Here is a 72,089-nt window from a genome sequence, read left to right as displayed (position 1 = left end):
TTGTTGCTCACATTTCAGGGTTTTCCACACCTCTCTAAGTCTTGCATAAAAGAATATGGATGGGGGGTAGCTCTGTGCTGGGTGTAGTAGGATAGCTAGAGAGAAATCCAATTAAATAAAGCCAACATTGGACCTCTTTCATAAACTTTAGCTTACAATCTTTGTGGGCGGTGGTGGGGAACAGAAGCCACTAGAATGCAACTTTAGGCAGATAAACGATAAGCAGAAAATAAAACTCTAGGAGATAAAAGTGCAGTATAATGAAGAAACACAATCTTCCCACAAATGCAATTTAAGGTACAACAGCCAAGGTCCCAGAACAAACTAAAAAAATTATTTTTGGGGGTGCTCAAACATGGGAAAAAGCAGAAAAGTACAAAGAAGTATCATCACACAGGTCACTATAAGCACAATTTAAATATTCTCTTTACTTTTTGATGGAAATCTTGTTACTCACAAGTCTTGCATACAAGATTTTGCACTTCATGTGGATCCCTGATCAGTTTGGTTGGCTTAAGAATCTTTAATCACTTCATCAGTTACATGAATACTGGATCCATTCATCTCGCAGAGAGAATTTAGATAAAGTACCTGGTACATTCATTAGTCCACTTGGTATGTGACTCCTGAAAATTTTCAACTGGTAAAGCAACACATCTCTCCTGTATCTTTGTAAGATCACAGGATCATTGGAGTTTACTAGGCTAATGGCCCTCGAGCCTTTTTAAGCCTAACCATTCATGCCTCAATTTTCCCAGTTATCAGTGCCCAAGGGCTAGAATTACTTCAGTATACACATGTGTCTTAGGGCATCAAAAGCTGCCCCTGTCTGTAAGGGACACAAGTGAAATCCAGAGGTGAATTTGTGATTTCCTATCCTTCTGTCCAAATTGCATTTGAATAGGTCTTACAAAATAGCTCTGCTTCACATGAATGGAGAGTCTGTTTCAGAGAAGGGGTGATCTCTGAGACACATACCTCCCTCCGACATGTTTTGTTTTTGTCACAGACTAAGTTTAGATCCTTAGATAGAGTAATTCTAGTACTGTTTGTTTTGCAAAGATATAACAGAGCCATCAGGGCTGGATGAGTGAATGCCTTGTAGGTTAGGCATATATTGCCCCTCAGTAGTCTGTAAGAGACTGAGTACAGGAACAGAGCTTTGAGGTGGTCAGCATAGGGCATTCTATTTACACCTTGTGTTCTTTTAGTGAGGAACCTTTGTGGCCACTCCAGCTGTTGTAAATGTCTGGTAAATTACAAGCAGAAGGCTGCATCATTCTCAATTATTGGGCTAATGAGTGCTGAGTAGAGCGGGTCTATGGTCTCCTTAGATCTGGATGTCATGTCCTTACTTATAAGTTGTGCCATGTAGAAGGATATTCTCACCACCATGGACTCATGATGATCAAAGTTCATGCCTGTCAGTCTGAGTTACCAAATCTCTTACCACTGGGACTATTCTAAGGGGGAGTGTTATCAATGTTGTAATTTGCAGGGGTGGTCATCTTCCCAAAGAGTATAATTATGCATTTTTTTGCATTGAGTTTTAGGCCATGGCTCTGGCACCCCTTATTTGTTCATGGGTTCATAGGAGGTTACTAGACTAATGGCCATAGGGCCTTTATAAGCCTAGCTGTATAAAAATCGGAGTACCCTTATTGACCATATTTAGACAGTCATTGTTAGCAGAGCAATTCTCTGATCAGCACTGACTGCCCCTGCCCATGAGGGACATACGTGCCATCCCCAGGATGAATTTACGGTCACCCATCCAGTTGCAAGGTTGCGCTTGCATAGGATCATTGAGGAGCTCTGCTTCACATGGAGTGGGATCATATTCCAAAGGAAAGCTTATCGCTGGGAGATATATCTCTCTCTCCAGCATGTTCTGTTAATGTCACAGGCTAGGTTGAGATCCCTGGAGCAACTTATTCTTCTCTCTTTTGATTTGTGGATGTGCAGCAGTTCATTAGGGTAGAGTCTGAGACTGCTCTGTAGGCCAGGCACAGGTCACCTCTCAGCAGCCTGTATGATACAGAGTACAATGACAGGGCTTTCAGTCTTTCCATGTATGTCATGTTTTGGAGGCCCTGGAGTCTCTTGGTAAGAAACCTCTGTGGTCTCTCCAATTGCTGCAGGTGTCTGGTGAGGTACATACAAAAGGGAGCATTATACTCAATTAGTGGTCTGATAAGGGTCGAGTACAGTGGCGCTATAACCTCCCTGAACTTGGACGTGATGCTCTTGTTTATGAGATGTGCAATGTAGAATCCTTTTCTTACCACTATGGACACATGGTGATAGACATTTAGATTGCTATCAACCTGTGTTCCCAAGTCTCACACCACAGTGTTTGAGCTTAGAGGAGTGCTGTCTATATCATAATTACCAGGGGCTACTTCTTTGCCAAAGGGGATAATTAGGCATTTTTTGGGTTAAGTTTTAGTCTGTGAGTTTGGCACCAGTCATTTGTCTGTGTCAGCCCTTTCTGTAATATGTTAACATCATTGAGGAACTCAATGATTGTGCTCCCATTTACAGTCATCTACAGACTTGGTAAGTCATAGGCCATCTACCTTTGCTTGGACTTCAGAGAAACAGATTCTAAACAGTAAAGGGCCCAACACAGATCCTTGCGGTACCCCACTGGTAACTGGTCTACTGGTGGAAGTGGACTCCCAGCTTTGACCGTGTGTATTCTGTACATGAGCTATTTGGCTCCCCATCTAGTAATGTATGGGTTAATACACAGCCGGGAGAGTTTCTCTGTGATACCTGAATGGTGGATTGTGTCAAAAGCCTTGGCTAAATCTAGAAAGGTGGTATATACTGTTTTGCCTTCATCTAGGGCTTTGTTGACATTCTCAAAAAAACCCACCAGGTTTAACAAGCAAGAGCTACCCTTGACAAAGCCAAATTGGGTAAGGTCAAGAGTTTAAAGGTCACCTGTGTCCTTGTAGATAAGGTCCATGATGATTCTTTCCATGGCCTTGCAAATAAAGCTGGCTGTAAGCTCCCAGGGTCAATTGATGGACCCCCTTTGTGCAAGAGAATTGCTGTTGTTGTTTGTCATTCTGCCAGGACAAAGCCAGTTCTCAGACTGTGGTTAAAGATAATGACGAGTGGTTCTGCTAGGTCTTGTTTTAGATTGTTTGGTAAGCAGCCTGGGATGTTATCTGGTTCCATAGAGGCTGTGTTTTTGGTCTTGGAGAGTGCTTGTATGACTTGGTAGAGGACTAGTGTTGGGAATGCTTTGGGGTATGTCAGGTGGGGAGGGGGTAAAGTTATTGCCAAATCTGTCGGCTAGCAGGTTGGCAATTTCCTCAGGTTCAGTGTAAGTGGTATTGCCTCCTATAAGTTTGGCACACAGCTGCTCATTTTAGGTTTCGGACATAGCTAAAGAATGCTTTATGACTGTTTTTAGCTAGGGATGCTAATTTAGACTCATAGCTAGCCTTAGAGGACTTAACAAGATGTCTGATTTGCTTGTTCAAGCTGTTGAGGGTATTCTTCCTCTGTTGAGTTAGTTCCATCCTGTTCATAGCTATCAGTTTCTTTCTTTTGTTGTATAACTTATTTATGCTTACAGTCCACCAGGGTGGCTTGTTTTTTTCTGAGAGACCTGATTTTGTTCCTGTTAGGTACAGCTGAGTCAATGCATTTGTTAAAGTGGCTATATAGGGCACTTGTGTATTCCTGTGAATAGGAGACATTGTTGTCTATGTTGTCAGGGGCTTTAAAACTTTTATACCATCGCTCAGTAGGCAATAGTTTGCTTTGGAGAAATTTTTCATTTTTTTACTCCTGTAGGAGTTTCAGGTTTGATCTTTACTTCAAACAAGACAGATTTATGGTCTGACCTTACCAGGGAGGGCAGCACACAGGGGGTAGTGCAGTGATCCCCCATGCTGTAGAGAACTAGCTTCAAGACACTTGAGCCCCTTATGGGGGTGCAGACCAACTGTTCCAGGGCATTTTAATTAATACAGTCCAGAAACCTCATAGCAATTATGTTTGGGTTTGCGTAAGTCGCCCAATTGATGGAAGGATAGTTGAAATCTCCATTGACCAAGGTGTTTGGCTGCATGCTGAAGAAATCTAGCAAGTCCAGGTAGGCAGTGTGTTTCTCCTGGTTCATGGTCGAGGACCTGTAGCTACTTTTCCTATAGTTAATTGGACCTGGAGTAGCTCAAGAGAGTCATACTGTTTCACCAGTCTTGAGGTATTTTTAGATTTAATGAAGATGGATACACCTCCACCTTTGGTTCTTTCATGTTTGTTTTGGGTCTGGACATGTAAAAGGCATTGTAGCCTTGTACGGCCTGGGTGTTCTCAGTGGCTTTGAACCAAGTCTCGGTGACAGCACAAACGTCAGCATCTTTCAAGGTGAGGAGTGCTTCCAGGGACTGCAGTTTACTGTTTAAGCTCCTAGCATTAATGACCTTGAGTCTGTCTTTAGTGGATTTCTTTAAGTTGGAAGCTTTGTTGTTTGGACTTTGCCTAAAAAAGGCAATATAGGGGAGGCAAGCATCTTTGCCAGTATCTGAAAGCCTTAAGGAGACAGGTGAAGGCCATCGCTGTCTGTGTCAGACCCTTCTGTAGCATATCTATATCCTTGGAGTATTGAATGATTGCACCCAGCTTGGGGTCATCAATAAATTCAGTCAGACCCTCTACCTTTGCCTTGACTTCAAAGAAGTATATTCTGAACAGGAGATGTCCTAGTACCAAGCACTGTGGGATGTTGCTAGTAAAAGGCCTCTTGGTGAAAGTGGGTTCCCCATACTAACTTCATGTGCCCTTTCAGCGAGCCATTTGGCTATCCATCAGGTGACATAGGGACATATGTTTTAATTTATGAGTTATTTATAGTACCCCAATGGAGGTATTGTGCCAAATGCATTTGTCAGGTCAAGGTAGGTAGTATGTACCATTTTACCATTGTCCATGGCTCTAGTGACCTTCTTGAAGAAGTCAACCAGGTTAAGTAGGTATGACCTGCTCTTGAAAGCAATCTGGGATGGGTCCACTGTTTGAAGATTTCCTGTGTTTTGCTTATCAGGTCCACAGTAATTCTTTTTATGGTCTTGCATATAAGACTAGTCAAACTTATGGGCCTGTAGTTCCTTTATAGTCTCTGGATCTGTTGATGGTCTCCCATTGCAATCCTACATTCCCCAGGGATGGAGCCTGTCTGGAGGCTGTGCTTGAAAAGAGATTCTAGCTAGACTGACAAGTCATTTTTCAAGCTTTTTAGGAAACATCCTGATATATTATCAGGAACCATCAATGCAGTGTTTTTAGCTTTGGAGAGTGTAGTGAAGACCTGTTCTTTAGTGATAATTGGGGGAGAAATGATAGAGGATATTTCCAGAAGGGGTATCTGGGGGTGATAATGGGGTGAAATTGGAGCCAAACTTATCTGCCATCAAATTTGATTATCCTCTGTTTTGGTATAGGAGTTCTATTTACTAGTAGTTCAGTACACTCTTGGGTGTTCCCCTTAAGGTTGTGTACATAACTGAAAAACGTTTTACGGTTATCCTTAGCCTGGGATGCTATTTTTGCCACTAAGGTTGCTTTGGTGGACTCGTTTAGTCCCCCAGGTTGCTAGTTGGGAGGGATGAGGGAGTTTTATGCCTGTTGTCATAGCCCTTCCTATTTTTGGAAAGGATTGGAAAGGATTTTCTTTCTTTTGTTGTACAAGCTATTTAAACTGATGGTCCACCAAGAGGGCTTGTTTTGAAGCTTGTCCTAAGTTTATTTCACTGTGGTACTGCTGTTTCTGTGCTGCTGTTTACATGCTTGTACAGAGCTTCCGTAATCACTTCCACATAGGCCGCAGTACTCCCTGAGTTCAGGAAGGCTTGGAATTTTGCTATGCCATCACAAATAGGAAGTAGTTAGCCTTGGAAAAGTTCTTAAAGGTTCTGGGTTTGCTGGAAGTTTGTGCTTTATATTTATTTCAAGAGTGAATGCTTTGTGATCTGATTTGACTAGTGAAGACATAACACAAATGCAACATTCTTTCATATTTGTGAGCACCACATCCAGGATATTTGCATCTCTATTAGGTGTGCAGATTAGGATTTGTTTGCATTGACACAATCCAAGAATCTTTGAACCTGCATGTTAGTGGTTGTGTATGTTTCCCTCTTTATAGTCATCTAGTTGAACTTGCCCATGAATAAGGTGTTGGGCTGAATGGTGAGTGACTCTTGTACATTTAGGTACCTGGTATGGTTATCCTGGGTCATGGGCAAGGACTTATAACTACCAAAGATATGGACTGGAAGTTTACCTAAGGTTAGTTAGAGATGGAGTAGCTCAAACCTTCACACTTTTTGACCAGTCTTGAAGTGTGCTAAAAAATTGATACACCTCCATCTCTTGTCCCTTCTTGTGCAGTACCTGGTCTAAATGTGTGGGAGGCATTATGGCCTTGCTGTGCTGGGGTTTCTTTCACAGCTTTAAACCATGTTTCACTAAATGAACAGATGTCAGCAGTCTTAAGGCCGAGGAACATTTCCATTGAGCGGAACTTCTTGTTCAGACTCCTAGCACTGAGCAGCAACACCTGTAGTTTATTTTCAATATAATTTACTATGTCAGAAGGTTTATCAGGTTGGCATTGCCTAAAAAATGCATTCTAGAGGTGGATAATGTTTTCACCGATATCTGAAAACCTAGTTGAGACAGGCACAGACCATCCCTAGCAAAGCAGCGTGCTCTGTTGATCATGTCCTCCCAAGCCAACAAATATTGGACTCCCTTAGAATGACTCAGTAACTAAGGCAGTAGTTAAAGTCAATCATCTTTTGTTTATGTTGTGGCATCATCCTTGGAGAAGGTCGAATGCTGACCATTGCTAGGCTGTTACCTGCCTGGGACACATAATCTGAAAGCTTTATCACGTCTATCTTCATATAGTCCAGGAAGGTATATCTCAGGTCATTGTAATAAAAGCAACAATCTTGGCAGCATACTACATAAATTTAATGAAGCAAACAAGCAAAGCATTCAGGTTTATAGCAAACCTTTCCTCAGTGCAAGATAAAAGGCATTCAGTCAGACCATATTTAAAATACATATACCCGTTAAGCACAAACAATAAAATAGCACAAACATTTGCCAATAATCTTAAAGGAATATCTATTTCTTTAAAACATTATAAAAATATATTATTGTAAACACATTTGTTTATAACTTAAAACAGGTTTAAGAGTTACCTTCTGATTAATACCAGGAGCAATCTGTTTGTAGCTGTAAAATGCATTGATATTCTTTAAGTTCAAGCTTATTGTTTAGATCACCTCCCCTTATTCATGGTTATTACTCTAAAAGTGAACATATGTTCCAAACCATTTTCAGAAATATGTCTAGCAAGTGCGATCGTTAAAATATTCCTCCTGATGCCTGATTTATGTTCAATTATTCTGTCTTTTAAATGACTTGTGAATTTGCCAACATAAAAACTTGAACATGCCTTGCATGTTGCAAGATAGACAATGTTGTGTGTATTGCAAGTTGCAAAACATTCAAATGTATATGTCCTATTTGTCGAAGGACGTACAAAATCACAATCACTATAATAGAAGTACAGCAACTAAAACAATGGCAGTGATAAGTACCATTCTTTGCGAACTGTGTAGTTTTTACACTGCATTTAATATCTTTATAACAAAGCATTTGTTTGATCCATGGTAGTGGTACTGCGGTAGCGTTGTCGCCTCACAGCAAGACGTTGTCACGTTCAATTCTCAGCTAGAGCGTCTTCTGTGTGGAGGCATGTGTGAATGGGCATGCCTTCATTGAAGGTTGTGCATCAGGGCTGGTAACTCGACACGTAAAAATCCACTACCAAACATTAGCGGACCGGAGTTAGATATAGTCAGGAAGATAGCAAAGCTTAGCTTAGATATTTTTATTTATTTATTTGAGACTGTTCTGCAATGTGGTTTTAAATAAGTCCTGTGATTTTGAACTCTGACATCACTGTAATTATATATTGAGTATTTTCTTGTTCTTTTATTATTTATTATTAAATATATTTAAACCTTTCATTGTGGCTGATCTGTTTAGAGATATTTAGATTTTGAGAGTACTTGCATATTTATTTGGTAACACTGTGAGCCAGTCCTAATAGCCTTGCTCTTGGTCAAATTACCAGTTGTATTGATAGTAACATTACACAGTAAGATAGGACACCCTTTGTTAAGGGCCTTAAAGTAGCTGATAAGGGGTGACTAGTGGCAGTGAAAAGTACCTTATAGTCTGGGCAGAAGGGGGCATAGCTAGCAAACCTGTGCCAGCCTTTCCCATGTGTGTGTGTGTGTGTGTGTGTGTGTGTGTGTGTGTGTGTGTGTGTGTGTAAATCAAACCCCAAAGGGTGTATGTGTCAGCTACTTGGGCAGTGACATGAAGCACTGGCTGGACAGAGAGGGTGCTGGAGGTCTTGGCTTAGTCATTCAGCTGAGATCTCAACTCTATAGCTGTACCAGTGAGGAGTCTTATTGGGGATCTGGAGAAAGAGGGAGAAACCAGCCCTGGACTGACTGTGTTATCTTTGTGCTGTTAAGGGAAATTGCACTTGATGCAGAGAGCTGCATCTGGAAATACTGTGTGGGTACTTGTCATCCTCACAGTGTATGTCCCCTACTGGTGCCAGTGATGAGGATTGAGGCTCCTTGATTACTGGTCCAGTAGTGGGGCATCACAGTATTAATCTTTGATTCACTGTAACAACAAGAGTCACAGTAAAGCAAAGATGAATGCTGTGATACCCCGTTACTGGTCCAGTAGTAGGGCATCACAGTATTAATCTTTGCTTCACTGTGGCTCTTGTTATTTTTATTAACATCTCAGGTCATTAACAGCAACGTGAACTATGACTGAGTCATACTGGTACTTGTTTCAATGTCTTGAGAGCATGTGTGGTCTGGTAGGTCCTTGCCCTTAATAGGCAACTAATCACGGGTGTCTCCTTGCTCAGCCTGATGAATGGGGTACCAGTGTGTCTCATAACAGAGTTTCCAATTACCAATATATTTTGGGTTGAGTGGTGGTTTGCCTTGAGGGCTTAGAGGCTGAGACATCTTGAGATGTGGTTGTATGTGTGTCCTAGGGAAATGTTGTCATTGTAGAGTGTTTGGGAGGTTGCTGAGGACAGCATCTACTTTTGAGGTTTGGGTAGATTGCATTTAATAGCCACAGCATATGTAAATGTATGTGCCTGATCCATAGTTGGTGTAGTGTGTGTATTACTGGCAGCCTGTTTGGAGATATCTGTTGCTGTAGGTGAGAGCTTTGCCTCCAATTACACCTCTCTCATACTGAGTCAGGCTGATAAGGTGGTTGCCAGTAAACATGAGATAATTGCTACATTGTCCCAGAATACTCATTTCCACAAGACTGGCTACATAGACAGTAGGAAAGTGCACATCCATGGCTGTGAATCCTTTTTTTTTTTTTTGTATTCTACAAGGGTAGTGCAAGAGGGGTTTGTAGTTAACTAAAATGGGAGTTGTTAGGCTGAGGTCGATGTCTGTGATTGATCTAAAACAACAATCTTGGAGTAATGGTTCTCAAACAAGCCACTCTACACTCAGATACTTGAGAAACAAGGAGATAAAGTGTCATATGAAAAATTACAACTCTACGTGATTGTGTCTATAGAGGGACTGCAAACCACTGCTGCACATCCTAAATGTTATAGGAAATGAGTTAAGGAAGAATCTAATCAGTAAACAATAAAAATGCAGTATAAGTATATACATATGGCTCAGATATTGCAGCAGTTCACAATTCTCTCACTGTTGTGAGTGATATTACAAGACTAAGGTCCCTAGACCAAGGAAAATGCAGCAGTAAAAATGCAGCAGAAATGTAATAAATGAGGCTCGGATCCTATTGCTATTCACATTTCCTCACTTATCTGAGTGATACTAAGACTGAGGTCTTCAGACCAAGTGAAATGCAAACCGTAAAAGTGCAGTAGAAATGTAATAAATGAAGCTCAGATCCTGCAGCACTTCACAGTTCTGTTGCTGTTATGAATGATCCTACAAAATTAAAGTCCTCAGACCAAGTTAAATGCAAGCAGTAAAAATGTCATTAATGAGGACTGGATCTTGCAGCAGTTCACAATTCTCTCAATATTATGATTGATGTTACTAGTCTAAGGCCCCCATACCAAATACATTGCAAACAGTAAAAATGAAATAAATGTTGCTCAGATCCTGCAGCAAATCATAATTCTTCCACATTGAAAAGACCAGATCACTTCAGTTGGTACATTGATGCTGTATTATTTTAACTAATAGTCCATTTAAACTAATACATGCCTGTTGTATCAGTATTGCTGGCACATGGATTCTGATCTAGTTCATCTGATGCAAGAATCTTGGATTGGTTCAGATGGACTGATCTGCTCTAGTTCACCTCATGAAAAATTTATGAATTAATTCAAGTGATAGACTGATCTTGCATGCATTTAACTGGTTCAGAAGTCTTGGATCAGTTCATCTGGTTTATGGTCCTTGGCTATCTTGTATAAGTCTGAGATCACATCATCTTATAAAGGAAGGAAGAGTTAATGGAGCAATCTGTTTCAATTGGATCCTGGATTAATTTACTTCATTAAATGGATGAATTTGCTTTGTATACATGTTGTTTGTTTTTTTGGCTTTTCCTGGTTAGGGGTCGCCACAGCAGAACTCCAGTCCACCAATGATTGGCAGTAGATTTTTATGGTGCCGAGTTGCCAGCCCGATGCCCAACCTTCAGAGAAGGCATGCCCATTCATGTATGTCTTTCGGAGGCCACTCAACCACGGTGAGGACATGCAGACTCCACACAGAAGGCACTCCAGATGAGAATCGAACAGGAGAACCTCTTGCTGTGAGGCAACAATGCTACTGCTGTACCACTGCACCAGGTGAAATTATAGATTATGGATCAGTTCACATTGGTAGATGTTTCTTGGGGCCATTTTCTTTTATGTAGATCTTGCCTCAGTTTAGCTTAGATATGGATAATTTCATTTGGCACAGAGTTCTGGACTCTTTCTTGCTGGTAGATTGATCCTAGCTTAGGCTACCTGGTAAACACATCATACACATGATCCTGAAAAAGCCTCCAATTAGATCAAATGACAGTACCTTTTTGGAGGCAATGAATATGTACTTTTTTCCGTAATGACCATAGAAAGAAAAGTGTGTACTGTAAACAGAAGAACACTGAAGACAAAATTCTGAATGTGTAGTAGGTTGTATGACAAACATTGTTAGCAAACAGGTGTCCCACTCTCTGTTCAGTGATAGCTTCTACATTGGGTGTACAAACTGATGTGGTGTTACTTTTACAGAGCCATAGTTTTTCTGCAGAGGATTTCACTTTTTTATGCATTACTAGTACAACTTTGGCCTATATAGAGGCTGAAGTGCAATTTTATGCTGGTAACTTCCATTTAGTACATAAATGCTAAAATTTGTTTGGCTCCGTTTTGCTGAACCATTACTGCAAAAACAACCTACAGCCTTAATTTTCCTAGAACTTCTAGGGTCACTTGGCTATAGCCATCATAGTCATTACAGCATTTGTTTGTCTTACTATTATGAAAGCTCTGTCTTTAAAAAATATATTTTAAAAATTATGCTTGAAGAAGAGTGAGAACTAAAAGTGTCACTAAAATTGCTTTAATATTTTTAGTAAAAATGCTTCTACCTTACAGAATTAATTATTAAAGCAGTTTTAGACTTTTTAAATAAACGTTGAAAGTAACATTTTTCTAGACTTGTACACCTTTCTTATTAAGAAATGGTGAACTGTAGTTGTACAGTCAAAACACTGTGGTTTCTACCCACAGATCCTGATGCTGGGCTTAAGTCATGACCTCCACTTATGATCTGCCTGTAGTGTGGATGTTCTGTCCATGGCTATAAAGGTTTTTTCCAAAAAAATATGCTGGTTGATTGAGTACACAAAACTACCTTTACATATCACATTATCCCTTGTGGTCCACTTTGTGACTGAAATGGTCCTGAGAAAGTCTGATTCACTTATCCAGATAATAAATATATAAGAAATAATCAGTTAAAGTTAACAGCGCAGTGTGAAAAGAAAATTGGTGATTTGAATATGTCAGGAGGAGGATGATGAAGCATGGTACTGATGCCAAACAAGTGTTTATTTTTCTATGAGTACCTGGCTTTATTCATGGTGGATATTGAACAAGACCAGGAAAAAAGACAAATACAGAAGCTATTAGATGAAGAACTCTTCTTTGCATGTGCAGCAGTCTTAGGTATTATCTTTCCAGTCTACCAGGGCATTTATTTCTGGTCTCTGACTTACACTTGTCCTCTCCCCTATCTGTACACATTTTTCCTAGTTTTTTATTTGTTTACTTTCTTTGTGTTTCATTTGTATCTTCAGTGTGTTTGCTGAAGGATTGTGTCCCTTTTTTCCTGCTTTTTCAGAAGTAATAACCAACTCCTGCTATTCTTCTGCCTCACCTAGTGTATCAGACCATGCATGCTAATGTTTTTATTTGAAATTGGTATTCTGCTTTATTGCTTAAATGAGGTTCTTGCAAGGCTTAGTGAGACCTTGTTGTTTTGTTACCCAGGGTGTTTATGCTACAAGCCCTTCCATGCCTGTTCATGGAAATTAAGGTGCATCTCTTATACCTTCTAGTTTCATCTCCTCTTGTACTGCACCGACTCAATATTTTGTAAAGCACAGGCTGAAAAACTTGAAAACTTGCTGTAGGTGGAGTGGCCCAGATAAGAAATGCAGAGAGAGAGTGTCTCTGCCTTCTTCCATCTTGAGACATTTCCTCAGAGTAACTTAATCCTACTGACTACATTTTCACATTGCCCTCCCATTGAAGGTCATCCAGTATCTTAACACGCACAAAAAATGTCCCTTCACTTTCATTATCTACCCTTCTTTTAGACAGTCATTAAGCTCTTTTGCTTCTGCTATATGACTCTATATAACCTGGCACTGAATCAGAGATTTTGTGCTGCTAACCATGGTTTGAATATTGAGCAATCGCCATTTTGTTCTGCCCATCCCAAATTAAGTTCTATTCAGCTACAGTCTGGTGTTGTGCTATCATATAAAAACAGGTTTTCATTTCTAGCTTTTCTGAAGTGCCACATTTGGACACCTATACCTAGCAAGCAGGGCATCACTGCACAGGAAAGGGACACCCAGTGCTACTCATGGTTCTAAGAGAACCCATGGTGGGCAGCCCAGACTGCCCCAACAGAGTCTGCTAGTAGCAGGGGAAGCCACTAGTCCAGGTACATGTCAATGACCAAGGATTAAATGTTCTAAATGCAACCAGTGGGGCCATGTAGCATATAGATGTCCACGGAGGCAAGGTGGGGAACAAAAGGTAGGAGAGCTATCAAGTGGGAATGACAAAATGGCAGCAGTAAGTTGTCTCGAGACAACAAGGGTACCAGTCTGCCAAAAAGGTTGTATCATGTCTTAGTGGATGGGAAAGAGGCCACTGCTAAGAGACACACAGCCTCTGACCTAACCATTGTAAAGCCTGCAATGGTTACAGAGGAGCACTACTTGCCTGAGCAGTCTACTCCAGTCAGAACTTTAGAAAGGACCCCGTTTCAGATATCTTTGGCTAGGGTTCACCTTGACTGGGATGGTGGAAAAGGAAGCCAGCAAGTAGGTGTGTTTGAGGATATCCCTGCAATGTACTGATAGGGAATGATTTTTGATAATGCAGTACCCTGTGTGCAGTGCATGCAAGTTACACGCAGTCAGGCTTGGAGACAAGCATGTGGGTCTGGTAGCCTGGGGGAGACTCAGACAGACCGCACACTTGCAGTCAGAACTGGTGAGGTGGTTACTTTGGGGAGGGAGCTAACTGTAGCAGTGAGACTGAAGGCGAGCCACAGCTGCTTGTGGGTACTAATGCTCCCTTGGTCAGAGTGACTGCAAGGGCAGAGGTGAGTAGTAGTACCCAGGCTGACAGTGAGGCACCGCTGTCAGAGAATACCATACTTCCTGTGGAAGGGGAGTTGGGAAGGGTTAGTAAGAGAGAGTTGAGACAGGCTCAGCTCTCAGACCCTATATTACAAGGCCTGAGGGAGGTAGCTAGTGAGGCGGGTCTCCTTCTAATGACCGAAACGCCGATTCGCCGACAGGGAAATAACCGACACGAAACGACCGACAACGCAGTTGACCGACACGCTCGAATCCCGACAGACGGAAGACCGACAAGGGGAATGTGTAAGCGCGACCTGGTAAGTATGCGATAGTGAGGGATTTAGGAGTAGGGAGCGGACAGGTAAGTGTGCAATACTCAGGGATGTAGGGTTAGGGTGTGTGATAGGTGAGTGTGCGGTAGTGTCGGAGTTTGGGGTTCGGGGTGTGTAAGTGAGTTAGGGTTAGGGTGCAGGTAGGGAGAGTGTGCGGTAGTGTCGGAGCTTGGGGTTCGGGGTGTGTAAGTGAGTTAGGGTTAGGGTGCAGGTAGGGAGAGTGTGGCGTAGTGTCGGAGCTTGGGGTTCGGGGTGTGTAAGTGAGTTAGGGTTAGGGTGCAGGTAGGGAGAGTGTGCGGTAGTGTCGGACCTTAGGGTTAGGGTTTGGGTTAGGGCTAGTGGATATGTGTTGTAGTGTACTGTGTTGTTTACGTGTAGTGTGTCGGTGTTATGGTGTTCGGTGTTTCGCGTTGTCGGGTTTGTGTGTTGTCGGTTTTCTGGCGTCGGTTATTTCACTGTCGGCGAATCGGCGTTTCGGTCATTAGAAGTAGACCCAGTGAGGCACATGATTCTCAAGGGAAGGGGGATTCTGTATACTGGGACAAAGAGTTACTTTATAGAGAGTGGACCCCTGAAGGAGAGTTAGAGGGTGAGAGAATACAGCAGTTGGTAGTGCCCAGAGCCTACCATCTGGTACTTCTAGCCACAGCCCATGATATTCCCTTTGCAGGTCATATGGGCATAACACGTACAAAGAGATGTATTATGCAGAACTGTTATTGGCCTGGGATTTCCACAGATGTAACAGAGTACTGCAGGAACTGTGAGTAGTGCCAAAAGAAAGGCAAGGCAGGAGACAAGGTGAAAGCTCTTTTGATGCCTTTGCCTGTGACTGAGGAGCCATTTCAAAGGGTAGCTATGGATATTGTGGGGCCTCTGAGTACCCCAAGTTAAACAGGGAAAAAGTATATCCCAGTGGTAGTAGATTGTCCTACCAGATACCATGATGTGGTGGCTCTGTCCTCTATTGAGGCAGAAAAGGTGACAAATGCTTTGTCAGAAATTTTCAGCAGGGTAGGTTTTCCAAAAGAAATACTGACTGACAGATGTGCCAATTTCATGTCAGACCTGCTGGCTTGTCTGTGGAAGCACTGTAAGGTAAAACACCTGAAGACCACTCTCTACCACCCCCAGACTAATGGTCTTGTTGAGAGGTTAAACTCTATAAACTCAAGACGATGCTATGGGCATTTGCAGACCAGTTTAAGAGGGAGTAGGACAAATATTTGCCCCATCTGTTTGCTTACAGAGTGGTGCCCCAGGAATCCACAAGTTTTTCACCCTTTGAATTTCTGTATGGATATAGGGTGAGGGGAACTCTAGATTTGATTTGAGATGAGTGGAAGGGTGAATGTGAATATCACAAGGAGTCTGTTGTGGCATATGTCCTAAACTTCAGGACAAGGCTCAGGGAACTCATGGGCTTGGGCCAGGAAAACCTAGCAGAAGCCCATCAGCAGATAAAGGTCTGTTATGACAGGAATGCTTGAGCTACAGAGTATTCTGTAGGGCAGCAGGTAATGGTTCTCATTCTTGTCAGACACAACAAGCTGCAAGCAGCCTGGGAGGGACCCTACAAGGTGGTAAAGAAGGTCATTGATGTTAACTACCTGGTAGAACTGCTAGGCAGGAGGCAGGGGCACAAATTGTACTATTTTAATATGATGAAACCTTACCATGATAAGGAGCCCCTTGTGCTGAGAATCTGCAGTGGATGGCAGGAGGAGTCTGAGTGGGATATGGTGACTGATCGTCTCAGTGAGGCTCAGACTGACATCTCAGTGGAAGGGATAGCAATATCCCATCAGCTATCCCCTACCCAGGTTCAAGAAATCTGAGCAGTGTTGCAGGAGTTTGGGGGCATGTTCACTGGGAAAGCAGGGTGCACCCACCTAGTGCAGCAACATGTGGATACAGGACCCCAAAGGCCTATTAAGCAAACCCTTATAGGATGCCTGAGAGAGTTAAACAGACTCTGAGGGAGGAGATATAGGAAATGCTGGAATGTGGATAATTCAGGAGTCCAGCAGTCCCTTGGCCTCCACAGTGGTGCTGGTACCAAAGAAGGATGGCAGCACCAGGTTCTGTGTGGACTACAGTAAATTAAATAGTCACACAGAAGCAGATGCTTACCTCATGCCTAGGATGGATGAAGCCCTAGAGCAGTTGGGTGGGGCTAAGTATCTTACCACTATTGATCTTACCAAGGGTTACTCGCAGTTGCCCATGACTCCTAGTGCGAGAGAGAGAGGGAGGTTGGCTTTTGTGACTCTTTTTGGCTTGTATGAGTTCACAAAGATGCCCTTTGGGATGACAAATGCCCCAGTGACTTTCCAGAGGCTGGTAGATCATATCCTAGCAGGAGCAGGAGATTTTGCCCTTGCTTACCTATATGATATTGCCATCTACAGCCATTCCTGACAAGAACACCTTCAGCATGTAGGGCAGTGCTGGGCAGACTGCAGAGGACAGGATTGACCATTAAACCCAGCAAATGTCATGTGAGTATGGCAGAGGTCTTCTACCTGGGACATAGAGTGGGGAGTGGTAAGATCAGGCCAGAACCTGCCAAAGTGGAAGTCATTCAGGAATGGCCTGCCCATTACCAAAAAAACAGGTGAGGGCATTCTTAGAAACAGCAGGGTACTGTAGAAAGTTTGTCCCCAATTATAGTACCATAGATGTTCCCCTCACAGACCTGACAAGGAAAAACAGGCCAGATAAGGTAGTGTGAACCCCAGCATGTGAGCAGGCATTCCAGAAGCTTAAAGGAGCTTTGGAAAGACCCCCTGTGTTAGCCAGCCCAGATTACAGCAAAAAAATTGTTGTGCAGGTGGATGCTTCAAACCATGGGGTGGAGCTGTAATTAGCCAGGTTTCCTCAGAGGGAGAAGAGCACCCACTGGTATATCTAAGTCGTAGGATCCAACCCAAGGAGGAATGCTATTGCAGCTGTAGAAAAAGAATGTCCAGCCATAGTGTGGGCACTGCAGAAACGTCAGCTTTATCTGTATGGAGGGAAACTCACTGTTGTTACAGACCACAATCCCTTAACATGACTACATCGAGCTTGTCTGCAAAATGCCAAGTTACTAAAGTGGAGTCTAGGGTTGCAAGCATATGATATGACAGTGCAGCACTACAGTGGGGTTAGCAATGCCAATGCAGATGGGCTCTCAAGACAGAGAATGGGGTAAGGTATTCCCAGATAGGCTCAACCCTCTCAAGCAATGTTTCTCAAGAGTCATTTGAAAAACTAGCTTGAGTTTTCAGGGGGAGGGGGAGAAATGTCACGCTGCCAGCCCAGCTATCTGGAATTTTGTAAATAATTCTATGTCATTTGTGAATATTGATATGATTTATACAGAACTGTATGTTATGTACTGAGCTAAAATGTAACCACAGCATGCCCTGCTAACTTAGAACAGAAGAAAAGTTGAAATTAAATTGCTTTACAATTGTGCTATAAAAGTTCTTTCTCAGTTTCAGTGTAGCAGACACAAGCATTCTGAGCTAGACTTTTTTGTAATGTTTTAAAAGAGAAATAATTGCTAGGTTTAAAATGTAAAAAGTGTTTTATTGCTTAATGACTTTCCAGCAGCTGCACAGTTCTGAGAGATACGTATTTTTAACACAGATGTTAAGTTCTGTTACTTTCTGTTTTAGCCTGGGAACTGAGGTCATGTGACAAAAAGTGATGTCATCCAAGCTAATCCAGCAGTAATATTTGAAATTCATTTAAAAACTCTCTGAGAGAGAGACTGGGCATTTTGTATTTTGTCTTTGACGTAACAAGAACATCCACTCATCATCACATCTGCACTTGCCTTGCTGTAAGTACGTTTTTTAGGGCATAGTAACTCTTTTAGACATAGTTAGGAATATAGTAAAGATTAGTTTAGATGTTTTCTGTATTTATTTGAGACTGTCCTGTAATGTTGTTTTAAATATTTCCTGTGATTTTGAACTCTGAAGTCACTGTGATTACCTATTTAGTATTGTCTTATTCTTTTAGTATTTATTATTAAATATATTTAAACCTACCTTTGTGGCTGATATTAGTGAGACATATTTAAGCTCTAAGAGTACTTGCATATGTATTTGGTGAAACTTTACAGGCTACTCCTAAATAGCCTTACTCTTGGTCAGGCTACCATTTGGATCAGTAGTAACATTACACAGTAGGATTGGACACCCTTTGTTAAGGGCCTTAAGTAGCTGATAAGTAGGGGTTGGTGGCAGTGGAAACTACCTTATAGTCTGGGCAAAAGGGGGCATAGGTAGTAAACTTGTGCCAGCCTTCCCCATGTGTTTGTGTGTGTGTGTGTGTGTGTGTGTGTGTGTGTGTGTGTGTGTGTGTGTGTGCGTGTGTGTTTGTATATCAATCAAATCTCAAAGTGTGTGCTTGTCAGCTACTCAGGCAGGGACACGAAGCACTGGCTGAACAGAGAGGGTGCTGGAGGTCTTGGCTTGGTCCCTCAACTGAGATCTTAACACTATAGCTGTGTCAATGGGGAGTCTTATTTGGGATCTGGAGAAAGAGGAAGAAACCAGCCCCAGACTAACTGTGATCTCTGTGAGCTCTCAAGGGATATTGCACTTTACTGTGTGTGTACTTGTCATCCTCCCATTGTGTACATCCCCCACTGTTGCCAGTGGTGAGGATTGAGGCTCCTTGATTACTGGACCAGTGTTGGGGCATCACACCTCTAAACCCACCCATGCACACACGTGTCATGCAGCAGTGCAAACTCTGAATCCAGCGAACATCATCTGGTGCATCCCTATGTTCTTTTCTGGTGAAGGTTGTGCTCCTTCCCATTCCTCAGTCACTAAGAGAATGTCAGCATCAACCAAATCTCCCTTCCCCTCATCTCTTAAACTAGCAGACTAGAAGCTTGTACTTTGGAATTCCAGGTTGAAAACACCAACTCCTCCATTAACCACCTTATCTGTAATATTCATATTAGGCAATTAATACATGAGTTCTGAGTGATGTCATTTCCTCTCTCTTTAACTTTCTTTTAATGTATTCATTTGTTATCCATATATGTGAACTAATCAATTGCAGACTGCTTTAATTCATGACATTAACCACATAGCAAGGGTAAAAAACGCAGTTTGAGTTTTTAGACAGGAGTCAGTCAAGCAGGATGTTTTTGTAAGGTGGAAGTAAACCAAAGAACTCATGGAAAAACCCACACAGACACTCAGAGAATATAAAAAAACACAAAAACAAAAAACTACTCAAAGCTGAATAGAAAACAATGTAACACTGGAATAACGTAATTCCACTTTAATTTCCGCCTTTGTATAACAACTTCTTCAGAACCACATGATGATACAAATTAAGAACTCTATAAATAGTACAAACAATTAAACACCAATTGATTAATTATGTAAAACAGAACCCAGTTGCTAAAAACCTTTTAAATGTGTTCTCACAACCAAACTTCGCAATGTAACACAGGAAAATTAATTAATAAAAAATAAAAACTAATAACATATATAACAAATCAAAAACATTATTTAATATATGCCTCACGATCTTTTAAAAACATTTAATATTGATGGCATCATTTAAACCAGGGTTCTGATCAGCCTGCAATTTGATTTGTCATCTAGTCTCCTTTTGGGCTAAAAGATTTTTATAATTCCCACCAGGAATGTCATGTTCATAATGTTCCAAAATAGAAAGCAATTTTTTTAAAAACCTATACATTCTGAGCTATGCTTGTAAAATGCTTGATTTTTTTCTTTCTTCCTTATATTATAAATATGTTCCTTCATTCTAGCGTTTAAGTTTCTGGGGTCATCCCGATATAAAAAGCTGAACATTTATCACAGACTGCAATGTAAACCACCCCTTTGGTCTTACAGTAAAAGTTGCCTGGAACCCCTAGTGTATATGGTATATGAGATAACTGAATGTAAGGTCCCTCTAGAATGTATCTACAGACAGTACAATCAAGACACTTATACATGCCTCTAGATTTATTACTATATGTGTACCTGGGAGTGATAATACTACTATCTCTCCCTTTTTCGAATGCCCCTTTAAAATGATGTTCCTTTCTATAGACAAACTTTGTTTCCCTCCTATGGCTGCTATTAAATCACCATTACCTTCAAGAACTTTCCAATTACTTACTATTATATTACATAAACTAATATTGTCAACATTCATACACATACTAAAACATGGTGACTCATCATTGTTACCACGCTTATTAGTCTCTGTCATCAAACCTTTAATCAAAATGGGAGGGTATTTTATTTCCCGCTGTGCAAAAACATTATTTGCTAGTTCTCTCAAAAGCAACTCTTGGTATCCCCATTCAAGAAATAGCTGTACAATATTTTCAAATTCATCAATCAGCAGTTGGTCATCACTAGTCATCCTACTTGCTCTGATGAACTGACCTTTAGGTATGTTCTTTAATATGAACTTGGGATGCTGACTAGTGAGTGGCATGTAAATAGCTATTCTTGAATGTCTTTTTACGAAAAATCCTACTTGCAAATTTTCTCCTTATTTCATTCCATGTTAAAGTGACATCTAAAAAGTCAATACTTTTTCCATAACTTCCCACAACAAATTTTAGGAAGTCAGAAACCTCATTCAGCTTGTTACAAAACAATTTGACTTCTTGAAACCCCCCATTTATTATGAAAACCAGATAATCTATAAATCTCTTATAATAAAAATAATTTAAATTAATTTCTCAGAGAATCTAAAATAGTGTACTCCCACCACCCCATAACTAGATTAGCAAAAGCAGGGGGCTGCTGGAGACCCCATCACAACCCCTTTAATTTGTTTGTACTACTTGTAATTAAACATAAACATTTTTTTTCAAGAACTACTTCCAAAGCATCACAAAAAAAATTACCTTCTGTATTAGACATATTACTATAATATTGTAAATACACCCTCACAGCTTCTATCCCCTTATTATGGGGTATGGAAGTATACAAGGAAACAACATCGAGGGTAAAAATGATATGATGATGTGGGTCAAATAAATGGGCTTCATTAACTACTCTAATACTGTCCAAGACATCCCAGGAATCTTTCAAGGAAGAATTCATTTTAACAACAAAAGGATTTAACACTGCATCAACCATCTTTGAAATCCCTCCTGTAACATAGTTCGGAGCAGAAATGATGGGTCTAAAGGGGGGGGGGGGTCAGTCAAGCTTTAGATCTTCAGAGAATATGCAAACTCTAAAGACTACCCTACCCTATATTAGCAGAAGTCATATAATGATGGGTAGATTATAATTTCTTCACTCTTTTCTTTCCTCATAGACATTACACATATCTCAGACATTAATTATGTTAGGGTGAATGAACTGTGTTACCAAAATAATAGTCTGAGCCAAACTAATTTAAATTTAATGCAAATAATATTTCATTTGAGAAGTAATACCAAAGGGAATGAGTGCACAGCTAAGAATTAACAAGAACAAGATAGGAAAATAACCAAAAGGAACCTTGATGGTTATTTCAGTGGAATTAAATGGAAGCAAGCTGTTTGCTGAAGTAGCAAAAAGTATGTTGGGATACTTTATTGTACAAGAAGAGGTAACACCAGTAGAAAACATGAATGTACTCCCTGCCTATATGTAGATATCTCATAAGATCCCATCCACATCACTAGAATGCTGTATGTGTGTGTGTAGAAAACATAGCTTTCTTGATAACAACATAAAAAATAGAGAAAGCTTAGAATAAGGGAACAATATGTATACGTGTGTGTGTGTGTATGTATACATACATATACATATATTGAAAAAAGAGGGCAAAATTTTAAGATCCAAGGTGGTTGTCTCAGGAGAGAGAGATGATGATGATGATGATGATGATGAAATATTTCTCCTGATAAGTCCTACGGTTGCAGGAATTTCTCTACCTTAACAGGCAAAAATATCAAATTTAGTGAAAGAAGAATGCATGCAAAAGGCATCCCCGAAGAGGAGTGTTATAAATAAGCTGTTAATTAAGTAAGATCTATAGCTTACAGAATTAGCATGGGAAAATGTCAGACTAGGTACACATCTAGTCCCTATCATCTTTCAAATGTTGTTTTATTTTTCTTATTCGTTTTTGTTTTAGAATTGATTACTGGTGTGGTACACTGATTACAACTGCCCATTTGCAAGTACTGAGTGGGTGAAATAATTCACAAAGAAGATAAAAGTGAACAGAAATATCAGAACAGAAAGTAACAATTTATAAAAAAAATCTGTACAGTAGCAATTAATAGATGTGGCAACACATGAGAGAAATGCAAATATTACAATTCATATGATTATATTTCAGGTTTACATCATTTTGGAAATGCTGTAGGGTAATGAGAGTCAAAGGATGGTGAGGGAGTTAGATGCCAGTAGTTGAAAAAAGAGTAATGCTAGAGGTTGAGAGGACGTGGTGTGATGTGGCCTGCTGTATGACAGGTATAATTTGATTTGGTGTGGAGGAATATTTTAAGTTCAGCTCTGAAGGTTGAGAAGATTGCAGTTCCTTTTTGTGTTTGAGAGTGACTCCCATATTTTAGTAGCAAGGATGGAGAAAGAGTGGTCAGTGCAGTGTAGCCTGGTTTGTCAGGGTTGGTGGTATTTGGGAGAAGCATGTGAGGTTATAGTGTGTATGTTTAGTGTAAAGTTTGGCAGCTAGTGGTGGGAATGAGTTAGGCTGGAGAAGTTTGCGGATGAAAGAGCCTAGTGGCAGGTCTATTCTGTGCTGGACTGGGAGCCAGTTGGCTTTGTTGAGGTTAGGCAGTTTTGTTCATTAGAGGGTGAGATAATAATAAAGCAGAAGATTTTGTTTACCATAGTCTGTAGTGGTGAGGAGTTTTTCTTAGATGCTGTGGCCATTGTGGGTATTCCATGTTCAGATTAGGCCAGAAGGACTCTGTTTCCTATTGCTGCACTGGCTGGCTTGGCTAGACAGGGTGAGAATGTCCTGACCCAGAAGAGAAGTGAATTAACTTTTGCCCTCAATTTTTCTGTACGGATATAGAATGTTAATAATTGGTCTAGCCACAAGCAGAGGTATTTGAAGGGGTTTGTTATTTTCTATTAGTGTGCCACAAATTAGGGCTGATGTTACATTTTGGGAGCCACAGCAAATTTCAAGTTGGAGGCCCCCTGCGCATGTCTAGCCTAAGTATCACCCTGTCACTCCCATCCCTCCTAAGCAACCTTTTAGTTCATGCTGCACACTTTTAGGAGTAGTACACACGGACTGACCTGTAGCTACAGTATTCTTACATTACAACAAGCCTGCATGCCATACTATGTTGGCCCAAGGAACATGTTTGCATAAATGTATCTTTATTACCCTTTGAACTACCATAAGCTATTCTGTTTGACTATGTGGGACTGTACAGACTTTGTAAACCATGTATGACTCTGTACAGACTTTGTAAACTGTCCTATACAATTTATCTCTCTGTTAAGTCCTATACTTTGTATCTCTGTTATCTATTATATCTGTACTGTATTATGTTTCCTGGAACTTTTCTCCCTGGGCCTCCATTGAAAACGGGTCCTTTGGGCCCAGTGGACTTCTCCGGTAATCAAACTGAAAATAAATAAATAAATAAATCACAGTTATTGGCATTTAATTGCATCAATGATACAACAGCTTTATGTACAGGGTTGAACATAGGTGAAATGATGCCCTAGGCACTGCCTACTGCTTCATCCCCATCCCAACACACACACACACACACACACACACACACACACACACACACACACACACACACACACACACACACACATATCCTCCAGTGCCCCCCCCCCCCCATTTTGGGCTTCTCACACCATACACATTACTTTTTTCTTCCTTTTCTCAGGTTGTACCTTAATTTTTCATCTTTAAGAAACCATAACTTTCTGTATGCGCTTAAGAAAATTTTTAAGTTTTTTTTTTTACACAACCGTTTCATCCAGTGATGGCTTGAACAGAAATTATGATTAGGGAAATAAATTCAGAGTTGCTGTTCAGCTTTAGTTTCCTTGCAACCTTTCAATACACCTTCCATGACCAAGATAGTACAATAATAACCATTTAGAAAATAAATCAATTAAGCCAGGGCCTCCAGAAACTATAGGGTTATAGATGCTCTGTGATGCATTTTAAAGCATTTTCCCAACCTTTTAATCCAATGGTGACTTAAACAAAAATCATGAGTAAGAAAAGAGTTTTAGTCTTATTTTTGTCTTTCAAGGAAGACATCAGTTGTACCCAAGGCTTAATGTTCAAAGCTGACAAAATAGTAGATCGCAATAAACAAGCCAGTTGTTGTGAAGATACACAGATCAAACTAGTAAACCTGGTGGAAACTTGGCAAAAAATTATATAACTGCAAAACACAGGAAAGCACAAATAGGCTGCCAAGTCCAGAAAGGGAGGTCCTATCTGGAAAACTGTCTGCTTCCCTACCCCCCCCCCCCACACACACACACACACAAAAAAAAGCGACAGTCACTACCACTTTGTTGTTTCTAGACAGTGCACTGCTCCTTCACAAGCTAAAGTAAGCTTCTTTGTACACCTCTAAGGTCTGTGAGAAAAGTAAAAGAAACAATGACCACACTATCCACAGTCCAAACACAAGATATAATTCCCTCCTGTGCATACCTCTAAGGTTTGACTGTTATGAAAATTAAAGAAGCAAGGACCATACAATCATAGGTTCATAGGTAGGTACTAGGCTATCTGCCCAAAGGAATTTATAAGCTTAGCCGGAATGTGTTGGCTTTCGCTGCCCCCTTAGATTAGTTCCCTGTGCCTCTGTCCAGCAGAGCCATTGAAGTGATCCCTGGGGTAAACTTTCTGTTTCCCATCCACTCATCAAGGTTTCTCTTGAAGAGGGTTAGCGAGGAGCTCTGTCTAATGTAGATTGGAATCTTGTTCCAGAGCATGGGAAGTCTCTGGGACAGGAATCTATCCCTCCAGCACGTCCTATTTATTGTTGTGGTGAGGTTTAGATCCCTGGAGCATGTGGCTCGAGGGGATATGGTTTTCTTTAGGTGGAGCATGTCCATCAATTCTGGGTTGGACATGGCCTTGTATGTCAGGCAGAGATCATCTCTAAGTAGGCAGTACAGCTGGAGTTTCTTCAGTCGAGCTGCATAGGGCATCTGCTTGAGACCAGTGATCCTCTTGGTAAGGTACTTCTGTGGTCTTTCCAGTTGTTGCAGGTGTCTTGTAAGGTACATCCCAAATGGGGCATTGTACTCTGTGATGGGTCTGATGAGTGATGCATAGAGGGGCCCAATGACCTCTTTCGATCTGGATGCAAACCCTTTTGTGATTAGTTGGGCCACATAGAAGGATTTTCTAACCATTTTGGCAATGTGATTATCAAAGGAGAGGTTACTATCTACTTGGGTCCCCGGATCCCTTATTATGTATTACATATTTAGGGAGCTGCCACCTATGTGGTAGTTTGTGGGTACTTTGTTTTTTCCAAAGGGGATGACTATGCACGTTTTGGCATTTAGCTTGAGGCCATGGTTTTGACACCAGGTATCTGTCTCAGAGAGACCCTTTTGGAGGATGTCTGTGTCAGCCGGAGAGTCAGTTATAGCCCCTAGTTTGCAGTCGTCTCCGAACTTGGTCAGCCATAGTCCTCCTGTGCTTGTCTGTACCTCTGAGAAGTATATGGCGAACAGGAGGGGTCCTAGGACTGGGCCCTGGGGAATGCCACTTGTAACTGGTCTAGAGTCAGACCTAGCTCCTATAACTCTTACCATGTGGGTTCTGTCTGTGAGCCAGTTGGTAACCCATCTCGTAACATAGGGGTTTATGTTCAGGCTGGTGAGCTTGTCTATAATACCTGAGTGGGGAATGATGTCGAAGGCCTTTCCAAGGTCTAGGTAGGCTGTGTGGACCACCTTTCTCTCGTCTATAGCCTTGGTAACTGTCTCAAAGAAGTCCACCAGGTTTAGGAGGCATAATCTGCCCTTAACAAAGCCGAACTGGGTAGGGTCCAGTGTTTGGAGGTTTCCAATGTCTCTGTTAATGAGATCCATGATAATGCGCTACATAGCTTTGCAGACCAAGCTAGTCAGGCTTATAGGGAGATAGTTCCCAGGGTCCATTGTGGCTCCACCTTTGTGGAGTGGAATAACCGTTGCTGTGTGCCACTCTGTGGGCAAGTAGCCTGTGGAGAGGCTGAGTTTAAACAGTGTGTTTAGGTGAGGGGTTAGTTCATCTTTGAGCTCATGTAAGACGCAGCCTGGGACACCGTCCTGTCCCATTGATGCTGTGTTTTTGGATTTGGAGAGGGCTGTTTTAACCTGAGTGTCTGTGATTTCAGGGCACTACATTCTTCTGGTATAGTTATGGGCCCTTTTGGGGGTGAGAGGAGGGTGAAGTTTGCACTGAACCTGTCTGCCAGGATGTTGGCTATATCAGTCTGTACATGTGCCATTCTGCACTAACTCTGAGCAGATCTGAGACTTGCCACTTAGATTCTTGACATAGCTAAAGAATGCCTTGTGGTTATCTTTGGAGTCCATGGCAATTTTTCTTTCAAAGCTAGCCTTGGATGAGTTTATGAGGGAATGTAGTTTCTTGCTGATACTGATCAGGGATGTCTTACCTTCTTGGGATTTTACTCTTTTCTGTACTAGTTTCCTCCTTCTATTGTATAACTTGTTTATGGCAGGGGTCCACCAGACTGGTTTCCTTTTCTTGGAGGAGTGAGTCTTGGTTTTGTTTGGGAAAGCACGATCCATGCATTCTTGAAGATGCCCGTAGAGTGCATTAGTAATGGATTTTGCAGCTTGGACAGCGTTATCCTTTAGCATGAGTGCTTTGAAACTTCCCACCTTGGTCTTAAGTAACGTGAAATTTGCTTTTGAAAAGTTTTTCACTGTGGTTTCTTTGACCGGGGGTGGTGGCGGAATGTGGATATCCAGAGTGATTAGTTTTTGGTCAGATCTAACCAGCGAGGGGTTGACCTCCAGTGTGGAACACCGGTCACCCATGTTGATGATGACCAGGTCCAATATGTTGTCACCTCTGGTGGGGGTGTTGACCAGTTGATCCAGGGCATTTGAGTTTACAAATTCTAGGAAATGTTGGGCAAGAGAGTTTGTAATTGAGTAGTTCTCCCACCTAATGTTTGGATAATTGAAATCACCCAATATCAGGATGTTTGGTAGGACCTTTATGTTTCCCAGTGTTTCCAGGAATGCGGAGTGGGGGTCCTGGGACATGGTGGGTGATCTGTAGCAAGCTATAATTTGAATAGCAGTTTTGCCAATTGTTATTTGCACGTGGATGATCTCTGAAGCATCGTGCTGTGCCACTAACCTGGAGGTGTGGGTATCTTCGATGAATATGGATACTCCCCCTGCCTTTTGTATTTCGGTCTGGGTTTTGTGGCTGAAATGTATGGTATGAGTTGTAGCCTGGTAGTGCTGGGGTGCTCTCTGGAGCCTTAAACCAGGTTTCTGTTACTGTACATATGTTGATTTTCTCCATAGTGTGGAGTGCCTCGAGTGTGTGCATTTTGAGGTTTAGACTTCTGGCATTGAGTAGCATTTCCCTCAGTTTTTTGTTACTTGTGCTATTTACAGCGGTGGGTTTGTCTTTTGAGCCTTGCCTAAAAAAGGCAATATGGGGGTGGCAAGAGCCTTGGCCAGTATATGAAAGCCTAAGGATGACAGGTGCAGACCATCTCTAGCGAAGCAGCGTGGCTTGTTGAGCATGTCATCCCAGGCTGACAGACACTGGATCCCCTTTGAATGACACCAGAAGCTTAGCCAATTGTTGAAATTGATAATTGTTTCTCTATACCGTGGTATCATTCTTGGTGAGGGCAGGATGCTACTCAGGGTCAGGGTCATACCGGCCTGGGCTATGTGTTCAGAGAGCTCCTCCATGTCTCTTTTCATGTAGTCCAGGGAGGTACAGCTCAGGTCTTTCACACCAACATGGACAATGACAGAGTCATATTTGTACTTGTTCTGGAGTGACCTGAGTGCTTGTGTTATGTGGTGGATCCTGGCACGTAACAGGCAGCTAACAGTAACCTTCATCTTGTTCAGCCTAGTGAGTGGGACGTCAGTGTGCTTGACTATAGAGTCACCTATTACTAGTGTGTTGGGTATGTTATTTTGCCTTAAGGGCTGTAATTGTGTGACACACTGGTTTTGTGAAGTATGTGTTTCATGGTTTGTGTTGGGGGGGGTGGAGGTTGCTTGGATGTCTGCTTTGGAGGTCTCTGTTGCTTCTGCAGATTTTTATTTAGAGCCTCCGAGTATGTTTTCATGTATTTATGTGTGTTTTTTGCCAGTGCTGGTTTCATAGGTCTATGTGAGACTGGTGGCGTGATGCAAGTAATTCCCTTCTTCTGTTGACTGCCTGGTCCAGTCTTGGGTTGAGAAAGCCTAGCCTCCAGTTTGGCTGTATAATTGCATCTCTCGCATGTATTAGTGTTTGGTGGAAGGAGGAGAGGGTTGTCTGTGTACATGAGGCAATTGTAACATTGCCTCAAAATGCCCAGATTCACCAGTTGGACCAGAGAGTACACCTGAAACAGGCCTTTGGACATGCCTGGATAGGTACAGTGAACTGTTTTTACTGATTGGCTGGTAAGGTCGAATAGAGAGCCTTGTCCTTCTCTACAGTATAGGGGGGGTCTAGTGCTAAGGTTTATTAGTGCTTTCTATGAGTTTTGAGCAAGTGCCGGCATGAGAAGTGAATGGTTTGAATGCTTAAATTGAAAGTTTGTCTCGTTCCAAGGAAAAAATTGAAGAGTAGACTTTGCAGAGCTGGGAATAGTTACACCCTAGCTAACTGGTGCTGCCCGGTACACTAAACCTTGCAAATGCGGGTTTTATAGCAGGGAAATGAAAGAGATAGAAATTAGCCCAAAATGGCCAATAAACTACTAATTTCTGGGCTGAAACCACTCCTCCAGGACAGATAGGCTGCGCAAAGCTCCCTCTCTCACAGTGAAAAGAGAAACTTCCTTCTATCCAAGTAAGGTATAGGCAAACACAGCAACTTTTAACACAGCCCTGAATTCAGCACTAACCTGAAAACTGGACTATACTAGCTTAGAAAGGTGGGAAAACAAATATATTTTTTGTTGTTTTTTTGCCTGCCCTCCCAAAACCTTCAAAAACCTACTGTAGACACATTTGATCAGGGCTAGTTTTAGAATAGGTGTGGTTGAGAGCAAAAGCCACCACTAAGTCCAAGTTAAAATTAAATTATACAATCAGTAAAGTGGGGGCCACCAGACTCCTAAAAGATAAAAATGTCTGAATGTTTTGTGATATATTTATGCCTTCCTTTTGAAATACAATTACTTAACTGCATTTTTACTGATACTCAGAAGAGTAATGTATTTGTCACAGCATTATTGGATGTGTGCACAGATAAAAATCAGTGATTGTTTTTTAAGCACAAAAACGAACATAAGCCATAGCAATACTAGTTTTACACTTATTTCAGCAAACACCAGTGCATTGTACAACACTGGTACTGCCACACCAGATCAGTGACTGTTGTTTAGCAGTCATCAAACAGCAGCAGGGGTAAATCACTTTCATTTTCATCATCGAGGAGTAATGCACACCTTTCACTGTCCCTGATTTCACAGACCATCCCTGATATTGCCTCATAATTTTGCTTTGTCCCTTGTAGAAAACTTTGATTTGCTAGTAAATCATTCAGGATTAGAGAGTGAATAAACCCAGAGATCAGTTTCATATTTCTTATCGTCCAAAAAATTCATGTTGATGCAAAATTTGTTATTTTATTAACTTTGTAAATGAATTAGAGTGATATTTAAAATGTGTTCCTGATTTTGAGTCTTTATTCTGCTATTATTTTTGGCTTTGCCCAAAATTCTTGAGCACAGAACTTCAGAGTTTTAACATCCAGTGTTATGACAGAATTTATAAAGCTCACTGTATGCGAAAACCATCCCTAAAGATTGGAAACTTCAGCTGTTCTTAAAATCCATGGTATGTACTGAAATCAGTCACTCTGGGCTGCTGATCTCTCTAGTGCTTACTTTGCTCTTGTTCATTATCAGCTTTATTTAACAGGATCATATAACAGCCCTGTTCAGTTAAAGAGCATAATCAGAAAAGTAATACATTTTTTTCCTCATTTTCCCTAACCAACAGCAGCTTTTGTGGGGCCTCCACACAGTCAAGGATGATTAAGGGCTCCACTGTAGCCAAGGATATTGAATATACCTTAACCTTTCTTTGTTGTTAGTTTTAGTGGACAGAATGACCCCCAGCAACTTTTAACTAAACCAGGGGCACTATGTCAGTGGTAAAATATTTAATGGAATTGTGAAGCCTGTTACTTGACAAAACACTTTTACTACAGTTAGACATATCTTTGAATTTTAAAGGAGATGTAAATAAGAGTTATTATAACTCACCTGTTTTATTAAGTACACAGGATTGTTGTACTAGCTTTTGTTGGTTTGACAGGCATGTTATAAAATATCAAGATAACTTGTTGTGTCTGAGAGGCCCCCAAGATCAGGGTACCTCCAATAGTCACAGGGTTCGCTGGTGCCTAAAGCCAGCTATGCTACAGAGTGTGGTGATATTAAGTGAGTTTGGTGATTTTTTAAGCTTTTGGGTGATGCCAAATAGCACACGTTTGCTTTTGTAGGATTAAATGTTAGTTTGTAATTTGTTTGTGTCTTTCGGCTTTTCCCGGTTAGGGGTCGCCACAGCGGAACTCTGGTCAGCTAATGATTGGCAGTAGATTTTTACGTGCTGGCTTGCCGGGCCTAACGCACAACCTTCAACGAATGAACGCCCATTCACGCATGTCGACACACAGAAGACGCTCTAACTGAGAATCGAATGGGCAACGTCTAACTGTGAGGCGACAACGCTACCGCAGCATCACCACCGCAGTAATTAATGAGCCAAAAGTTGTGGAAGTTAAGATCTTTTTGTAGTTGTGTTTCAATTATAGAGTGGCTGCTGCTGGACCATGTCATCAGCGTAGAAGATGTGTTGTAGAGTAGGAAGGTCATTAGGTAGTTTGCTAATGAAAATAGAGAGAAGAAGAGGAGCTAGGATAGAACTTTGGGGTACTCCCACTGAAAGAGGTATGGGCTGACAGAAGGAAGAGCCTATTTTACTGTGAAGAACCTGTTTGGCAAGAAGTCTTGGAACAAGGTGATGGATGTGGTACTAAGGCCATTATTCTGAAGAGAGAGAGAAGGAGGAATTGTTAGTTGACAAGGTCAAAGGCTTTTGTGGGGTCAATGAATATTGCTGCTGTCAAGTTACCTTTGTTTTTAGTGTAAGCAGATGGTATCATTAAATGTAGCTTGAGAGTTGTATATAGATTAATTTTTCTAGCACGTTTCCAAGAATGGGTAGGATGGAAATAGGATGAATATGTGAGGTGTTTTGGAGATTAGATTGTACGGGTGTGGGGGTAATGAGTGCTGCTTTCAGATGTTTGGCAGTATATTTCGTCTCAGGCAAAAGTTAAAGATGCAATGAAGAGGCTGGGTTAGAAGGCTGGATTAGAACTTTCCTGCACTGGTGAATAAATCCAGGGAAAGATGATATCTGAACCTGGATGAAAGACTGTAGGCATGTTTTCAAGTAGGTTACTGAGTTGTTTACATCCAATTTTGGTGTAGTAAAAAGCAGGATGAAGGAAGGGAGCTCTGGGGAGAAGAAAGTAGAATGGAGATGCTGCTAATTGGTCCTTATTAAGTCTGGATTAGGTATAGAGAGGATTTGTTGTCAGAGAATTTTGTATCCGGTGAACAGATAGACCTTATGCCAGAAGTGTTTGAATTTATTTACAAAAGGTGCTTGGTTTTGAGAAGGATTGCTTTGTGCCTCCGTATGGATTGTTCAGACAAGTTCTAGAGTTTGGTAAAGGTAGCATGGTTGTCAGGGACTGGATTATTTTTCCATGACTGCCAGGCTTCTTCACTTGGCTTGAGAAGAAATTAAAGCTCTTTGGTGAGCCATAGTGTTTGTTCTTATTTAAAAATATTAAAATTTTACCACTGGGAAGAATTTTTCCTGGATTAAGTTATGTTAGGGTAGTAACTGCAGTGTTAGGGTCTTGGATATTTACTATGGTAGGCCAGTTAAATAGTAGTTGTCAGATGTCTTTTCAACTTGGTGGCATTTTGTGTGGACTGTGGTCTGAAGGAGATCCATTTGACTGGAGATATTAGAGAGAGAGATTCCTGATTTGAAAAATAACTGTTGAGCAATCACTGGAGACAGGGGGAAGAATAGAAACATTTGTGACAGTTAATGGCTCTTTAGAGATTAGTAAGTCAAAAACTAAGTGGTTTTAGGAATGCAGATTTGGGAAGATAAGTTCTGTTATTAGCTGTAAGAGGTCCTTGTTAGCTAGAAATTCAGAAATGTCATTTGAGAGGGGACCTGAGAAGTTAATGTTGAAATCTCCCAGAATAATGAGATGTTTGTTTTTGCTACAGAGAGCCCTTTCTTATTTGTATTTGCTAGCCAAGACTATTTCAGAGATTAGGGATTCAAATTTAGAAAGAAACGAAGGAGAAAGTAGACATGTTGCTCCATTAAGTAAGAGTTTGTTTTCCCTTGCGCTGAATTTTAGAAGAACCCATTTGGGATCTGTGTCTGTTGTAGTGTTGACTTTGGCTAGGATGGTAAGATTAAGATAGTTTTTGTACAGTAATAGACAGCTTCCTCATTTCCTATTTCCAGGTCTTGCATCTTACTCATAACTGCATGAGGGGGGAAGTACTAAAAGTTAGGACTGCTTGGCTTGATCCAAGATTCAGTGACAGCTGTAACATCTGGGTTATGGGAGGAATAGAAGGCACTTATTTGGTCATGTTTGTTGGCAATGGTTTGTGCATTGATGAAGGCACAGGAGATATGGGAGTTTGTGCAGTTTGTGGATAGAGAGAAGTTGTGGTAAGGGCCAGGGTTGGTTTCAGTGCTGGCTCTGATAAGGAGAATTAGAATGGTTGGGGTGAATTTGTAGAGATGGTCAGGAATTGTGATGTAAGTGTTGTTAGTATATGTTTTACGGTGGGAGGACAGTTGTGCACTGTGTAATGTAAGTATATGGGAGTGGTTATTGAAGGCTTGAATGGAAAGTAGTGGAGATTTTGTTACTGAATTGTCATAGTAAAGTGTGGGAGAGAATGTTAGACGGGCAGAAATAATGATGAAAGAGTGTGGATTATGTATGATGGGTGTGAAATACACCTTTTGGGGAAAGGTAGAACATTAAGCAGGAGAAGTGCAGTGAGAATGCCTGCGGCATCATAATAGGTACATGTAGTATAATGCAGATATGACAAGAAGCTGTGGTTAAAGGGTGATATAAACCGGAGTACTATGAATGAGTAATTTTACAGAGCTGGAAGGAAGATTGTGTGTTTCTAGGAAATGTATCCTCGTTTTATGGAGTTGTTGCACACAACCATATGCAATGTAAATTATAAGGTGTTGTGTTGTATGAATATATGACACTTGGGCCATTTCAGAAGTAATGGAATATACATTTGTTTGAGAGGAAAATAACTTGTTTTATGCTCGTTTTGCCATAGATCCATTTGCAGATCATTCTGAATAATCTGGTTCTCTTCTACATATACATATTCTTTAATGTTCCAAAACTGTGGGTGGGATTCTTAGACTCAGTACACAGTGTGTCGGGCAAGTACACAGTAAAGCACTTATAGCAGCTTCTATGTGATACACAGGCAAATGTGTAATATGGCAATAGAACTAATATTTTATGTGCCACACAGAGAAATGGGATGCTGTATATATGCAAACGGGCAAGTCAGAAATTCAGTGAGAGCCTTAGTGTACAAGCAATGTCACTGAAATGCCATTATAATGCATTACTAAGGTCAATGAATCAGTCAGAAAGCAGTAAGCATGTCAGTGCAGCAGGTAATCTGATTAGACAGTGTTGCAGCAATGGTAATAATGCAAACAGAATGTACCTTTTCAGCACACACAAGACCCCACATAAAGACATGTAAATTGAAAACAGTAAACAATTTACTGCAAGTAGATTTGTCTGTGGATAGATATATGATTACACAAGTCTGCACTCATATATACTGGAAACAAAACACAGCAAGGTTCAAACTACCAACCATATGTTGACAAAAACAATTCTAATGCTCACTGGCTCCAAAGCTAGACTAGTGAACATTGGGGACCTCTCACTGTCCACTGCAAAACTACAACTATGCATGACAGAGATATCAGATGTTAAAATGAGCTTGTAATAAATTGCAAATGTGCACTGATATGCAAAAATGGGTAATGAAACAAGTACAAGTTTGATATTTTGTGAATTATTGTGCCTGCTCCTGCATGTCAGTGAGCTGCACTGCATATCCCATTCATAAAGAGGATAAGCCTAATATCTAGAAATGTGCAACAACACCCCCCCTCTTGTCCAGGAGCAAAGCCTGCCTTGTAATGCGCCCTTGATGACATACTTCCCTTCCAAGCAGTACAGACTGACCCATACACCTCTGAGTGTGTACTCTTCATGATGTGTTCTCTAGAGTCATACATAATGGTAATGATTACAGGCAACCATGTTATATTGCAGGGAGCAGAGGCTGCCATGCTCTGTAGCCCCATTTTCTACTTACACCTCTTTATGTCTGCTAGCTCTGCCTACTATGTGTACCATTCAGTGCAACCCTAACAGAAATGGCATAATTGTCTGGGCCAGAGACTTTAATCTGCTGTCAGTACTGCAGCAAAAATGCCTTTCATCCTGCATCTGCTTTCTGCTACACAATGAAGAAGGCATCTGAGAATCCAATCCAACTGTGTATTTGCATTAAAACCAAACCATATTGAATGCCAGAATCATCTTACTTTTCAATCTTCTTTTGTCTTTTACTTGCATAACTAATTATTGTCTTTGAAAAGAACACAACTTAAATGGTAAATCTTCCACTGGCAGTATAAGCCATCTGATGTACATTTTCCCCAGAAAATCCTAATAATAACAGTGACTTATTTCAATAAAGCCTGTTATCACAGTAATTGTCAATACTGCTCTGTTCATTCCATTTTTTTTTTGTCTGCCTTAGAATGATGCTTCCAGTTTACAGATAACTTGCAAATCCAGTGTGTTAACTCATACTCCTATCAAAATGAATTTAAATAAAATACTCCAGAATATTTATTTCAGGGAGGGGAGTTTAGCTAATAAAACAAAGTGATGATCTTTGTTAAAATTATTTCAGAAGGGAGTCTTGCACAGCATTACTTTAAAAAAAAAACATAACATGTGAAAGTATTTTCTTTTTAATACAAAAATATTGCTTCAAATAGAACTTTTAGTATAACATCAGTGACTTCCTTTTAAAATACAATTATTGGCAGAAAAATGTTTGTTAGACATTTATAAAAACATTGAGCATTACAGTTCAGAAACAGTATAATTTCTACCCATGTTCATATTTGGGCAGCTTGGTAGTGTGTGTGTTTTTTAACTCAGTTGTGTTGGCAAAAATAATAACAGCATTGAAGTAAAATCATTTGGGCTCAGCCACCATGAAGGGGCCCAGTACAGGCTTTGCAGTTTGTGCAAGTTAGCTTCTGTGGCATGTTTTGTTTCTTTGATTGCTTAATATACACACAGTGAGCCTGGAGTTGTCTGTCACATTTAGAATCAGTGTTTCCAGTTTTTGATTTTTCCAGGAAGCAGCAACAGAAAACTACAAGACAAATCAACAGCAACTGAGAAAATAATGACTAGGATCTAAAAAATATTTTGTAAGGTGACATGAGATCCACTTTCTTAATATCCAATGAAATGTAAGAACATAAGACTTTTACATTGTCAAACTTTGATGAAATAGAGGTATCGATCTAATGATAAAGAAAATATTACCAGTAGAGAAAAATAAATGTTTCAACCATGTCAAAAGAAACACATGCTATTTCTTAAATATTTGCTGCATTATATTAAATATACTTAAAAATAACAACAATGAAAGCCAGTGAATGCATTATGTAATGTATAATGCATGTGGGAATGTGTGTTAAAAGAGTTATTCACTGTTTTAGGCTTTATGATAATCTATAAACTCTCTTTGAAAGCATGGGTAAGTTATAAAAATATCAATGAGTAAACACGGGGAAAATTTTTCACTATTGTACATCTTCTGTACATTTTTTAATAATTACTGAAGTTATATGTCCTACCTTGAAAAAGGAGAATGGCTTTCATGCTTCAGTATTAATCAGGCCTGACTCCACTCTTGTTTCATTGTGGATTCTGGGGTTTGTATGCATAGCCTATTAATTCAGTGTCTAGCGCGTGACCTAATAAGGTGGAAGAGTTTCTGTGACTGAGAGCAGATGAGTAATAGTACATTTTATAATTATTTAAGATATGTAAAAATATTAAACAGTGTGGTACAGGATGAAGCCACCTCCCTAGCATAGAGGATCTCACCCTGACTATACCACAGATGACCTGGGTTCAACAAAGAGTCTATGATCTGGTGGGAGATGGATGGTCGTAAACAGCTACTGCCAGCTTACCCTTTCCAGGAAAGATATTGGCAGCATCCTGTTGCAGGAACTCCACCTACAGTAGGTCAAGAATTGCAGCACTTCCATCTAGAGACTTTGGTGAGTATAAGCCTGCCAAGGAGTGCACATGCACTCTTTCCATGGAATCACATATGTGTGGAAGTGTGCGTTAGTACAGGATACAGTGCAGGGGTATTGCAGTGCACCTTCATGTTAACAATGGCAGCTGTTAGAAGCTTACAAAAATCATTTAAACTGTAATGTTTGCAATCTTTTGTTCTTGCCTCCCTCTCCTGGTGTCCTTGTATGCTAGCAAAAAGGAAGAATGAATGAGCCAGTAGGAGATAGGAGTTTGGTGGTCACACTGAGGAGGGAGGCCAACAAAAAACATGTAAACGGGTCTCCGGCAATTGTAACTCTATAGCACCTAACATTCTAAATTATCTTACTGGTTCAGGGCAGACAACTGTGCTGTCCATTTTATAAATAACAGGGTATACATTGCACATACAAAAACAGTAACAAAATCCCATTCCCCAAAAATAAAAATGTCCAAGTCGAAAGTGCTATGTGTGCTTTTCTTTTTTGCAGTATCGATAGACAGGGTTTCTTCAGCTTGTACTTTTTAAGGAGTTTCCTCTTCAAAAGGCTGAATGTAGCTATTGCAAACCTCTGCTTCTCACGTGCATCCACAAGCTTCTATAATCATATTTGGAATGTCCTTTTTAACGATGGTCCGATTTTCATCAAAATACAACATGGATAGTGGTTTAGTCACTTTAGGTACGCAGCAAGATGTCACAAATGTCTGCTTGTTCGCTCTGATGAGACTGGAAACATAAGCAAATGTGGAAACAGCTACTCCTGGTGTTCCAGCGAGGTGCATAGGGCACAGCCCTGTGCAGTAGTTCATATGAAATCCATCAGGCACCATAATCCAGTCATTCCATCCAATTGCCTTAAAACTCACATAGAAATCTCTCTTGCAGCAATTATTGCTGTTTTGATCACAGTCAAGACCACGCTTCTGTAGTTGATGGTCATGTTTGTGAGTTCTAGCCTGAGTTACAAGAAATGGGCGGTGGCTCTCATTAACATTAATAAAGTTCTGCGTGCCTAGGCAGCCATCCTGCTCAATCTCAAACACAAGACCCTTATCTCCTCTGTCAAAAAAACCTTGAACTGAGTCTGACACAGGGAATGTTTGCCAACCCTCTGCCTTTATATTGAACTGCTTTTTGCTGATTAATGTCTGCGTTTCTTTGCTTGGCATGTCTAAAAATGCTGTCAGTGTCAATTTTTTAAGGCAGTCATTGGGGGATACAATAAACAGCCAAAGGTTTGACTGCATAATTTTTACATGTTTTCTCTTGTCTTTAGAAAAGCTAAAATTCAGTCTAGCAGAGGAGGAACCTAAAGAGATGAAAAGAAAAACATAAGATTAAAGGACAAATACAAATATTTTTATAATTTAAATAAATCACACAGACACGCACACACACACACACACATATATATATATATATATATATATATATATATATATATATATGTCTAATACGGTTGATTGAAAACTCACTTGACTGAAAATGAAATTACTAGGACCACTTCACTGAAAACTCATTTCTTTGAAACTCATTTCGCTGAAAGTTACAAATGGCCTTTTCCCCACTGTAATATGACCCTGGAGTTAGTATATAAAGTAAGGGGGGTGTGGGGGGTGTAGCCCCCCCCACATATTATAAACATTTTAAACTATACACAGTGATACTTACAAGTACAATAAATAACTGCTTCCAAAAGAGAATATATAACCAAGATATGTGGGGGGCTTCACCTCCCCACACCTGCCAATGTGGGGGGCTGTGCCCCCCGCACACTCCCTTACTTTATATACTAACTCCAGGGTTGCACTACAGTGGGGAAAAGGCCATTTATAACTTTCAACGAAATGAGTTTCAGTCAAGTGAGTTTTCAGTGAAGTGAGCTTTCAGTGAAGTGGTCCTAGTAATTTCATTTTCAATAAAGTGAGTTTTCAATCAACCGTAGTAGACCTATATATATATATATATATATATATATATATATATATATATATATATATATATATATATATGTATATACATATATATATATATATATACATATATATATATATATATATATATACATATGTGTGATTTATCAAGTTATAATTCTACAGCTATACCTGTAAAAGCATGTTCAAAATGCTTCTAGTGATAACATAAGTGAATTAGGTGTGCATGGTGGTGTTTCTTTAGAATTGGGTATATATATATATATATATATATATATATATATATATATATATATATATATATATATGTGTGTGTGTGTGTGTGTGTGTGTATCTCTTATCTCATATTTAAAAAGATAGCTACACATACACACACAAATGCAAGGGTCTTCTGTCAGATGTGTAACATATTGTACTATAAGTTTAGGGTACAGGTTCCATAATAAGTGGGTTTTCTATGTATTGCAGAGTACTTTCTCTACCCCTGCAGTACATGATGTCATATTTATATAATACCAGACCCCCTCATATTCCATTTAAACAAGTTGTTTTCAGTTTGGAGGTTGGATTTCATTTTTGTCATTTGTAAAAAACATAATGTATATGTGAAAAAAAGCAAGTTTAATGATAAACCATTTGATTTTTTTATTTTTCTTTGTAAAATTACCAAAAGCATTTATCATACAAAAATTATTTTTGCTCTTGTTTTGCTCATTTTTTTCAGAAAAGCATGGGATATATGTACAAAAGCAGCATTTGTGTAAACATTTGCACACTGAGTAATTTTTGTAGTCACAATGCCCAGCTATTATCCTTCGATGTTTTAAAGTTTTTCATACTAATTTAAGACATTTGAGAAAAATACTTTGTATAGCATCTTTTTTGTTTGTCCAGAAAGTTTAATATATATATATATATATATATATATATATATATATATATATATATAAATGACAACTAATTTTCTAGAGTTTTGCATGCTGAACAATGTTTGCAATAATAATAATGCCCTTTTATATTTAACATTTAATGTTTTTCACATTGGTAAACCATTTGAGTTTTTATTTTTCTTTGTAAAATTACCAAAAGCATTTATCACGTAAATATTATCAGTTTGTAGGATTTTATGTTGACTAAGATAGTGTTACCATTAAGTCAGATGCTTACCTAGGGTGGAGTGAAGGAGGTAGCCACCCTGGGCACAATGTAGTAGGGTGCACAACTGGTAAGTAGTACTGTACTAATGCTGGCATTCATTTTTGTACTGGCATTTCTAAATGTCTGCATGGAAGTAAATACAGATATTGATTTTGCAGTCTTGGCTGTCTGTGGTATTAGCTGCAACAGTATACTTGCTACTGAATTAGGCAGCAGTTTGCTACAACAGAAAGTGTTAAAATGTTTCTTTTTTTTTGTAAGTCCAAAAGTAGATTGGGAAATGGACTTTGTTCCTTAGCATAGAGTTAAGGGATGCTAGATGAGACAGCTATGGCTCTGCATTAAGTCACTTCTGTGGATCAGAGGGATAAAGCCTTGACAATGGCCTAGGAGACCCAAATTCAAATAGCACTCAGGCACTTGATCAAGGGGCAGGGAGGATGTGATGTCTTTTCTAGGAGGGGATTGTTCTGGGCATCTTCCATTGAGCAGTGGCAGTGGCTGGGGTTCAATAGCACAGATGCTGGGTTTGGAGGGTAGAGAGAATGAGAAGGCATGGCAGGGTGTGGCTGGGGGTAGAGACATGCGCACAGTATGACTCCCATTGTCCCTCAACATGCATGAGTAATGTCAGCACAATGAGCGGGAACATAGGCCAAGAAAAAAAATCACTTAATATGAAAGCATGATATGGTAGGCTGTGGCTGGGAGTAGAGATGTGCATTCAGTATGATCTCCTATTGTCCCCCAGCATACACAAGTAATGTCAGCATAAGCAGTGGGGACATAGGCCAAGAAAAATTCCCTTAATATGGAAGCATGATGGTTTCTGTGCTGGCCCAGCATGCACCAAACCTGATGAGCTTGTATGAGGAGCAGGGGCCACCCTTGATACAGGAGATCTCCCATCTGGGTGACCTTCCTGGTGTGGGAATACCAAAGGGTCCACTAAGATGGGACTTGCAGATGGAGATAATTGAACTGGCAGAAGTGGATTCATAGTCAGGCAACATAAAGTTGAAAAAATATGGTGTTTATAGTAAAAATATATATTCTTTAGTCTCTATATTTTCAGACTTTAAATAATGGCAGTAGTACAGCAATAAATGAGAGTATGTTCAACTACTGCTCCCAGAAATAAGCATATTTAAATGAGTTCTAGAATATGGTGATGCTGGTGAAAATAATGATACTTCAGTAAAGACGTTGGTTGAGTGGCAATAAATTTTGAGACGATACATGATCATCATTTCAAAATGTTCTATTTTAGTGGATATACTGTACCAGAAAGAAAAAAATATTAAATTAAGATCTAACAATAGATTTTGTGAGCTTACTGATAAGACTGGGATAAATAAAATAGGCCACTTTCATAAGGATTGCCATAAAGTGAACACTATGTGTACACTTTCTGGATTTAAGAACAGCCCTGCTACACACAATGATTGTGCTGTTTATTCACTCAGATAGATTACTCTAAGTGTACACATTCTGTATACACTTTGTGGTAGCTGTTATGAATCTGGCTTAATAACTCAGACATACATATGCATTGCACCCTATGACAAGGTAGATGGTGTGGCAAACCACATATCCAAACAAAAATATAGTTTATTACAACTCTAACAGTTTCACACCTTTATCACAAAACTTCTTACTACTTTAACAACATAATTACTTTTGTGAACTTAGTAGGTATTTTCTATCATAGCAGCAGTCTTTACCATTTCTCATATATTGCTTCAGTATGTGTAAAATCAGATAACATAAAAAATCTAGAGTAGATATATTTGTTCTGTATAAACCATATTATTCAGCACAAAATGTACAAAATTACTGTTTTAATAAAATGTATGCTTTTTTGTAAGTATCAGATAAAGTAAAGACAAGTATTTTGCAATAAACAAATAAAATAAAACAATATTGCATTGTGCAGGTAAAAGTACTTCAGCATGCAGTAACTGTAAAAGTGTTTTATATATATGAGTATTCAACTTTTTTGATAAGCAAAAAGATATAAAAAGTAAATTTTCACATTTATTTTTATTTTATTTCATCATCATCATCAGACCATTTTTCCCATTTTTCTATGAGTTTGGGAGTGTTGTGTCAATTGTCACCACCTCTCCCAATTCATTGCCATCTCCTACCTTCTTCAGTACTCATGCCTGACTGTCGCAGATCTACTCCATCCATGTTTTTATTGCTGGATGCCTTTATTTCCTTTTACCTTCTTCCTGTCTTTCCCTTTTCTTCATCTAATCATCTTCTGTTTTCCTGCATTATTTTCCCAAACTATCATAATCTCTTCTCTTTGACCTTTTCTGCAGTGGGAGCTACTTTGGCTAGTATCCTGATGTCATTATTTCTTTATTTGTTCCTTGGTGAGCATCCTGTCCCCTGTCTCAGGCACTTCGTCTCCTCTAGCTTTCTCACCTTTATCTACTTTAAGTGTCCAGGTTTCTGTGCCATGTAGAAGTACTGCTCATACCACTGTTTCAGTTAGCTTAATTTTCAGCTTCTTTGGCAGTCATCTGTCATACATTCCCCCTAACACTGTACCATTTGGCCACATCCCCACTGAGTCTAGCTTTGACCTCCTCATTCAGAATTCCCTTCACCTCAACCACCCCATCCAGATACTTGAAGCTGTTAACCTATTCCACTTTTTTCTTTTAATCTAGATTTTTCAACATATTCTAATTTCATGACAACTGACTTGTTTGTATTTAGTTTCATCCTATGTGCTTTCAGTATTGCATTCCATTCCCATATTATTTGCTAAATTTCTTCTTCAGAGTCTGCTTCTAATGTCACATTGTTTGTATATGGTAGCTTTGCTGATCTGTCTTCTCCAATCTATTTTCTAATATAGTCTATTTTTAGGCATAATAGTGTGAGCAGCATTGGAGGGGGCCACGGTGGTGCAGCGGTTAGCATTGCTGCCTCACAGCAAGAGGTTCTCTGGTTTGATTCTCGGCTGGGGTGCCTTCTGTGCGGAGTCTGCATGTCCTCCCTGTGGTCATGTGGGTTTCCTCCGAGTGCTCCGGTTTCCTCTCATATCCCAAAGACATGCTGTAGGTGGATTGGACACTCTAAATTGGCCCTAGGCATGAGTGTGTGCATGTGTGTGCCTTCTGTGGAAGGTTGGGCGCCGGCTGGCAACTCAACACTGTAAAACTCCACTGCCAATCATGAGCGGACAGGTGATCCGCTGTGGCGACCCCTAACTGGGAAAAGCCGAAAGAAGAAGAAGAAGTGTGAGCAGCATTGGACTTAAAACTGAGCCATGATCCACCCCTACTGCTACTGAAAACCCCTCTGTCAGGCCGAACACTGTTCATGTTTGCACCAATGGGTCCTTGTACACAGCCTGAACTAATTTTACTGATTCTAGGACTTCAGACCCTCACAGGACTGCTCAGAGCAGCATCGTTTGGAACTTGTCATATGCTTTCTGCAAGTCTAGCAAAACCCAGTGGACTACTTCCTCATCTCTGTCTTCTTCTCAACTTATTGTCTCACTGCAAACATTGGGTTGGTCATGCTGCTTCCTAACCTGAATCCAAACTGCTTATTTCCTATATAGCTTTCTGCTAGTAGTATCAGTAGATCAACAAGCACAGCCCTTGTCTTTGGCATTAGAAGATCAGTAGTCGATGGGTTCTATTCCCACACCAGGTAGTTTGATTCCTTTACCACTATAAGTACTGCAGTGCAGTATAGGGTAGTTGCTCTACCCCTGAGTGTGCCATCCTTCTGATGAGACATTAAACTGAGGCCCCTATCTGCCAGAGTTGGTGGTCACTTGGGTGGATGTGAAGTATCTCACAGCACTTGTTGAAAAAAGTGTAGGGGAAGATGATCATCAGTAGATCACTGTTGCTTGGAGAATGCCACTTATTTGGAGTCATTTTCCTGTAAACAAGCCAAAGAATAAAGCAGAGAATAGAAAATGTAAACCAGACACAGAAAATATTTTAAAAAATCTGAAATCTTTGAGAAATGGAATGTGATAATAACATTTTTTTAAATCCAGTCTACAGCTCCAAGGGAGTTTACAAAGTTCTTGTCTTCTGTAATAGCCAATTGCAGGTTGCAGGGAATTTACATGTTCCCATATTTAGATGACTGCCTTATTTTTGCAGACATTTTTATAAGTTGTCTAGAATTTCTGGCTTGGGTAAAAGGCATTTTTTCAGTCGGGAATTTCAAGTGAACACTGAGAAAGATTCCATTTCTGTCTCACAATATAGTGTTTCTGGGATATCTCATGGCTATATCCCTTATGATGGCTTTTCTTCCTTAGGGCAAAGTAGCATTTTATAAGAAACAGTTTTTGATATTTTCAAACCTGTTTCTGACATATGACATGGACTATCTCAGGATTATGGGTTTCATAGCCTCTACAACTCTCATGATTCCTTTGGCCAGATACATATAAAAAAATTCAGTTGGTGCCAACAAGAGAACCAGGATCCTTTGCCTCTAGTTCTACAATGTTTGTTTGACTTGTCATCCTCTGACCTTTCTTCCTCTTCTATCAAGATTCATCTCTCAGCCATCTCTGTTTGTCTGCCAACGGGCACCCCACCCTTCTACACTGCTTCTGTAAAACAGTTTTTGAAAGTGGTTTTACATTTCCATCCACGTAGAAGACAGGTAGCTTCTTTTTGGGATCTAAATGTTTAACTTGAGAAACAGACATTTTCCATTTCATCTTGCTCACTGCAATAATTTTAAGTTCTAATCTTGGAAAACAGTATTACTCAGTGTCCTCACATCTGCAAGAATATCTGAGTTACAAGCTTTTATGATTCATCCATATCTTATTTTTCACAACAATATGTTGACTTTAAGAACAAATATTTCTTTTATCCCTAAAGAGTTTGAGTTTACTTTGAGCCAGGATTTTCATCTCCCTGTTTTCTATCCAGAACCAAAAAATAGGAGAATGAATTCTACACGTTCTGTATGTCCACAAGCAACTCAGATGTTACACTGACAGGACAAAAACCTTCAGAAAGTCTAGCAACCACTTACTTCTTTTGATGGTAAGAAAAAGGACAGTCAGTATCAAAACAAATCATTTCTAACTGGTTGTCTCACGCTATTTTATTTATTTACTTTTGTTATTCTCTACAATAAATGACACTTCCAGGTGAGTAAATTACTTAAGAGCAGCTGAACCTCAAGTAAGTAAAAGGCAAACATATATACAAAAGGGTAGCTGGGGCAGTGTAAAGGGGCAGTTGATCTGGGTGCAAGGTGTCAGGAAGACCTGTCTGATCAGCAGATGCCAGTCAGTGGTAATGCATACCAGCATTCAGTTTTTGAGTGTGAGTATCACATCTGCATTCAAGGCTGAACTTCTGTGGCTTCAGTGCTCCATGTATGGTACTCAGAGTGTAACAAGCCACCTGTTATATGTATGACAAAAAGATTGCTACAGTTAATTAGAAAAAAGAAACAAGAAACTTTTTTCTTAATTTTCTCCTCTGGTTAAGGGTTAAGGAGGGTGTGTGCATGATTAGGGAGCTGCAGTGGGCACCATCGCAACACTTAGCAACAGCTCTGTATATTAATATATATATAAAAGCCAAATTCCTACATATTCTGTATATATCTTAACAGAATACGACAAAAAGAGTAAAACACATGCATTTTCTAGAGTACAAGAAAATGTTAACACTATTATACCACCATCATCATCAGATTATAGATCTAAGTAGGTATAACTAATTTTAGTTATATTACAGCAGTAGCACTCAGTTTATCCCCATTTACTCTGCCAGTGTTCCCTGTGTTCAAAGTTGCATGGCAGAAGCCACAGTAGGTATATTTTTACTGTAAATATACTTTTATTCAGCTAAGAAGGATAGAAAATAACTTTTATATGTAATATTTGATTTTATGCGGAGGTAGTTTTACAGTGAGAAACAGAAAAGTCATTTTGTTCACAGCTAGCAGACAAATGTAAATAACTTTAAAAACAGAATGAGATAAAGCACTGGGTGTGTAAAAGTCTGTTTGACTTGAGAGTCTTTATAAAATGTCTAGTGTTTCTTATATATATTATTTTTTAGTGAGCAAAAATACAAAAAGTAAGTTCTTTCACATTTCTTAATAACTATGATGTCATAAGTTTAAATCTGTCAAGTTATTGTGAGGGGGAAAAGCTGTTCAACATGCATCTGTCTGTAAGAATTCATCTGGTTTTACTGAGTTCTGGATTGTGAATTGAGCCTAGTGAAATCCAACTCAGCAAAACTTGGAGACAGGCTTTAACATAGGTCCTGCAGGAGACAAGTCCAGATCTCTCTGTTTCTTATGGTTGACAAACTGTGTTTCAGTGGATCAGGCTTGATGGTTTGGAACTTGATTTAGCTCATGTCAGCCATGCCCCCTGCACCCATCCCATATGTGCACAAACATGCACAGTCTATATTTTCTGAAAAATGGACAACTATAAAAACATAAATCTCCCATAGTTTGTATTTGCATCTTCGTATGCATACTTTAAAATAGTAATATAGCATCTCCAAAAATTAAAACAAGCCTGATCAATGGAATATACGGAGGCTTGATGTTAGATACATGTAGCAACTTGCAATGGGGGCTAGGGAATGTGTTTTGTGAATCATTACTTCAGCACCCCTCCTAAAGTTAGTTTTATATCTCAACAGTACAAGAGCTTATAAGTATCTAATACTGGACACCCCCCCATACATTCCAGTATTTTATGAGAGGCAGGAACATAATAAGAAGCTAAAGCAAGGATGTTCTATAAACTAAGACATGGGTAAGAGGCATGGAGATGTGTCCATGTCCATGTTTGTGTGAGTGTGAAAAGGAAGGTGCCAATGTCAACATGATGCAGGAGCTGCCAGAGGTGCTTACTGCAGGAAAGTGCTGATGAGCATTAGTGGTAACAACACATGATTCAGAGATATGCAAATTAGTCAGAGGACTTTCCTTATTGCAACTAATATGTCTCTGAATGTCATGTTCCTTAATCATGGAAAAAATCCATTTTGGCTGCAGCTGTTAGTTCCCATGTTAGGAGTCTTTCTGAATCCCTGGATCAGTGTTACTTTATTTATTTCTTTTTTTTTTTATCCTAAGTGTCAGTTTGGCTCGGGAAGCTGTTTTAGAGTGCATAGGCTGTTTGGAGATATGATCTCCTGTGTTTTGTGTGCTCTAGTGTTTGGCAAGTAAGGTAAATAAAGAATTTTTAGGAGAATTTTGCTAGCTTTGATGTTGCACCATGGGTGTAGGTAAACTTGTGATGACATGTCAGTAATGTAGATAAACGTCTGATGACATACAATGATCGTAGAAAAGTAAAAATATCTGGGTAGTGAACCATATATATGTTCGCTGGATAATAGTACCCAAAATACAGAAGGGCAAATAATGAAACTGTATTTTCTGTAGGTGAGTAAGGTTCCTCCACTTCCCAATAAAGGGGCAAGCCCCACACACCCCTGAATTTATTTATATATACCAAATCCATGGTTGCACCAATTCAAAGAAGGGACAACTCCCCCAAATGAAAAAAAATCACTCCCATCATACACTTAGAAATCGTAGCTTTAGTGATTTCCTATGGAAAACAGAGATTGGCATTGCATTCAACTGCTTCTTGTGCTTCTGGCATTTGATGGTTTTAGAATTTCATCTTGGCTACCTGTAGATGCACCATGTTTATCACACCTTTTATCTAAGGTGAAGTGTACTCCTTGTGAAAATAAGAATGCACACCCTGCCTCTCAGGTATAATTTATTGTTATGCCTCTTTATCAGTGCACATTGTTAGGAGATATATACATATATATATATATATATATATATATATATATATATATATATATGGGTCTACTTCATATGATCGAAAGACCATTTGATCAAAACCCATTTGATCGAAAGTTCATTTGATCAAAAACCAGTATTCAAGGCATAAAACTGGCATTTGTCTCCCTCCCCAATGTTGTGCAACCCTGGAGATGGTATATATAGTTAGGGGGGGGTGCAGCCCCCCACATTGGGGGGGCGTGGGGTGCGAAGCCCCCCAACCCAGTTTCCTTTAAAAGAAGAAAATAAAACAAAAAGTACAGATTTTAAAGGAAAGTAGGTAGGGGGCTTTGCCCCCCACACCCCCCAATGTGGGAGGCTGTGCCCCCCACACCCCCCTAACTATTTATACCAACTCCAGGGTCGCACGACATTTGGGAGGGGGACAAATCCCAGTTTTATGCCTTGAATACTGGTTTTCGATCAAATGAACTTTCGATCATATGGGTTTCGATCAAATGGTCTTTCGATCATATGAAGTAGACCCATATATATATATATATATATATATATATATATACACACACACACACACACACACACACACGCACACCATACACACACACACACACACACACACACACACACACACACACACACACACACATACATACGTACATATGTGTGGGTGTGTATGTGTATAATATGTATAAATGAATGTATTCCCATGTTTAGTGATCTGTATGTGTAGCATCTGTACATGCAGGTGTACACATATCTGCATGTGAACGGTTGTATAGTACATATTTTTATGTGTATGTATAATACATACTGCAAATGTACCTTTGTATTTAACAGGACAAAACTTCACCACGGTCCCCATGGAGTACTGCACTAGAATATTTATTAGTCACAATTAGAATAAAGTTCAGATGAGCTCAGCATTGTGGTGTAGATTTTTTTCCATAACTATACTATGGATGACTTGAGTTTTTGCTAGTTTCCTGAGTGTTGGAGGGATCTTATTGGAGGGGATGGGAGTGAGATGATAATGCAAATCTATTTACTGCGTTGTTACTGGGAAGTCCACAGCATGAGTGAGTGCCATCCAGAGGGCCATCATATAGGCAGCTAATGAGATAGCCTGTGCCTTCACTGGCATTACAGTAATGACATTTTGTTTAGATGCTAAGCCTACCTCTAGAAGCTAGCACAAGTACCTTGGCCACCACAGGGTCTCTTACACCCTCTCTTTTGTAATGAGGGCTGCTGTCTCTGGCTTGGGAGGTAGATCCCTGGCCCTTGCTATTTCAGTGCTTAGAAAACCTCCTGTGTTTTGGTGGTGATCGGCCAAATGAAACCACAACTCCTCTAAGAATGGGTGAGGCATCATCAGCCCCTTACTACCTTCCTCCACCCATTTGGCTCTTTCATGCTAAGCTATGACTCAAACTTGAATTGTGTGGGCCGTAGTCACAACTTCATCCTTCTGTGCCACACAACCAGGCTGAAAGACAATGAGTAGTAGCAGCATTAATGGAAAACATGTCAAAACCATTTCTAAAAAGTTGCACAGAGCTTGTGGTGTAGCAATATTGGATCATAGATCTATTCCACATGTATGCAAGTGTGGAGGGCATATCACTATTTTCACTTCTGCTTCTCACTAAACAAAGTATACAATTAATAAGGTGCATGTAGATGATGTTTCAGACTTTGTATTCATAAGATCATAGGAGGTTACTAAGCTAATGGCCCTGGGGCCCTTATAAGTCTAGCCAAGAGTTTATCCCCAAAAAGAAATCTCAGTCAGCACCTGTCACACCTGTCAATGAGGGACACAGGTGGAACTCCTGGAACAAATTTGTGGTTTCCCATCCACTCATCAGGGTTGCGCTTGAAGAGGGTCAGCAAGGTGCTCTGTTTGACATGCATGGGAAGTCTGTTTCAGAGTGAGACAAACCTGTCTCTGAAGCAGGTTTTTTTTATGTTGCATATTAGATTATGGCCTTTTGAACGAGTAATGCATGAGTAGTTAGACCTACAGATATGGAGCATCTCTAGTAGGGCAGGGTCTGAGATTGCCTTGTAGGCGAAATACAGATCACCCCTGAGCATTCTGTATGATACTGAATAGAGTGATATTGTTGTTATATTTTCTGTACCAGTGTAATGATTTCATTTAGACATCACAGTATTCGCACTTTCATTAGGTAAAGCTGCTTCTCTCAAAAGGCTGCCAACTCATATTTCATTGATTGTTCCCCTGTGCTTCTGTCCTTTGGATGTGCACAGTGTCATCCACAAACACATTGGTTCTGATTTCCACATGCTATCTGCATCAAAACCATAAGTAGTCATGCCAAATGGTTTTCGTCACGTCTGCATCTAAAAATTGTATGAGCCATAGTGGAACGAGGCTAGTGTCTTTTGACACTTCTCTCTTCATGTATATTTTAATGTATTATTTAGGAGACTCTTGCCTTGTAGAACATTTTCTTATGATTGCTAAATCCCATATGCAGTATTTGACACATACATATGTTGGAGAAATTTTCTTTTCTTTCCTTTTGTTTTCTTTTTTCTGTAACGTACAACATTCCAGATATCAGTAGAAAAGTCCATCCCTCTCATTTTACATAGCTTCAACTTAATATCAGATGAACTGTAATAGATTTACTGTGCCTAGTACTGCACCCTATATTGTTATATAGGTAGGAATTTGAACTGCTAAATCAGTTTAAGTGCTTCAGTTCCTGGCTTTTAAGTTGATGGAAACACAACAGCCACATGACTTAATACCTGGTGTGACATATCTCTTAATTAGATTTTTCTCAAATGCTGTTTTTTCAAATGAAATTTAACAAAACAGCATTTAAAAAAGGGTAGTTTTACCATTTACTCAGTGGGTAGTGGTCCCAGAGTTGAGTAGTATTCTTCTGTGCAGGGTGTGTAGAAGGAGATGCCTTCTGTATAAAAACTTTTTGTTGTTTTGCCAAAAGTTATATTTCATGTATGAAAGCAACATTCAGATAAATCTGCTTTGGGGAAACATACCATGTCCAAGTTAATGTTTATGTAAAACATAAGTAGAGAAAGCTAGCTCCATGACATAGAAGAATAAAGCCCTGACTGCGAACCTGATGACCCAAGTTTGACTAGTAGCACAGAAGATGGAAGAGAGTGGGAGTGAGTGGCTAACATCAGCTTGTCCATGCTGAGTGGAAGGTGGTTTCAGTCAGGTGATGGCTATCATGTAAGCATAGGCTTGTATGCCACTGGGGCATGTGGACTTATTTGTCCAAGGCTATTGATGGCAGCCTTCAAAAGAATGTAAGTGGAACCATGTACACATGCATGGGCAGGGTATAGGGAACACTGGAATGATACAGGTGCTCATGACAACAGCATTGGATGGAGTTTGGTCAGTACTAAAAATGTTCTCACTGCCAGGATGCCAGTAGGGGCACACATCACCTGCATGGTTGCATGGATTACAGCCCTTCTAGTTGGCTGTTGACTCCATACTGCTCTTCAGGAGAACAAATGGGCTCAAGACCAATACAGAGAAGCTCATTTGTTAGCAGGCGTGGCAGGAAAAAAGCATGTTAAATGAATAGGTAGATGAAAACAGGTTACATGGATCGTAGTAGTCCTTATGACTATAGAATGTTCTTTGCTGCAGACAATGTTAAGCTAATTTTTTAATAGTAATTACAAAAAAGTACTGCTGCTGCTTAGAATTGATTGACTAATGAATTCCAAAAAATACATAAAATTATTACTGTCAGTGTTTAAAATATCTTGTAAGTACTTTGTAAAACTAAAGATCTTATAATCGGCCACATCCTGAGAACCACCTGGCTAGAGTAACCAGTTTAACCTTCAGGGCAGTTATTCCACCAAACGGAGGCAGTGCAAGTGCAGTGACCTCTTTCTCAAGCTGTTCAAACAAGGAAGATGAGTAGGCCACCAATGTGGTGTCATCTTCAGCACTTGCCCAAATTTGCTATTTAACCCGTCTTCAGCCAGCAAGTTTGTATGACTAACTGTTGAATCAACATTCCATAAAATTGCATCCATCAGAAATTAATAGATGATGTACATCATTAACTATGGCACTAAAAAAAAACACAGTATTTCTGCAAGGTGCTTGCCTCGCTGTACCCTAACTCCCCATCTCTAAATAGTACTAATTCTGAAATCACGCAACATTGCGGGAAAGGAGAAACTTCCTTATTCCCTCTGATCTCAGTGGATTGCATTGCTCTTTCTTGATAAGTCGTGGAAATTGATTAAACTACTTTGACAGTTCATGTTTTGTGGCAGCAAGGTTCAACAATCAACAGAAAACCAAGTCAGCAGGCATACTGCACACTGTGCTATCAAACCCACAGATAAGGATAAGGCCAAGGATTCCATCCAGTGAAAAGCTGTGCCTGCCTTATTCCTGTTTCTCAAAGTCCTCAAGGCTTTCATCTAGTCATCCACCATGTGGAACTTGAACAGTGAGACTTTTGGCCAATCCCTGCACTTGAATGAGCAAAATGGCACTTGACAGATTTCCTATGGCACAGTCAGGGATGTATCTGTCTGCACAATGGAGCTGGCTTTATAGAATTTAATTTCAAAATAGTTACAAAGCCAAAATAATGCCAGCTGTGAACCCTGGAAAGTTTTAACTCAACAGTCAAGGTCTGTTTTTTAGTCTGTAATTACTTCTTGGGCCATATGAGCAGGATGTTAAAATGAGTTGGAACAATTAAGATACGGGATATGTGGAAATGTAATCCCAATTGTTCTATAAATGCTGTAATTGTAGAGTCTTGTCATCCTTTATCAGGATACAGTCTACTGTATTCAATGTGTGTTACATATTGTGAGACACTGAACATTTGGTCATGTACCTCATAATGTGTATGTGTAAGGAAGATGTGTGCCCAAAAGCCTTCTTCAGTCTTTGGCATCACACCTCTGAACACTTACGTACAGATATGCTGTAACAGGTAATGTGCTAGTTAAACAGATTAACAATCCTCAGCCTATCAGAAATGTGTTCATCAAAACCACCAGTTCAAAAATCAAAGTTTTAGTGATTTATCAAAAAATGTTTGCTTTCACAAACAAAGCAAAGCTGAATACTAATTTACTCCAAGATGTAAGTACCTCATAGTCTGTGTGTTTCTTTGTGTGGTGTGAAGGGTTGCCAAGGGAGGGAGCTTCCCACCATAAAAGTTATATCGCTTTGTGAAAACTGGCATTTCTTGTCAGATTGAAAAAAATGCCAGGTTTTGAACCCCTGATCTCACAGATCTAATTTGTGTTAAATCGACTTTGACTGTAAGTTTTGTGTAGTAGTAAACCCAGAAGAGGAAACATGCATCAACTGACAATGAGGATAAATGTGTGTTGTACAAATTTTAAAGAGTGGCTGCTGGATGTGTGTGTATGTTTAAAATTTTAAATAAATTCTTAGTAGCCCTTCCTCTTCAGCAGCTTGCTAACTACAGTATAGAGACTAGCACATTCCCAAGAGGACAGGTTATATGACACGGTGACAAAAGCTCAATGTCTGTAATGGAAGCCTTTTGGGCATGTTTTTTTTGCAGAAGCATTCCATCAAAATATTATGATGATAGCACCAGCAGAAGGCATACTTTGTAGCATGAAGGAAAACATAGTCCCCAAAAGTTTTAACTCCAAAGGCATTCATTACAGTATGGTGGCATTAGTTTTCAGCTTATTATAGTACCCAAATTTAAGAAGTGCAACAACTCAGTAGATTAAGATTTTGACCTCATAGCACCAATGCTTGATGTTTAGTCCTTACATCTGATCACTTTTTTGTGAAGTTTGCATATTCTTTCTGACTTAGTAGTCTCCAAGTATATGTTGGATAAGTGGATATTCTAAACATGCCCATATATTTTGCATTTACCTTTTCCCCTCAGTTATGGCTGGAAAGTGTGCAGGATAAACAGTTCACCTGTCACATGAACAAATGAGTACAGTAAGACATATCAAATAGCTTTGCAAAAGTTCATCTGATTTCACAAAATAACCCAGAGACATGTTTTATTTCAAAAGCCATTGATTTCTGATTGTCTTACTTATGACCCTATATTTTCTATGATTTTTTTCTGACATTCATTTCAGAAAATACTGAATTTATTTCATAATGTTAAAATAATGGAACAAACCATTTTCAGATGCTTCCTTCATTATAAACTCAAAGCCCATTTAATTTCAAAGATTTTACTTTCAACAGTTTTACTGCAGCAAGTATTTTCTGAGTCATGTCAAACCATTTCCAAGACATTTGGGTGTGTGTTTGACCCCCTTTTGTAATTACTAAGATTTTCTGAAAGGGGATGCTGTTTACACAACCCCCAGATGGTACACTGCTTTAGCACCATGCCACTTATAATGCCTGAAAGCTTCCTGATATGCTTGCTTATGGCACACACATTTTCTAAATCCAACAGTTTGTCACCACTAATGGAAGTCAATAGGAAATGACAATATTATGAGGTGTTGTAGTATTACTTCAGAATGGCATATTAGATCCAATGCTCTTAAAGAACACAGTGTCTTCTTTTAATTCCTAAGGACATTTATGAAGTACTGTATACATGCTTAAATAGTAGTGTTTGTTGTAGAGTGACCATACATTATTCTCCAATATGAATGAATGGGAAATTGTCAGGCATTTTAAATGTGTGTACTGTATGACCTATTCATTTTTGTACATTTTTTCAAATGCAGTTCAACTAATACCTGAATGGTGCAGATAAGGATTATGAACAGCTTTTCTGTCCTCTAATGTATACTTTCTCCACAGCTATGCAACCACTACACTAATATGTTTAAGTAAGAAAGTGTAGTGGTGAAGCCTCCTAGATAGATAGTATGCAGAAGGTTTGATCCTTTAAAAAGTGTTTCAGCATATTGATGTTAATGATACATCAGTGTCACTTTCTCAGTGCTGAGAAGCCCAGTGTTCTTTTTTCTGATGTTTTGTCATAAATCCATAAATTGAGTCCTGTATTTGCTTCATTGTGTAAAAGAAATGAAGCCATGACTATAGTCCAGATGGCATGAATTCCATTAATAGCTCACACACTGGAAGATTAGACCATAGGAGGGTGACAGGAGCAGCCAGTATTGGCTCAGACATTCTGGTGGAGAAAACAGTATGCCTCTCACTGCAGGAGTGACATCTGTGGTGCAGGCCACATGGTTTATCTTCATATGTCCAACAGCCAAATCATCAAAACTGCTGCCATGAACTGCAAACCGCAAATTCCCAAAACCGCAAAAACTGAAGCTCCAAATTACAAAATCTTGCCCCCTTTTTGACTCATGGTAGCACTTGTTTCAGCGGTGGAGTGATCGAAATGTCGAAATTCGATTTTCTTTTGACGTTTAGGGAAGTCGTTGGGACGGAATTTGTGTAAATGGTTCATGTATGTGCACATTCGAAGAATGTGCTTTCAAGCATATGAAGGTAAACCGGCCACACATGTATACCCATGTGAGAAAGCAGTGAATGTGGGGGGATGGAGGGTTAGCATGCCAATCACAGTATTGCTGTCTAGCTAGGCTATATGAATGTGAGGAACCATAAATCTTTATGGGTGTCAATAATAGGAGGCACTACACTGTGCCTGCATTGCATTAGGGGAAGGGTTTACCAGAATTCCCATAGGGAACTTGTAATCCCCCAAACTCGCCTTCCCCCTAGTGACCACAAATGCAGAAAAGTGGGGGGAATAAGTAGTTCAGTGAGGGATGAGGCTTGATGTTTGTGGAAGTTTCAGGGGGGGCAAATAGTAGATACAATAAACAGTGCTTTGCTGCTTGGGCATACCATATCAGAGACTTACAATGACAAATAAAGGTGCTTTTAAGATGGAATATTTTAATGCTTTTTCTTTGATCTCCTGTAGTTTGGCCATCATTAAGTTAGTTAGCATATTACCAATTATATTATTTGTTGTGTGCCTTTCAATTCATCTGTGATCAATTATTTGCTCCTGACTGCTTTTCTCAACTACTTACTATAACATTTGCTTACTTTATCTCTTGTGCTGTGAAGTAAATTGTGCTTTGCAGTGTTTTGGCTTTAAGTGAATTATATTGTAGTATTTATTTTTCATTTTATTTTTTGTTACACTGTGTAGGTTTCCTCCCAAGGCCATCACTGAAAATATGTTTCAGCTCAGTAAAATGTTCCTAATAACAAACGTAAGTCATTAATAACATTTGGTAAGTATGTTGTATTTATTATATCACTAAACAGTGCATTCCAGTTTATATAATATTTGGATGAAAAATGCTATATGAGGAGCAAATTCTGAGTATAACACTGAAGTATATTTACTACATCATGGCTATAATTTATCAGTACAACCACATCTTCTTTAGAAAATGTCATAATTATGAAACTGAGAGAATAAATGCTGCATGTCAAATGGCCAGGTACAGCTTTCATCTAAGTCATTATTATAGCACAGTGGTATAGCTGGAAATTATTAGCTCTGGAAAAAGGTGACTGCAAATAATCAATTTCATAATTACTATGAGGCACACTACGGGTAAGGTCTAGTAGGATACTCGTTCTTTTCACAAAATTGAAAAGCTTAACTACTGGTTGTATTCAGTCCATCTGAGGTGGGTAATCGTCTCAACAGAATACACTTGCCATGTTTTCATTGAAGTCAAAACAATAAGGGCACCATGTAATATTTAGTAACTGAAGCCCCACACCAAGCCTAATTGGTCCTACCAACTTAAGATGGGTTGCTTACCAGCTGCAGTAGATTTGTTGACAATTCTAGCAACCAAGCTCATGGTTGTATAATAAAAGGTATATAAAATAAGTCCTGCTTAATGCAGTACAGTTTAATACAGCAAGATATATGCTGCATCATAATGCTTTAAGTAGAATAAAGTGCAGCATTCAGAATACCATTCGTACATATATCATGACATGCAGCTAAATGGGAAGTCATGTTAGGTTCCAGTTTTGTAAATGCTAAAATGTATTAATCGCAAACAAGTAGCTTTATTAGAGATGTAGAGTCCCTATCCTTGATGTGCTGTTTATCAAATCTCCTGTAGACGCCACTACAATTAAAGCACAGTAAATATATTTTAATGTGCTGAATAAATCCATCAGTCTGTAATGACCTTTAACTGGTTTTGTGAGAGTGAGCCATGGATAGTGTGTGACTAATTTTGCCATTTTCCCTTTCTTTCCTTCTTCAAATGAAACTGTACAGTTTGAGCACTGTGCAACACAGCCTTACTGTGATTCAGGTATCAGATAGCCTTTGATTAGTGTTATCATCAATTTCAGGTTAGACTTCTATTATACCTGCTAATACATAACTTATGGTGTATGTAAACCCTAACTGACACACACAACTGTGTACGTGCACATGCACACACACACACACACACACACACACACACACACACACACACACACACACACACACATGCGCGCGCACGCATGCACACACACACACACCTTCTTCACCCTGTTTAGTTTAACAAGAGGGATTTATTTCCCTGGCTTTTGAAAAAAGTGTAGAATAAAGACTGCATTACATGAAATTAATAAGTTAATGCAAAGTATATGCATGTATTTATTTATTTGTTTTGTATTTATATTGATTTTAATAATCTCAACAACTATTTTAGACAGCAGCTTGGAAAAAAAATCAACTCTTAACCTGAGGTCATATTACAATTAAAATGTTTTACTAGTATAAGTTTCAAACCAAAGAAACAGCTAACTCACAAATTAGTAATGTATTACATAAACCTGTTATTTACAGATTATCTGAAAGAACATTGTTCTCTGTGTGTGCGTGTGTCTGTGTATCTGTCTGTATCTGTATCTGTGAAAGAAATGTTAAACAACTAGGTTTTCGGTGTTAGACCTTTTCTTAGGGAAGAAATTCATACCTCAAAGGGTATATAAATGGAGAAATGACAACTTTTTAATAATTTAATTATTAATTGTGGTATTTTACTGAAAAGAAGAATTTGGGACAGATATAGGGAATAAATCCAGAAAGGATACTTCACTTATACAGCAGCCTGGAGCTGTAGCATCTCGGGCAACTTTAACTCCTCATCATTCTGAATTATCTAAATGCACTTGTGACTTATTCAGTCATATGAAGTGATACCATTCAGCCCATCCACCAGTAAACATCTTCTTACCAGGATCCATATACTAGGCTATTTACATAATCAAAATTACATTAACTCATTTATGTTATACAGGCAAATTTTGTAACATAATTAAAATTGTTTTCAGTCAACTAATCTGTCTGTTTTTCAGCATTGGCTGTCATATCCAAACCATTCTGCCTGAGCAGCCCTTCTGCATTGTCAATCAAAATCAATTATGTAAATATTAGTTACATTTAAATAATATTGTATACCTCACTGTAAGCATACCATGGCTAAAATGGACTTTTGTGTCCCAGTCAGTAGTTATCCCACTCTCTTTGTATTTATTGCACATACACAAAAACACACAAACACACAGGTGCTTGAATTCATTTTCCAGTACTGACACTGTAGTGTAGAATAATGGAAGGGAATACGTGTGTCATCCTTGGACGGGATGCTAAACCAAGGTCCCATTTGCCTGAGTTGGTTGCTGAGGTGGATGTAAAAAAAAATGTCAGCATTTCTTAAAAAATAGGGGAATTTTCTTGGTGCCAGCTTTCCCCTAATCAGTCAGTATGAGTACCACCTTGGGTCTCCCCTGACTGAATAGAGACCATTGGTCAAGGGGATTAATCTGATCAACAAAGTTTGTTTGTGTGTGTGTGTGTGTGTGTGTGTGTGTGTGTGTGTGTGTGTGTGTGTGTGTGTGTGTGTGTGTGTGTGTGTGTGTGTGCATATGCATGCATTCATATACATAAAGAAAAAACAAAAGCAATGTGATTAACCTGATCAAGAAAATGTAAATACTCTGTTTCTGTGTCTGTGTGCATACATTCATATAAATAAAGAAAAACAGAGTAATACTTAATTTGTAAGTATATGTATATGTGGAGAAACAGTGAAAAATAGAGATTTTGTGTCACTTTTCTACCCCATTTCATTCTCAGTCCCCCGAAAAAAGGAATAGTTACTAACCTGGTTCTTCAAAAGTAACAAACTCATATCCTTCTTCCTCGACTTGGGGAATTACAGCTTGCTTCACTGAGTCATATAGCTGTCCTAGAGCTTCATCCTGCTTGACTTTCCCCTTCTGTAGTTTTGCTAAAGCAATAAGGAGAGCTGCTCTAGAGAGAGGGTATGCAATCCGGGGTCTTTCCTTTATATGCAGTTTGCTGAGGACATGCTGCTTTGCTGCTTCAATTAGTACTTCATTTTCTGTTCCTGGTTTGAGGGTAGGCATCCCACAAGACCTACAGCCAAAGCCCTTGTTACTTTGTGCAGAAGTCATGGAAACTGCAGTAAACAGGAACAAAACAGTTCTTGGGCTTGATGGGATCATCATACTGCTGCTGCTTTGAAATGCAGCAGTAAAATTTCAGAACTGCTTCCAATTTTATTTAATATTGTAACTTACAAAATGAGTCCACTTTCTTTGCTTGCCCAGGACTGCATGCTTGTTATGTAAGACTGGTCTACTTCACTCCTGTTGCTGTTAACTTCAGCAGGCTGTTTGACTTGCACCTGTTCTCAGTCACAAAGCTTGTATGCTGGAAATGTGCTATGTAGAGCAGTCTAGCTGACATGCTTCCCAGCACCTGAGTCATCCATCCAACTCCTGAGTGTACACATGTTACAATCCAAAGTACAAGACAAATTGGATGAAAAGTAGGTTTGTTTAAAAGCGTAATTGACAGCGTGTAAGCATGATGCAATGCACTTAGCCTGAGTGTATTCTTAAGCCAGAGTCCTGATGCAAGCAAAACCACAGTACTCCCCCCCCCCCCCCCGGGCCATTTTAGTATTATTGTGCATTGCCTACCTGCCCATTATCAGCTAGAGAACACTACAAAGGATTAGTTTCATAGAGTTCACGTTCAGTATCCAATATCTAGGTGAAAAGTCATTTGGAAATTTATAGTTCCATTTTAAGCTTGGCACTTTATCAAACTAATCTACATATATTACCCATGGTGCCTTGCACTTCGAGGAAAGGATTATATTTTATCAGTTTCTAGTCACATGTCCCGTTTACTTTTGCATACAGCAGATTCCCTGTTTGTGGCTATCTATTCTTACCATCTGGCTTTTTCTACCACATTTTTATCAGCTTATCTTCTACTGTGATACAGAAACAGCCTTGTGTCTGGGAAAAGGGATATTGTATACATGCAACTGAATACATTATTGTAGTGTTTTCCCATTCCTAGCAGTGATGTATGTATATGTTCCTGTAAATCAAGTCCTTTACTCCCACCCCTCACATTTTAATTATCAGTATGGTCATCCACTTAAAATTGTATGCCTGAGACTGAAAGAAATTATCCTTCTTGTGCTTTTCTGGGCAGTGGCAAGACTTTTTTTTTATAGATGTGGATCAGTGATCTGGTTATAGGTGTGCTCTTTTTCCAGCCTTTTAGCTGTTGTGATGGGTTATAAGACACCTGTATTTGGTTTGTTTTATTCTCCCCTCAGTCTTGTCTGATTCCAGCAGCAAATTCTCCAGCATCTGGCTCATTCATACATATTGAGACATCTGATGGAGGGTACTTACTGCAATAAGCACAGCACCCCTGTTAGAACTATATGGTATATTATGAGCAGTAGCCTTCCTAGTACTAGAGTTTCTGATTCAGCAAAAGAAGTAAGCATGCAACAGTCAGATCTGCATGTTTTCTCGTTTTTATCAACACAGTAGCATGTAGAGGTGTTGTTCATGCATTTACCTAACCCAGGCATTCTGCCATACCTCCACCGGCTTCTGGAAATGATTAATTAAATACCAGCAGCATATGTGTTATAACCCACTGAGTCAGTCTTACTGTGATGTACACATGATTTTCTGTCCTTCTGCCCGCAGATATCCTTCCATATTTTAAATGTATTTCTGAACCTACACCAGTAGTGTGGCAGGCAGAGAAACAGCTGTTGTAGTACTAGAAGGATAGAGCTGCCAGTACTGTTTCAGTACATATTTTCATTTTACTGGTTTTGTTCTGGAGTCTTTGAGATTTGGAAATTATTAACATTCTGTAACTCTTCATGATCCTATCAGATACCTGTATAGCTACAGCTGTATCATCGCACAGTGAATTGGGTATATAACACATTGTATTGTATACAGAAGCTGTAATCAAGAAAACTCCCAGTTGAATGTAGACTATATGAAGGTTACTATTTGCCTGAAATGAAGAAATGTATATGCAGATGTGAAGGAATGCATTTGCCTTTAATAACCACTGTGTTTGAAACTAAAAAGTATAATTTTCAGTGAAATATGACTCAGGTGCACCACCCTGTAATTCTTTCACTAAAAGGAACGTAGTAGACAATTACAAGCTTGGATTTAAGTTTCATTTATATCTTATTATGAGGCTTAGTTGAAATATCTGAAAAAAAAAAATCAGTGTGCTACATTTTTTCATGTTGTTGGGGAAGGAAAAAGACAAAATAGTGGCACTTAGAGAAGACTTCAGTAATTATTCCCAGCCCTCCCCCCCCCAAATTTGCCATTTTTAGACATGTTTATAATGGCACATAGTCCTACAAAGATTATACACGTTTATGTTACTGACCTGAAGAACAAAGCCAGTTGTCTGTCAGTCTGATGAATTGCATGCTTCCTGTTTTATTCCAGACATCCTAATTGATTGATGAGATTTAGCACTTTCGCCGATCTTGATCTCAGCATTCAGCTAAGCTCTTCAAATATTCCATTTTCTAATTATTTTCCTAGCATCTTTTCAAATCCTTATTAGTACTTTACAGTTTTCTGTCCTTTAAAAAACTTTTTATTAGAGTTTCGATAATTCTACCTCAGCTCCTTCTTTGAGCTCTGGCCACAGAGACTTAATAACCATTCTCTTATCTGAATGACACATTGCTGTTTATTGCTATTCATTACTTCATATTGCTGTTTTTTTTTTGGCTGGTTTATTGCTACTTACTGTTAGAATTACATATTTTCATTGTTAGCCTACTGTGTTTTGTCGAAGTTCTACTTTGTTACTTGTTTATCTCTGTTTGCTAATGTAAACACAATATGGTCAAGGGCTTCAAAAAATAGAGCAAATGCAGCCACAAGATTCCGTCTCAAGATATACTTGAACTCTGTCGCAAGGCTGGGTTTGAAACATCTTTCAATGGCTTGTGATATATGTAAGAGCTTTGGACAGTGACAAAGAAAGACCCGACAAAATAGAAAAGAAAGAAAGAAGGGAAAATATAAAGATCAAGGTGCTTCTTAGATACTGAAGATTTATTTATTTATTTATTTGCGGTTTGTTAACCGGGGAAGTCCACTGGGCCGTGTTGAGCCCATTTTCAATGGAGGCCTGGAGAGAAGAGCTCCACAGTACAAGAAAACCAATACAGTACAGTACAAGAAAAGCAATACAGTACAGGAAAAGTAACATCTTTAAGTAGAATTACAGAATTACAAAAAAATGGATCATTAACGCATTATAAACAAGTTTAGAAATTGAAAAGTGGAGGCTCAGGGACAACCTCTGTACAGAATGTGGAAAGTAACTTCATGCATTAGCATTATACAGTTCAAAATTTATAATTAACCAATTATAAACATTGTTTTTACTCAGCAGTTAGACAATGGATAAATTACAAATGTGAGGATTTATTTTTCACAGGATGTTGTTAGGCAGGAGTTCAGGCAAATATAGTGAGGAATAAAGGCAAGTATAGTAAAGAATTAAGAATTTTCATGGGAGAAGGTTATTAGAGGACTGGGTGCAAGAACAGTTCCAGGTAGAGGATAGGTAAGACTGTAGAGAAGATTTAAAATTGATAGGGTTTTGGGTAGTTCTGAGTAATAAGGGAAAAGCGTTCGACTTTTTGGCTAGGGAGAAAGAGTAGATAAATTGTCCAGGAGGTCATTTAGGCTTGTGAATCAGGAGTAAATTCTTGTTTTTGGATCTAAGGGGCCTTTTATGGAGGTAGGAGGTGAAGACAGAACTTAGGGAGGGGCAGTCAGAGGGTTTGAAGATGAGTTTGTGAGCAGTAGTAAGTTTGGGAGCTCCAGCCAATTTAGTGAGTGAAGTGCATTGGAGTGGTGGGAGCAGTATCTGGAATTTGTTGCAAATGTAGATATCTTGTTGTATCAAGCATCCAGCTTGGCTTTTAGGGAGATTTGGAGGTTGATAAGTAGAGGGGAAACATACATAAGCGAGGGTAGTAGGTAGCTGTAGGTGAGAGTTTTCCTAGAGGAGGAGGTTAGGTATTGATTGTGTCTGTAAAGCAAACCAAGTTTTGGTGGGTTTTTTTGATATTTTGTTGTACATGGATATCGAATTTTAGTTGTTCATCTATGACTACTCTAAACAGTTTTGTGTGGAGGACAATTTCTATTAGTGTTTTATTTTGGCTGTAGATATTCAATGTATCTTTGTGTAATATGATAGATTTGGATGGGGTGAAAATCTTGATTTTATTTTTGTTTGGGTTGGGTGTTAAGTGGTTGCTGAACATCCAGGATTCAGTGGTGCAGAAAGCAGTTTGTATTTTGAGTAATAGATCAGAATTTGAGTTAGCTGAGCAGACTATAGTTGAGTCATCAGTGTACTGAATTACATTGGCATTGGAGATAGAGGTGTGAGAATTATTAATAAAAATATTGAATAACAGAGGGCCAAGTACAGAGCCTTGCGTAACTCCGGTAGAGGTATCGGCGTAGGATGAGAAGGAGATGTTCTTCATCTCACATTGCTGCAGTCCTTACACTTGGGTAGTCCGCTGTCCTCGGTCGGCCCGAATATCAAAGTATAAGGCTGACGTCGGTCAAGGCGCATTAGACTGACATCAGGACGTCAGGGTACAAATGCGCATGACCGACGTCATATCCTCAGTCTTTTTTGCCGCATGGTCCGATGCAGAAGCAGTGTTGCAAGTGCCGTTCAGCGTTCTGAAATTTTTCGAATTCGGAGTTTCAGACCGAGTCAAAGTTGGCTAAGTACCCCGTTGGGGAATATTTTAGTTTTTTCTTGCCTCAGTGGTTTACCGGATGTCAGAAAAAGTGAATAACTGTATTTCTTGTGGGAAGCAGATACCGCATAGAGATTATCATACTTTGTGTATTCCTTGTTTAGGGCCTGAGCACGACGTTGTTGGGTGTCGCTTTTGTGCTAGATTCAATAAGCGCACTATTAAGAGAAGGTTAGATTGTGCCAGGTTAGTCTTCGGGAAGCGGTGCAATTATAATATGCCGTCGGATGCTCCGACGTCCGCTTCTTCGAAGAAGCGCAAGGACAAAGCAGCTAAGCCCAGGCAAGAAGAGCCGTCCGTACCGGACGCCGGTTCTTTAGAGGTGTCGGTGGAGCCGGGGGCTCCACCGGAGGTTTCTCTGGAGTCCCAGGGGGAGACTTTGTTATTGCAGGATGTGGCCTCTCAGGAGGCAGGTCAGGCTGAAGGGGCCTCTCAGGTTACTGTACTCCCCTCCCTTCCTAGGGTGGTTAGGCCTTCTCCTTCTGTTTCCAAGGCTTCTCCCAGAGGCAGGCCAGGTTTAGCTTCAGTTGGTGTCACTCCTAGTTCTTCAGGATCTGTGCCCAAGAAGCATATGCTTAAAATGGCAGAAGATTTGATTACTTTGATTAGAGGTTCTTTGCCCCCTCCTGATAAGAGACCTAGGGTGGAACCTGAGTTGGGGAGTTTTGAGCAGGCTTCGGATGTTTCAGAGTCTTCGGCTGAAGACTTGCAGGAGTATTCTCCTTATTCTGATTCTGATGTGGATGATTCTACTCCTTCTGCTTCTCCTCCTGAGGATTTTTCTTTTTCAGAGACTCTTCACTCCATGAGGGAGCATTTTAAGTGGGAAGGTCAGGACTTCTCTGATTCCAGGAAAAGGCTTAGAGAATTTTTGTTTTTACCCCAGCATAGGCCTTTGGCTATACCTCCTGTTCTGGATGTTGTGGAAGATGTGTTTGCAGAGGCTTCTCTTAATCCTGATTCTTTGCCTCCTACTCCTGTTAAACCGGATAGGTATTACAGGGTGCCTGAAGCTCATAAGTATCTTTTTAAGAGTCCTAGGGCGGACCCAGAAACTGTTAGTCAGGGGCCTAAGGGTGTTAAGGCTTCTGTTGTTAAAAATCCGGTTCCTCCAGATAAAGAGGCCAGGGCTTTGGATAGATGGGGAAAGAAAGTCTATACTTCTTCCACCCTTGCTATGAGGGCTTTGAATTGCCAGTTTCACATGTTGAAATACCAAAACTATCTACTTTCTCAATTGAAGTCTAAGGTAGATGCTCTGGCGGAAGGTATTGAGTGTAAAGAGTTACAAGATTTAGTACATGTTTCTGAACAGGTGGGTAAGCATTCTTTGCAATGTGGTTTTGATGCTGTACAGGCCTCGTCTAGGGTGGCTGCCACTGGGTCAGTTCTTCGCAGGCACGCCTGGCTGAGGGATCAGAATTTATCTGACCATGTTAAGACAAGGATTTTAGATGCTCCTTTACAATCTGATGTGTTGTTTGGTTCACCTGTTGAGGCAGTCTTAAAGAAAATGGAAGACAAGGCTAAGTCTATGCAGACTGTTAAAGATTTTTTGCAGGTTCAGCCTCCGAAGTTTAGTAGAAATTGGCCTACCAAGGGGTGGACGTATCCTTCTTATGATTCCCAGTCTAGGGGTAGATCTAGGCGTGGTAGGGGCAGAGCTCAGGGCTCTTTCAGGCCTAGAACAGGGAGTTCTCCTGCACAGTCTTCGGGTGAGGGCAGGGGTCAGTCCTTTTGTAAACAGACCCAATGACCTACCTTTTCAGCTGCCAGAGCCTTCTCGTCTGGCAGCACCTTTGGGAGGAAGGTTGACACTTTTCAAGGAAAATTGGAGTTTAATTACCCAAGACAGATGGGTATTGGATATCATACACCAAGGCTACAGGTTTTATTTCCATACCTTGCCTCCTTTCAAAGGCATGCCAGACGTTCCTCCTCAGCAAAGAATAGAGGCTCACAAACAAATTTCTCTGTTACTTCAAATAGGGGCCATACAGCCAGTCCCTATGCCAGAAGTGGGCCTAGGATTTTATTCTCGCCTGTTCCTAGTACCAAAGAAGGGGAACACGTGGAGACCAATTTTGGATTTATCTATCCTCAACACTTATCTGGACATTCCCAAGTTCAAAATGTTGACGTTACAACAGCTTTTACCTCTGCTGGGCAAAGATCATTGGATGGTAACTTTGGATCTCAAGGAGGCTTACCTTCATGTTCCTATCAGACAGAGTTGCAGGAAGTATCTGCGTTTTCGGGCTGGGACTTCTCATTATCAGTTCTCTGCATTGCCCTTTGGCTTATCTACTGCGCCCAGAGTGTTCACGAAAGTTCTGGCTCCAGTGATAGCTTTCTTCAGGCTAAAAGGAATACAGATCTATCCTTATTTGGACAATTGCCTGATTCTGGCTCAAGGAAGGGACGAACTTCTTCATCATTTGGAATATGTGATAGCAGTGCTAAGATGCCTGGGGTATTCTGTGAACGAAATAAAGTCCAGTCTAGTACCCTCTCAGGACATGTGCTTTCTGGGTGTAAGACTGAATACAGCATCCCAGAGGGCCTTTTTGACCCCGGACAAACAAAAGAATCTTTCCCTTTACTTTCATCAATTGTCTCATCAGTCCAGGCTGACTGCAAGGACAGTCCTTCAAGCCTTGGGGTTCATGGCATCTTGTATTCTGGTGCTTCCCAATGCCAAACTGCATATGAGGAAGCTACAATGGTATCTCAAAAATGTATGGACACAGCACTGCCAGGATCTGGACACTGTCATTCAAATAATACCTTGCATTCAAAAGGAATTTTTGTGGTGGGCTCAGGAATGTCACCTAAACAAGGGACTCTCTGTGACCCGGCCAGAGGCGAGTCAGATTCTAACGACAGATGCCTCAGACAAAGCTTGGGGAGCTCATCTAAATGGAAAGTGGATACAAGACAAGTGGCCTGCCGGACTACAACATCTACATATCAACTTGAAGGAGATGTTAGCAGTCCAGTTTGCATTAATAGCTTTCAAGGAGTTACTTCTTCCAGGGCAGGTGTTGATTCTAACAGACAACACAACTGTCATGTGGTACATCAACAAGCAAGGGGGAACACATTCTTATCCTCTATGCAGGCAAGCAATGATTTTGTGGGAGACTGCTCTCAGTTTACAGCTAAATCTTCAGGCAAGGTTTCTGCCTGGAGCCCAGAACTCCTTAGCAGATGTGTTGAGCAGACGAATTCTGGATCCCCACGAGTGGAAATTGGATCCTCATGTATTTCAGAAATTGACAGTGTCATGGGGAACTCCAGACATAGATCTGTTCGCTTCTCCAATAAACCACCAGCTGCCAAAGTTTTGCACGAAAAGGTTTCATCCCACAGCTTGGAAAGTGGATGCTCTTTCTTTCAATTGGAGCAATCTTCATGTGTATGCCTTTCCTCCTCTGCCTCTCCTCCCAAAGGTACTTCTAAAGGTCAGACAGGACAAGCCAAGGATGATTTTAATAGCTCCAGATTGGCCTCGACAGCACTGGTACCCATTACTGAGAAGTCTGGTACGGGAGCCTCCATGGCCTTTGCCTTCGATTCCACACCTGTTGTCTCAGGAGGACAGTCATTTGCTCAATGTCAAGCTTCACTCTCTTCACCTAACAGCCTGGCATATTCTGTTTTGAACCATAGAGGGTCTCAACTTCCACAGCAAGTTTTGAATGTTATTTTGGAAGCTAGTAGGCCTAGTACAAGGAAAGTGTACGCAGATAAATGGAAGAGATTTTTATTTTGGAGTGCAGCAAAGGATTTTGATGTTTCTGAGCCTAATTTAAGTGTGGCTCTTCAATATCTTACTGAGTTACTGGACAAAGGTTTGTCCTTCTCTTCTATTAAGGTTCATGCTGCAGCAATTTCGGCTCACTATGACTGTGACCTACCATTGTTTTCTCATCCTTTGTTCAAGCAATTTCTTAGAGGGGCAAAGAATATAAGACCCCCACGTAGAGTTCCTACGCCTGCTTGGGATCTCAATTTTGTGTTGGAGAAACTCACTCTACAACCTTTTGAGCCTGCAGCTACTACTGAGTTGAAATATTTATCATGGAAGACTGCTTTTTTGTTGGCCATTACCTCTGCAAGAAGGGTTTCTGAATTGCAGGCCCTTATGGCGGTTGAGCCTTTCTTAATTTTCCATAAGGATAGGGTATCTTTACGTACTAATCCTTCCTTTATGCCTAAAGTGGTTTCTAGTGTGGCTTTAAACCAAACTATTCATTTGCCTACTTTTTATGCAAATCCCCAAAATAAAGGGGAAAAGATTTTGCACACTTTAGATGTACACAGGCAGTTGCGATATTATTTGAGCAGAACTAAAGGGTTCAGGCAGTCTCAGCAGTTATTTGTTTCTTTTGCTTTGAGTTCTCAGGGCAAGCCTGTGTCAAAACAAACTATTTCTAAGTGGATTGGGTTTTGCATTGCTTTCTGTTATTCCCATCATGGCAAGGAGATTCCAGCTGGGATTAGGCCTCATTCCACTAGGGCTACTGCCACTTCGACAGCTTTTTTAAGGGGGGTGGCAACTAAAGATATTTTGGAGGCAGCAACTTGGAGTTCAGTGCATACTTTCTCTAAGCATTATCACCTTCCACTTTACTCTAAATCTAGGGCTGGTTTTGCCACTGCTATTTTACAGGGCATTTTGGCAGCTCCTGCTTCTTTATAGTTTTGCCATCCTCCCTTCCTCTGCTTTTGGATTCTACCCAAGTGTAAGGACTGCAGCAATGTGAGATGAAGAACATAGTACAGTTTTGTACCTGCCATAAATGTAGATGTTCGAAGATCCACATTGCTGCAGTCCAATTTACCCTCCCTCCTTCCCCTCTGTGTTTAGAGGCGGTTGTGTGGGTTGGGTTGTAAATATTGTGTATATTGTATACTTTGTACATATTATTAGTGCAAGGGTGGTTGGTTAGTTGTTTGCTGTCTTTTGGTTTTGACCTTTCTTTTTAGGGTCTTCTGACATCTGGGGCAAGAAAAGACTGAGGATATGACGTCGGTCATGCGCATTTGTACCCTGACGTCCTGATGTCAGTCTAATGCGCCTTGACCGCCTTATACTTTGATATTCGGGCCGACCGAGGACAGCGGACTACCCAAGTGTAAGGACTGCAGCAATGTGGATCTTCGAACATCTACATTTATGGTAGGTACAAAACTGTACTTTTTGCAATTTTTGCAGCTTGTTGCCTGTCTGAAGGATAGCTAGAGAACCAGTTTACACTGGTGAGGGAGAGACAAAAGTGTGAGAGCTGTGATAGTAGCAGAGGATGGGAGACAGTACTGAAGGCTTTTGAGATGTCTAAGAGTATAGTTGCAAGCGTCACAAGCCTTGTTAATTGTGTCTAGGAATGATATAAGGGCAGTAGTGGTCCTGTGACTAGGTCTAAAGCCATGTTGAGTTGGAGATAAGAGTTGGTTTTGGGTGAGATGGGGCATAATCTGAGTGTGGATACATTTTTCCAGAATCGTGGAGATTGGTCAGAGGATGGCAATAGGGCTGAAGTTGGAGATACCAATGCTTTTGCTACCTTTGTGGAGAGGGACAATGTAAGTCTTTTTCCACAATTTGGGTGCATAAGATTCCTGAATAGATCTATTAATCAGAATACTAATGGGGTAAGAGATGGCTTCAGTGGTGGCCTTTAGGAAAGTGGGTGGTAAATTATCCGGAGTGTTAAAGTGGGGTTTGTTCTTTTTATAGTTGTGGTAGAGATGGGTTTGATTGTAAAGTTGGTGGTGGGGAGCGATTGGGGTTTAGTGCAGGGAAGGGAGTTTATCCAGGTTGGGGAGGAGGAGGGTGAATTAGGAACAGGAGTGTTATTTTGCTGTTATTAGGAAAGGTGACAGTAAGGTCAGCTATGCAGTTTATGAAGAAAGAGATGCTGTTTCCTGAGATGTCTTATTGGGATGTGGGCATAGATTTTCTTTTATGCCTGGGTTAAGGAGAGAAGAGATGGAATTCCAGAATTTTTGGGGGTTTAGTTTGACATTGGATTGAAGTTTAGTGTATTACATGTTTTATCTTTCTGAACTGGTTTCTTCACTTGGTTACGGAGTTCTTTAAAGTGCTACAGGGAGTCTTGGTTCTTGGTTTTTCAGTAAAACTTCAGGGTTTTGTCTCCGAGGTGCATGAGATCTTCAGTGGGTTTGGTCAGCCATGGGGCAGGATTAGTTTTTATTCTTTTTATGCATATTGGTCAGTGGCGGCTCGAGATATTGGACTCAGCCCCCCAGCAACAAAACAAAATAAAAAAAAATCCCAACTGTAAACCAAAATAAAAAACAAAAATCACAGAACTCCACACATGCCTGCTCGGAAACTTGAATCTGGACTGCTGTTTAACCAGTCTGGATTTGGAAAGAAGGCAGCAGTCTACAGATGCCCCAGAAGTCTATGCGGTTACAACTGCATAGACTAGAAGAGGATCGGACTGCAAGGTCTGCAGTCTGTGTATACTGTATACTCAGAACTTGCTAGAGAAGGCAGCGCACGCATGTGTGGCATTCCGGTGCTGAGAAACAGGAACTGCTGCTGCAATTTGAACTCAGCATGGGGAATTGGCTTATTTATTAAGGATGGGATGAGGAACTGGCTTGAAACAGCTGCTGTTGCAATTTGAACTCAGCATGGGGAACTGGCTTATTTATTCTGGGGACAGGGAACTGGCTTATTTATTAAAGATTGGACAAGGAACTGGCTTGAAACAGGAGCTGCTGCAGACTTTTGAATTGAAGATAGGATGGGGAACTGGCCATCTGGAGTGAGCTGGATTCACTAAGGTACTGGTGTGTGTGTGTGTGTGTGTGTGTGTGTGTGTGTGTGTGTGTGTGTGTGTGTGTGTGTGTGGGTGCGTGCATGTGTAAAATGCCCCAGTTAACTATAACTGGTGGCTAGAGAGAGTTAACTCACGCTCAAACCCTCAACCTTGGGTGCAGGTAGCAAGAGCCTGAATTCCCTACCCACCACCACTTGTGAAAAGCATTCAAATTTTTGCCTCATATTTTGTTCTGTTCTGTTCCTCATAAAATCTGTGGTTTTCTGGATTTTGAATTCACTAAATAGTGACAGACATTTGAATTTAAGACTTCATATTCTTCAGAAAGTACATGGTAACATGTATTATATTCTTGCAATTTTATAAATTCATAAGATCAATATTTGAAATTTGTCCCTATTTTTGGGGCTGTATTCCCCCATTATTGGCTTTGTGCAGTTTTTTGTGCTAAGATGTTGAGAGCTATAGTGAGAACTGAATTCACTAAATGATAGCCATTTAAGTTTCAATCTTCTGTCTTTCAAGAAACAGGTGATTTGGTGTAGTGGTATGTTGCTCTGACTGTAGTGCACATGGTCCTGGGTTCAATACTGGTGGTAGCTCAGCATTTTAACCTAGCAACTTCCCAAGGTTATATAAGCAATGTTTAAAACGTGCCCCTGGTTTTTGGCCTTTTGCCCCCCCCCCCCATAAATTTTGGCTTTTTCCAGATTTCTTGTGCTCATGTGCTGCAAAGTTGAGATACAGTTGAGTGTCAAGTGGATTTTACAAGGAGCTAAGAGCTTCAGGGGAAGATAAGCTTAGTGCTGCTTATGCTGAGTCTGCTTGCATTGTTAATAACATAACAGGTAGTATACTTGCTTTCAGTGCAGAAGGCTATGGGTTCTACTCCCACAGTATGTAGATGCATTGCTGATACTGTACTGTGTTGTATTTTTAAAGGGGGTGGATGCTGCAGTCCTGAGAATGTCCTCTTTGGTGGAGATACCTAGTAACTATCAACCTGTTATCAGTTTGCCATACATTCCCTAATGCAATATTACTAGCTTATCATTTTTTAATGTAACATGGACAATTTATTTGTCAAGGGCAACAGACATTTTATTTGTATATGAAAAATGAAATATAAAGTTGTTTGTTAGCAGCAACCTCTTCATTAGTTACAGATCTCTTTGATGTGGAATTATTTAGATGACTTTTACTTCTGCAGAGATTGTGCATATTTACTGATACTGGT

General features: G+C 40.0%; 1 protein-coding gene across 1 annotated transcript; it reads right to left on the bottom strand.

Moving 5' to 3' along the window:
• Positions 1-35,521: 35,521 nt before the first annotated feature.
• LOC122811646 (inhibin beta B chain-like) lies at positions 35,522-59,592 on the bottom strand. The gene is made up of 2 exons (XM_044083627.1): positions 59,016-59,592; positions 35,522-38,272 (listed from the first exon to the last, which is right to left on the bottom strand). Exons 1-2 carry the CDS (start codon positions 59,380-59,382, stop codon positions 37,539-37,541), a joined length of 1,101 nt encoding a protein of 366 aa, XP_043939562.1. The 5' UTR covers positions 59,383-59,592; the 3' UTR covers positions 35,522-37,538.
• Positions 59,593-72,089: the final 12,497 nt, after the last annotated feature.

Source organism: Protopterus annectens, chromosome 9.part0 (assembly GCF_019279795.1).
Source record: "Protopterus annectens isolate FY-2018-M chromosome 9.part0, PAN1.0, whole genome shotgun sequence".
Lineage (NCBI taxonomy): Eukaryota > Metazoa > Chordata > Ceratodontiformes > Protopteridae > Protopterus > Protopterus annectens.
Note: the sequence above shows the minus strand (reverse complement) of the source record. Positions and strands in the feature narration are given on the sequence as shown.

Bases quoted from the DNA above. Each gene is read 5' to 3' on its own strand.
- LOC122811646 (XM_044083627.1), bottom strand. From the start codon at position 59,382: ATGATGATCCCATCAAGCCCAAGAACTGTTTTGTTCCTGTTTACTGCA. The intron at 38,273-59,015 runs GTTAGTAACTAT...TCATCTCTTTAG, and splicing joins TGTTACTTTTGAAGAACCAG to GTTCCTCCTCTGCTAGACTG.